The sequence below is a fragment of the Lepus europaeus genome, chromosome 18 (genome assembly GCF_033115175.1).
Source record: "Lepus europaeus isolate LE1 chromosome 18, mLepTim1.pri, whole genome shotgun sequence".
Taxonomy (NCBI): domain Eukaryota; kingdom Metazoa; phylum Chordata; class Mammalia; order Lagomorpha; family Leporidae; genus Lepus; species Lepus europaeus.
Genome location: NC_084844.1, coordinates 64,495,973 through 64,568,061, shown reverse-complemented (window position 1 = coordinate 64,568,061; position 72,089 = coordinate 64,495,973). Strand labels below are relative to the sequence as shown.

The 72,089-nt window shown below is 46.4% G+C and overlaps 2 pseudogenes; both read right to left on the bottom strand.

Annotated features, from left to right (window-relative positions):
• Positions 1 to 49,223: 49,223 nt before the first annotated feature.
• On the bottom strand, positions 49,224 to 67,212 carry LOC133746905 (heat shock protein beta-1-like; annotated as a pseudogene).
• A 2,154-nt stretch (positions 67,213 to 69,366) lies between these two features.
• On the bottom strand, positions 69,367 to 69,843 carry LOC133746760 (low molecular weight phosphotyrosine protein phosphatase-like; annotated as a pseudogene).
• Between the last annotated feature and the right edge of the window lie 2,246 nt (positions 69,844 to 72,089).

Sequence of the window (72,089 nt, the reverse complement as noted above, 5' to 3'; positions counted from 1 at the left end):
CTGTGGCCCGGAAAGGCAGTGGAGGATGGCCCAAGTCCTTGGGCCCTGCACCCGCATGGGAGACCAGGAGAGGCACCTGGCTCCTGGCTTCAGATCAGCGCAATGCGCTGGCAGCAGCGGCCATTGGAGGGTAAACCAACGGAAAAGGAAGACTTTTGTCTCTCTCTCTCACTATCCACTCTGCCTGTCAAAAAAAAAAAAAAAGCCCCAACCTGTAGTGCCAGCATCCCATATAGGTGCCAGTTCAAGTCCTGGCTCCTCCACTTCCAATCTGGCTCTCTGCTATGGCCTGGGAAAGCAGTAGAAGATGGCCCAAGTTCTTGGACTCCGGCACCCCTGTGGAAGACCTGGCTTCTGGCTTTGGATCAGCTCAGCTCTGGATGTTGTGGTCATCTGAGGAGTGAACCAGCAGATGGAAAACTTCTCTCTCTCTGGTTCTACCTCTCTCTGTGTGTCTTTCAAATAAATAAAATAAATCCTTTAAAAAAATATATACTGTGTTCTCTTTCTATTCATAAAACACTTAAAATAAAGAAATACAAGTTTAATTCAAAAAGTTTGTGGAAAATGGAATTAAAATATAAAATTATTTCGTTGAAAAATATTAAATCTATTGAGGCTGGCACCATGGCTCAGTAGGCTAATCCTCCACCTAGCAGTGCTGGCACACTGGGTTCTAGTCCCTGTCGGGGTGCCAGATTCTGTCCCGGTTGCCCCTCTTCCAGGCCAGCTCTCTGCTATAGCCCGGGAGTGCAGTGGAGGATGGCCCAAGTGCTTGGGCCCTGTACCCGCATGGGAGACCAGGAGAAGCACCTGGCTCCTGGCTTTGGATCAGCGGGGTGCGCTGGCCGCAGCACACTGGCCACGGCGGCCATTGGAGGGTGAACCAACGGCAAAGGAAGACCTTTCTCTCTGTCTCTCTCTCTCACTGTCTACTCTGCCTGTAAAAAAAAAATTAAATCCATTGATAGGTTTTTTTTTTTTTTTTGACAGAGTGGATAGTGAGAGAGAGACAGAGAGAAAGGTCTTCCTTTTTGCCATTGGTTCACCCTCCAATGGCCGCTGCAGCCGGTGCATAGCGCTGATCCGAAGCCAGGAGCCAGGTGCTTCTCCTGGTCTCCTATGCGGGTGCAGGGCCTAAGCACTTGGGCCATCCTCCACTGCCTTCCCGGGTCATAGCAGAGAGCTGGCCTGGAAGAGGGGCAACCAGGATAGAATCCGGCGCCCCGACTGGGACTAGAACCCGGTGTGCCAGCGCCGCAAGGTGGAGGATTAGCCTGTTGAGCCACGGCGCTGGCCCAATAGGTTTTTTTATAACATACATTTTTCTACAAAATCTTTGAAGACATCCTCATGTGCGTGGGTTTCAAAACATTTTGCCCCTAAATAAATTTCATCTTTACTCCCATTTTTTCATAGACTCCTTAAAGTAATGCTATGAGTACAGATATTTATATATAGTTTTAATGATTGAGATCACAGTGTGTGTGTGTATGTCTGCATATATATAAACAGCATCTTTTTTCACTAACTTTTACATGTAATTTTCATGTCATTAAATATTATTCTACACAGTTTGTTCTATAAAATACTTGTGTGTGCAGCACAGTCTAAGCAATGCTATAGTACAGCACTTTAGATTAGTTCTGTTTTCTTGTTTCTATTAAAACAATTCTGTGATGAAGTAAAAAAAAATTTAAAAAGCAGAAAATGAGAGAGTACAGAATCTGAGAAAAAAAACAATGATCACTGATAAAGGAAGAAAAGGACATAGTAGTAGAATGAGCATTACATCTCAACATAATAAGCAGAACACATCTTAGCCCCCAAAACAGCATCATGGGGGGCAATAATGGCAAATAAGGATGCTGCATGAGCATGATCATTCTGTTAGTGCTGGTAGTCATTTCAAAGAGAAACATAATATAAATGATCATGATCATTATGTAATTCATACCTACAAACCCAAGAACCTCCTGATATTTTCTTCTAGGGTGAGTCAAAAAATCAAAAGGATCTAAATGTAACATTTAAAAGTCACCATAAGGAGAGGAGAACTTAAAACAGGCGTTAGGGTGCCCATGGCCCAGCTCTGAGGACTAACTTTCTGCTAGTGTGGGTCTTGAGAAGGCAGTAGCAAGCTCAAGCACTTGTGTTCCTGCCACCACACGGTAGACCTACAACCCGATCATTTCTTGGCTCATTTCAGTGGATGCTTTTACAGTAACAAATGGGGATGTGAATGTGAACATGCTTCTGAATTCCTTCATTCCTCTGAGGAACCACTGCACCTGAGTGTCACTTCAGGAATGGGAGAGTGTGACTTTTCTGATTCCCACACTTCACACAGCCAAAACAACAAATAAAAACATCACATGATAATAATTATAAAAAGGCATACCATTTCCAAAAAAACAATAAACCAACAAATAAAGCAGTAATCTGGGAAAATATGAATGGAGGTTGGAAATAGTAACATGGGAGTACAGATATATTTTATTTTTATTTTCAAGCGTTTTAAAAAGTCATTGACCACTTGAAGACAGAAACAAATATATTTAAGGGCTTGTAATACATCGGAGTAAAATCTATGACAATCATGATATAAAAGCTGGGCACAGATAACTGGAAGTAGAGTAATATACAATTATCATATGATACATAAAGAGGTATAATGTGAGTTTCAAGTAAGAGATGACTACTTGGGGCTGACATTGTGGCACAGGGGCTTGCTTAAGCCATGGCCTATGATAGTGGCATCCTGTATGGGCACTTCTTCAAGTCCTGGTTGCTCTACTTTTGATCCAGCTGCTTTATAATGCACCTGGGAAGGCAATGGAGAATGGGCCAAGTGCTTGAGCCCCTGCCACCCATGTGAGAGATGTGGATGGAGGTGCTAGCTCCTGGTTTTGGCCTGGCCCATATCCCTTGCATTAAGGTCACTTAGGGAGTGAACCAGTAGATGGAAGATCTCTCTGTCTCCCTCCCTCTCTCTTTAACTCTTCAAACACATAAGTTTCTTAAAAGCTTTATTTATTTGAAAGGGAAAGATCAAAGAAGGAGAGAACGAAAGACAGGAGAGATCAATCTTCAATCCACTGGTTCTCTCCCGGAATGGCAACAATGGCCAGGGCTGGGCCAGGACAAAGCCAGGAGTCAGGAGCTTCTTCCTGGATTCCCATTTTGGTGCAATGGCCTAAGCAACTGAACCATCTGCTGCTGCTTTCCCAAGTGCATTAGTGGGGAGCTGGATAAGAAGTGGAGCAGCCAAGACTCGAACCAGTACCCAAGTGAGATGTCCACATTGCAGGCAGAGACTTAGCCTTCTACAGGACAGTGCTGGCCCCCACAAATATTTTTTAAAAGATGACTTCTGGGGCTGGCTCTGTGGTGTAGTAGGCTAAGGCTCCACCTGCAGTGCCAGCATCCCATATAGGTGCCAGTTCATGTCCTGGATGCTCCTCTTCTGACCCAGCTCTCTGCTCTGGCCTTAGAAAGCAGTAGAAGGAGGCCCAAGTCCTTGGGCCCCCATACCCACATGGGAGACCTGGAAGAAGCTGCTGGTTCCTGGCTCCGAATCAGCCCAGTACCAGCCATTGCAGCCACCTGGGGAGTGAACCAGCAAATGGAAGAATTTCCTATTTCTCCCCTGTCTGCAACTCTCTCTTAAATAAATAAATAAAATCTTTTTTTTAAAAAAAGATGACTTCATAAGCCACAATCATTTAAAATGCTACAATAAACAGGCCAACAAAGGATCACTCAGGCCATTTATAAAAAGGAAATCAGCAAAATCTGACATGTAGACCTATTTCTCTATTTCTTTGTATGGATTATTATGCAAGAAATGCAACTTCTCTACAAAAGAAAGATGTGAGACCACCTAAAGTAATACTGCAGGGTACAGGTAATGAATGTATGAATAAAGACAAGTGAGATTATGTGTAGAATACAAGAGACAGATTTAAACTATCAACAACTGAAAAGTATCTGGTGATGACAGGATGTTTGACAAGATGGACCTTTGAACGAAAAAAAAAAACGAAATTCAAACAAAATTTACTACACAGCTATTTGGAAAACTGAAGAGCTATCAAAATAAAAGGTGGGATCCTGTGTTGTGGCATACTGGGTAAAGCTACCACCTGTAGTGCTGGCATCCCATGTGGGTGCTGGGTTCGAGTCCTGGCTGCTCCACTTCTGATGCAGTTCTCTGCTATGGCCTGGGAAAGCAGTAGAAGATGTCCCAAGTCCTTGAGCCCCTGCATCTGTGTGGGAAAGCAGGAAGAAGGTCCTGGCTTCAGATTGGCCCAACTGTGGTGGTGGTGGCTTTTTGGAGAGTGAACCAGTAGATAGAAGACCTCTCTCTCTCTCTCTCTCTCTCTCTCTCTGCCTCTTGCCCTCTGTAACTCTGCCTTTCAAGTAAATAAATAAAATAAAATAATAAAAATCAGAATCTGGATTGAAAAAACCTCTAAAGGAGAAAGTCAAACATTTGAGGAATTTTATTAGAGGAAACTCTCCTGTTTACATACAGATCAAGGAGGTAAAAAGTGCAGATTTAATGACTAGGGATGCTATTTCAGAACATTTGGGGCAAAGGCAGACATTGTACTACAACAGCTTAAGCTTTTACTAGCAATGCTGGTATCCCATTTAAAAGTGCCAGTTTGGGTCCTGACTGGTTGGCTTCCAATCCAATTTCTTGCTAAAGGAGAGAGTGCCCACCTGCTGGGTCACTGGCCCACAGCCATTTGAAGAGTGAACCAGTGAATGGAAGCTCTCTCTTCTCTCTGTTACTCTGTCTTTCAAATAAACAAGCATATCTTTAAAGAGAGACAGAGGGAGAGACTTCCAGTCCAGTGTCAGGTTCCTGCATACCTGTAGATCCAGGAGTCAGGTCTTGCTCATATTTCCAGCCTTCTTGTGCAATAATCCTAACTTACCTCCCCAGTCCAGCTCTGTCCTCCTTATCTACCCTCCAATCCCCAGCAGCCAGAGGGCTTATTCCGAGACATGAATCTTATCACTTTCACCTCCCTTCCTCCTGTTTAAAGCCTTCCTCCTTTTACTGGCTCCATTTCTCACCACCTGCAACTGCAGGACAAAGTCTACTTTCCTTTGCAGTCTGTACAAGGCCTTACGTAGTAAATGTGCTTGGGAAGGCAGGAGATGGCCTAAGTACTTGGGCCCCTGCCACCTGTATGGGAGATCCAAATGAAGTTCTTGGCTCCTGTCATTAGCCTGGTCTGCCTATTTGAGGAGTGAACCACTGGATGGAAGATATCTTCCCTGCCCCTACACTCTTTCTGTCTGTTACTCTGCATTTCAAATACATAAATAAATAAATCTTTAAAAACACAAGGAAAGAGGCCGGCGCCGTGCTTAACAGGCTAATCCTCCACCTTGCGGCGCCAGCACACCGGGTTCTAGTCCCGGTTGGGGCGCCGGATTCTATCCTGGTTGCCCCTCTTCCAGGCCAGCTCTCTGCTATGGCCCGGGAGTGCAGTGGAGGATGGCCCAAGTGCTTGGGCCCTGTACCCGCATGGGAGACCAGGAGAAGCACCTGGCTCCTGGCTTCGGATCAGCGCGATGCGCTGGCAGCAGCGGCCATTGGAGGGTAAACCAACGGCAAAGGAAGACCTTTCTCTCTGTCTCTCTCTCTCACTATCCACTCTGCCTGTCAAAAAAAAACAAAAACAAAAACAAACAAAAAAAAAAAAACATGAGGAAAGAGTAAGATAAGTTCTGCGAGAAAGAAAGTAAAAAAACTTAACTGTCTAAATATGCACACATACCTCATCAAAATTATCAGCTGACTTCTACACTAAACATGTATAGTGGAAAACTTCTGAGGCAGCCCCTGGAAGCTGAAATAAAAAATGTGGGGCTGGCATTGTGGTGCAATGGTGCATGTGACCCTGGCATCCTATAGGAGCATATGTTTTGTTTTGTTTTTGTTTTTGTTTTTTGACAGGCAGAGTGGACAGTGAGAAAGAGAGACAGAGAGAAAGGTCTTCCTTTACCGTTGGTTCACCCTCCAATGGCCGTTGCGGCCGGCGCACTGCAGCTGGCGTGCCGTGCTGATCCGAAGGCAGGAGCCAGGCACTTCTCCTGGTCTCCCATGGGGTGCAGGACCCAAGTACTTGGGCCATCCTCCACTGCACTCCCGAGCCATGGCAGAGAGCTGGCCTGGAAGAGGGGCAACCAGGACAGGATCGGTGTCCTGACCGGGACTAGAATCTAGTGTGCTGGTGCCGCAAGGCAGAGGATTAGCCTATTGAGCCGCAGTGCCAGCCATGACCATAGGTTTGAGTCTCAGTTACCATAATTTCAAACCAGTTGGTTGCTAATGAACTGGAGAAGGCAACGGAAGATGATCCAAGTTCTTGGGTCCCTGACACTCACATGAGAGACCCCAAGGGGTCTGACTCCCGGCCCGGCCTTTGTCACTGTGGCCATTGGAGAATGCACCAGCAGATGATCTCTTTTTCTGTCTCTCCTTATTTCTCTGAAACTCTACTTTCAAATAAATAGTTCTTTAAAATTAAATAAAGTCATTTAATGATCGATTAAATGAATACAATTTGGAATCTGAAAATTCAGCCAAATTAACTCCCTTATAAAACAGAAATCATTCTGAGGAATAGAAAAATATCCACTATTCCTGCAGCACATGATCTAAAACACACAGGACAAAATTCAGAATCACTACACATGTGAAGAAAAGAAAATCTGAGTCCTACTCAGGGGAAGCAATCACGAAAAGGAAATCCAAGTGATCTCAGATGCTCCAAGTAGCAGACAGGATGGCCAAACTGCTTGTAAGTATCTTCTAATAGTTAAAGGATATATAGAAATAGTATAAAGAACTGAAGATATGGGGCCGGCGCTGTGGCATCATGGGTAAAGCCGCCACCTGCAGTGTCGGCATACCATATGGGCATCAGTTCAAAACCTGGCTGCTCCTCTTCTGATCCAGCTTTCTGCCATGGCCTGGGAAAGCAGTAGAAGATGGCCCAAATCCTTGGGTCCCTGCACCTGCATGGCAAGACCCAGAGGAAGCTCCTGGCTCTTGGCTTCGGATTAGTACAGCTCTAGCCGTTGCAACCAATTGGGGAGTGAACCAGAGGATGGAAGACACCTCTCTCTCTCTCTCTCTAACTCTGACTTTCAAATATAATAAATAAATCTTAAAAAAAAAGAATTACAGATAGGGGCCAGTGCTATGGTATAGTGGTTAAAGCTGCCGCCTGCAATGCCGGCATACCATATGGACACTGGTTCGAGTTCCAGCTGCTTCACTTCTGATCCATCTCTCTGCTATGGCCTAGGAAAACAGCAGAAGATAGCCCAAGTCCTTGGGCCCCTGCACCCATGTGGGAGACCTGTTGGAAGTTCCTGGCACCTGGCTTCAGATTGGCTCAGCTCTGGCAGTTGCGTCCATTTGGGGAGCAAACCAGCAGATGGAAAACCTTTCTCTCTGCCTCTGCCTCTCTGTAACTGCATTTCAAATAAATAAATAAGGCTTTAAAAAAAAGAATTGTAGATATGGCTTATGAAGAAAAAAAGAAACTGAATTATTTACTTATCTGAAAAACATAGCTACTAAAATGAAAATCTACTGGTAGGCAAAACAGGTGGAAGAATGAAAAAACACAAGGAACTTGAAATATGTAATAAGTCTCATAAAAGCCATTTTAGATTGACCACCCCATTTGTGGCAGTTCTGGAACCAGCTTCTGCATATCTGAGGGTACACACTGGCCTCAGCAGAGCACCTATCTACAAATATTCATTGTTGTTGTTGTTGAATTCTTTATTTAATGTAGAGTTAACCTTATGATAATAAGATACACTAAAAGTATGTCGTTATAAAAATTAAAAGAAAGAATAAGAAAGGAAGGAAGTGAGAGGGTGGGAGCATGGGCAGGAGGGAAGGTGAGTATCACTATGCTCCTAAATCTGTATACATGAAATATGTCCATCTTACATAAATAAGAAAAATGTTTTAAAAAAAGTAATCAGTGCAAGCACAGCCTATGGTCCCCAAGCCCTGTTCCCAGATCTGAGGATCCAATGCCCGGGTGGCCTCCCACATAGGCCCATGTCTGGGAATCACACTGCCCATATGAGAGCCATGGCTGTTTCTATGTGTCCCACTCTGCAGGCCTTCCTGCAGCCTTCTGGCATGCAGAGCCCATTCAGAGCCTGCAGAGCAGCATCAGGGCAGCTGCAGGGCCTGGAATTTCTGAGGAGGCAGGAGTGAGCTGAGTGTCCCATGCTCAGAGAAACAGAAAAAGCTCTTCCCATGGGTCTGTGCTGGAGAAGATGGAGGGTGAGGCTACCCAAGGATCTGAATGCATCCATCATAAGGAAGAAGAAGGATTCGCATCCCTCCCACATATTTGGCCCTGCTATCTGGAGACCAGCTCTGATGCATCAGAATTGGAGTTCTGATATTTAATTCCTGGCTTGTCAGACTCATATTTGAAATAAATGTACTAGCAAAGGAGAAATTCGAACATGGGCAGAGTGCTTGATGATGAGCGTCACTACCTTTACTTCCATTTTTAGTTCTGATCATTGTATTTATAGGGCACGTATCTACTCATCACAGATACTTGCTTAAAATGGGGAATATCACAATGACTCTATTTAAGATCCTCAAACAAGAAACTAATATTCTTATGCAATTCATGTCTAACCCTTTAATAGCATGGTTGCTCTCATGTACTAAAATAATGGCTGAGCCATCCATGGCCCTTACTCCACAGCTGGGAAAGTATTCTAGTGCATATACTGGAATAAAACAGCAGGACTTAAGGTGGGTTTATTCCAAATTCATTGTATAAATGCAAAACTTCCAAAGTCTGGCACTTTCTTACCTAGGAACTCCCATAATCCATCTATCTACCCATTCACTACTCATCTAATTATCTAACAAATACTTATTGTTTTGAGAGCTGAGCCACCACTTTCCCCTTCATTTGCTGATTTTTGTCACAAATCAGGCAAGGAGATCAACACGAGCGTTTCATGTAACTCCTACTACTATTTTTGCTCCTCTTCTTATGGGGATGGGCAAGACTCTTGTGGTCAGTGTTGATGTGGGCTTCAGAAGGTGTTTGATGGCTTACTCATCCTTGGCATGCAACTCAAGTTTTCTCTATGCCTAAAATACAATTTTCTCTGCTCAAATTCCTGTGTGTTCTCTGATCTCACCATTGCCCTTTATTAGGGATTTTATCCTGCAAACCAAGAAACCTCAGTCTCAAACTTCCAAGCTTATATACTTCCATCTCAGAGCACAATTATGAATATGTAGGTCTCAGTCATATTCCTTGAAATAGAAAAATAAGTTTGCAGGGATGGAGGAACTATCTAGGGGATAACTGGTCCTTACATCCTTTCTTAGAAATGGTTGCTCCTATACTGGTGGTCACACACCTCAGTCAGCAGGAGCTGCTCGTATTAGGATAGGAAATGTGAGAGAATACCATATTCATGATAGTTGGCGGACTTTACGCGCTCAGCTCTTCTGTCTCTTAGCTATACCCTCTATGCAATGATTGGAGCTCATAATTTTGAGTTCTAAGGTTTTACATCACAAGAATCAACAGTCCTTATAACAAGCAAAATTGTAGTGATAACCAGAGAGCGGAACTAACCAAATTAGAATCCCAGATGCATTAAGACCTGAGGTAAATTTTTTCTGATTCATCACTAATAAAATTTTTTTATTTGACAGATAGAGTTAGACAGTGAGAGAGAGAGAGAGAGAGAGAGAGGGAGAGACAGAAAGGTCTTCCTTCCATTGATTCACTCCCCAAATGGCCGCTACAGCCAGCGCTGTGCCGATTCGAAGCCAAGAGCCAAGTGTTTTCTCCTGGTCTCCCATGCGGGTGCAGGGGCCCAAGCACTTGGCCCGTCCTCCACTGCCTTCCCGGGCCACAGCAGAGAGCTGGACTGGAAGAGAAGCAACCAGGACTAGAACCCATCGCCCATATGGGATGCAGAGGATTAACCAAGTGAGCCATGGTGCCAGCCCCAATCATCACTAATAAAATTCTTAGCCATCACTTGTTATGTTTGACCATGTTTGGTTTTATATTAATTTATTTTATAAATATATTACTTAAAAAGACATACAGATAAAATTAATGTCACCTTTCCAAAAAGGCCCATACTAAATCAATCATTAGTATCTATCCAGTTGCTACTATGCTATTAATTTCTCATTATTTATATCTGAACCTACTTTTGAAGATTCAGCATAGCCTACAGAAGGGAAGTCATATTTTATGTGGATTTGAGTTTGGAGTACAATAAGTATTACTTAAAATTTGAACTAATTAAATATATTCTTTCCAAAATAGGAATTATATAACTTTTTAAAATTAAATTGAGATATGAACATAATGTATATGTCTCATAATTTATTGACCAATAGTATTTACACAATGGTTTTTCAATTATGTGTAAATATCATCACTGTCAATAACAGAATATTTTTACCAACCCTAAAAGAAAGTTGGGGTAGGCATCTGGCCAAGCTGTAAGATACTGAGGGACCCCACATCCCACAATTCCTGGGTTTGAGTGCCAGCTCCACTCCTGATTCAGTTCCAGTTCCCTCAAATAGGTGGGAGCTTCTGAGCCATGTCAGAGATCTGGATTGGGTTATTTTGAAAGTTTGTTTTTAAACAAAATTACCTATTAGAATGAGCAAGCAAGAGAGCGATCTTTCATTTTGCCAGTTCACTCTAAGCACTTGCAACATCCAGGAGTAACACAGGAATTCCATCTGATTCTCTCATGGGTCATTCTTTGCTGTTTCTCAAATGTATTAGAAAGCTGGATCAAAAGTGGAATATTAGAATTGATTCAGTACTTTGATATGGGATATGAGCATTCTAATTGGTGGCTTAAGCTTCTGTGTCACAATGTCTGTACTTATGGCTCCCTACTTTGACATGTCAGTCTCAGCTGTTACTGTTTGAGAAATGAACCAGAAGATGATATTACACTTTATCACTCTTCTTTGTGTTTGCCACTTAAATAAATAAGATTAATAAACAAAATAAATTTAACATCCTTTTGCTATCTCTTCCCTATCTCCAATTCTACCAACCGAAAGCCACCACAAATGTGCTGTTTCTATACATGTGCTTACTGTGGACACTGAATGTAATGGAAGACAGGATCTATGAGTTCTCCTGCACAGTACTCAACCTCCACCATTCAGATAGGGTCTGGGTCCTACCTCTCAGCCACACTCACCCAGAACATATTCTTGGCAACAGGCAATTGGGGAGAGAAAAAATGAGGATTCCCTTGTCCCCTGACTGGCAGCAGACAGCAGAGGGATCCTTGTGTTTCCATTTCACTGTGTTAGGATGGGGAGAACACCATCTTATGGATTACTGTATGGATGTTACCTGTATACAACCATCACATGTTTCCACTTTAGTATGCATTTATGTGTACAGGTATTTTTGTGTATGCATGCATACAAGTACAAGTTTTGATGGAGATAGTATTAAAAGTAATACTGTGAGAAATGCTAACACTCATTTCCAAAACTGTCCTCAGAGATGGCTGCCTATGGGGCTGACCATATATTGAAATGTATCTCACTAAAACTCATGTCTTGAACTAATGCTAACCTCCAATGTGTCTCTACTTGGAGAATATGCTTTTAAGCAGGTCAAATGACAGCATATGCATGAGGGCAGAATTCAAACTGACCTGTGCCAGGAACCCAAGTACTCGGATAATCATATGCTGCCTCTCATTCTTGTGGATTAGTAGGAAGGAAGACCAGAGTGCAGACAGGACTAGATCCCATGTACTCCATCATGGGATGAGAGCATCCAAGATGGCATCTTAACCCACCACAGCACAACACCTGCTCCAAGGCTTTTGATTTAATTTTTTAAAGCTTTATTTGTTCATTTTGAAAGCCAAAGTTGCTAAGAGAGAGGGAGAGTCAGAAAGAACCAGTCCATCTACTGGTTCACCTCCTAGTTGTCTACAATGACCAGCACTGGGCCAGGATACATGAGCTGGGAGCTTCATCCAGATCTCCCACATGGGTAGCAGAGGAAGAAACTCTTGGGACATCTTCTACTGCTTTTCCCAGGCCAATAGCAGGGAGCTGGAATGGAAGTGGAACAGCCAGAATAAGAACCAGCAACCATATGGGAAACCGGCATCACAGGTTGTGGCTTTACCTGCTATGCCACAACACTAGCCCCAAGGCTTTTATATACTCCCTTCACTGTGTCATTCCCACTCTGTGATTTTTGGATGGTGAAATTGAAGTAACCAATACTGAACCTTTTAAAAACTTATTCAGAGGGCCGGTGCATGGCTCATTTGGTTGGTCCTCCGCCTGTGGCACCTGCATCCCATATGGGCACCAGATTCTAGTCCTGGCTGCTCCTCTTCCAGTCCAGCTCTCTGCTGTGGCCCAGGAGGGCAGTGGAGGATGGCCAAAGTGTTTGGGCCCCTGAACCTGCATGGAAGACCAGGAGGAGGCACCTGGCTCCTGGCTTTGGATTGGTACAGCACCGTCCACGGTGGCCATTTGGGGAGTGAATCAACGGAAGGAAGACCTTTCTCTCTGTCTCTCTGTCTGTAACTCTACCTGTCAAATAAAAAAATAAAATAAAATAAAAACTTATTTAGAAAAGAAAACTAATTTTGTAAACAAAATCAAACACTCTCCCTGGAATTGTGACTATACTCCAATCCACTTCACCATTCAGAAGAAACATAACCAATTAGTTTTTAGATCTAGATCCAGAAAAATAATTTATCTGTATTAATTCATCTCTTCAATTTCAACCTTTAAATGCTAGTTTATCAGGTTTTCCCATCATATAGGCTACCAAGTTATCCTTTTAAAATAAATTTAAGAATTTCTATGGACTTACAGAAAAAATTATAAACAGAAAACAGAGCTTAGATATAAACCAGTTTCCACTCATTAATTTCCCATATTACCATGGTACAATTATCACAACTAATGAGGCAATATTGATGTATTGTCCTCTTGTTTAAAAGGTTTATTTGGTTTGAAAGGCAGAATTACAGAGACAGGGAAGAGCAGGTCTTCCCCAAATGTCTACAATGTCTGTCTGGGCCAGGCCAAAGAAAAGCCCAGAACTCCACCTGAGCATCCCTTGTAGATGGCAGGGGCCCAAACACTTGAGTCATCTTCCAATACTTTCCCAGGTGCTTTAGCAGTGAATTGGATTGGCAGTGGAGCATCTGGGACTTGAACCAGTACTCACATGTGATTGCCGGCATTGCAAGCAGTGGCTTAACCCACTCTGCCACAACACTGGCTTCAATATTGATATATCATTAACTAAAGTTCATATTGTATTTGCATTTCTTTAGTTATTACCTAATGGCCTTTTTCTGCTCCAGTATCTACAAATTATCATTTTAAAATAAGAATCTCGGTCTTCTAATTATAAAAATAACTCATGGAGGCAGCATTCTGGATCTGGGTGTTAAGCTGTTGCTTCTAATGCTAGCATCACATATCAGAACTCCACTTTGAATCGTGGCTGTTCTTCTGATCCAGCTTCCTGGTAATGCACCTGAGAAGGCAGTGGAAGACGGGCATGAATCCTTACTTCCTATGTATAGACCCAGATGGGGATCCTGGCTTTCATCCCAGCCCACCCGGGATGATCTTGATCTCAATTTCAATCTCTCTCCCTTTTCTTCTCTCTCTAAGGCTCTGGCTTTTAAATAAAATAAACTTCTAAAATTAACACATTGACATATTAGCTATCAAATACTGATGAGCATAAAAATATTACCATCTTCTTTCTAGCCTTGTACTATTTCCCAGAATAAACTGCACATAAGAGTTACTTGATTGCCACTTCGAAACTGCTATAGGAATGTATACTTTAATACATTGGTGGGAAAATGGGACTAAAAGATTCTTTTGCTGTAATAAATTTTGAAGTACATGCATACAAAGGGCCTTTAAAAAGTTTGTGTAGAGTGTGTATTATGAAAAAAAATGGGGGGTGGCCAGCACTGTGGCATAGCAGGGAAAGCTACCACCTGTGGTGCCGGCATCCCTTATGGGCACCACTCTGAGTCCTGGCTGCTCCACTTTCAATGCAGCTTCCTGCTAATGTGCATGGGAAAGCAGCAGAAGAAGGTCCAAATCCTTGGACCCCTGCACCCACAGAGGAGACCTACAAGAAGCTCTTGGCTTCGTCCTGGTCCAGCTCTGGTGGCTGATGCCATTTGGAGAATGAACCAGAGAATGGAAGATTCTCTGTCTCTCTCTCTCTCTCTGCTTCTGCCTCTGCCTCTCTGTAACTCTGCTTTTCAAATAAATAAATAAATCTTCAAAAAAAGAAAAAAGAAAAAATTTTGAATGCATTTCAATTTTTGCACCTAAACAACACCATCTTTTAACTCCATTTTCCATAAACTTATTGAAGTACCTTCATAAAGATATATATGCATATGTATTTTTTCTATACAAAGGGTTTTTTTTTTTTGACAGGCAGAGTGGATAGTGAGAGAGAGAGACAGAGAGAAAGGTCTTCCTTTTGCCGTTGGTTCATCCTCCAATGACCGCTGCAGTCGGCGCAGCACACTGATCTGAAGGCAGGAGCCAGGTGCTTATCCTGGTCTCCCATGCGGGTGCAGGGCCCAAGCACTTGGGCCATCCTCCACTGCACTCCCGGGCCACAGCAGAGAGCTGGCCTGGAAGAGGGGCATCCAGGACAGAATCTGGCACCCCAACCAGGACTAGAACCCAATGTGCCAGCGCCGCTAGGCGGAGGATTAGCCTATTGAGCCATGGTGCTGGCCTGGGGTATGTTTTTTGTACCTTGTTTTACTAGATCATTTTTCAAATTACTAGACATTTAGTATTTTGTTGTATAGATATACCATAATGTACTTTACCAATTCCCTATCAATGTACATTTAGGTTGTTTCTTTTTTATTTCATCACAAATAACATTACATAGAACTTACATGGTCTTTTAGTATGTGAGCAATATGCATAGAATAAATTCCTGCAGTTGAATCCCACTAAAAGACATTTGCATTTAAATGGTTTTATAGTCAGATCTGCCAAATTATCCTCTAAAGAGACTACTGCTATCCACGCCTACCAACTATGAGTACAAGAGCCTGTTTGCTACCTTCATCAATGAGTATTTGTGACCACAGTCATAATTCCTGTCTTCTTCTAACTTCTACGAGTTCTCTTTTCTTCTTTTTAGCTTTCTAGTCACATTTCATCTTTTTACAAAACTTCTCTCTGAAGACTGCCTGCACTTATTTCCTGCTCTACTTGTATTTTACATTCCCTTCCCTCATGTCTCCAACAACCTAATTATTCCTGCTCACAAATTTCCTTTATAATTTACCTGCAGCTCAGCACAACTGGATAGAAAACAGATGTTCTTCTCCTGCCCAAACATGCCAGTCTCTTGAACCAACAGAGAATGTTAATCAGGGAACCTGGAAATAGTTAATCTGGGTCATATTATGAGAATAAATAAATTCATATTAATGCAGCCAAGAAGAAAATTCATCTTTTGCTAAAATGGAATTTTTTTTAATCTATATTTCACACTGGACATCATTCCTCTCTTTGAATCAACAGATCAAATAGATTTTTATTTACTACTTGTTTTTGGAGCTGGGGTGAAAGTTGGGCAAAGTAGGGAGGACAGAAAAGAAAGGGGAAAAAAGTATACCAGATTATAAAGTAGAACAAGTGGGCAGAAAGGCTAGAGCTGAGGGGCAACGATTCGGTTAGGGAAAAAAGCCAACTTCTTAAATCCACTAGGAAAACTTGTTGCCTTCATTCCATACCACTGCCTTCACTCCAGAGCTCTAAAAACAGAATCCAAGGGCAGCCATGGGTTGTAGGTGGGGCACAGTGGAAGGGACAGTGACAGCCTTATTTCTTTAACAGGAACCTCTGTACCCCCAGCTTCTTTTCCAGCAAAGCTCTACCCACTGCCAAGAGTCATCTTTATAGAATAAGCCACTTAGGGCTAAGGCTCAGAGAAAATCAATGGCTCCACAATCTCCTTGCCTATTAAGGCTCTTAGAAATCAGGGTACAGTTAAGGAGAGCTTATACCCAAGCTACATTTAAAGAACACAAAGATGCAATGTTGGGAATCAAACTAGGGGGTTTATGAGCACCCAAGTGAACTAAAGATGGAAGGCATAGAACCATAAGAGATCAGAGCTCGCCAGGGTCTTTCCCTATAATGTAATCAAGAGCAGAAATCAGGGGCACACAGTTCAAGACTTCAACTCTGTGCCTAATTCTTGCAATATTAATCACAGCTCACATTTAGAAAAGGCTGACTTTGTGTCAGGTACCATTCCTAGGACCTCATTTGTATCTTAACACATTTAGCTTTACAACCCTAAAAAATGGATATCAGTGTTCATGCCCCTTTATCCTGAGAAAATGGAAGCACAGAAAGAACAGGTGCATCTATGATCTCTCAACACAAGTTAGCAGTTTTTTTTTTAAAAAAAGATTTACTTATTTGAAAGGCAGAACAAGAGACAGACAGGGAGAGAGGAAGGGACACACACACACACACACACAGAAAATCTTCCATTCACTGGTTCGTTCTCCAAAAGGCTGCAACTGCCAGGTCTGCACCAGGCCGAGGGGAGGGGACAGAATTTCCATCAGTCGCCCATGTGTTTGGCAGGGGTTAAAGAACTTGAGCTGTCTTGTGCTGTCCTCCCAGGCATATTACCAAGGAGCTGGATTGGAAGTGGAGCAGCCAGGATTCAAACCAGCCCTCTGATAAGGGATACAGACACTGCAAGTGGTGACTTAATCTTCTGTATTACACAGTCTCAAGTTAGCACTTCTTAAGTCACAGGATCTATGAAGTGCTGTGAGTGCACAGGGGCAGATGCTGCAATGAAGAGTGTTAGAAGTCAGCAGATACTAAACCGTCTTGCTCCATCCCATCAAAGGATACAACAACAACTTTCTTTTTAAGATCACAGCTAGCATGTCACAGGCAACGAATCAGAAACTGAGGGCAAATGTGAAAGACACAGTCCCTAACTCAAGGAACCCAGTGTGGCAAAGATGACAAAGGCTTGTGAATGGGCTAAACTGGGTAGTTATCTAAAGGCTGCCACCCTACAGAAGACTCCTATAATTTCCTGAAGTATAGACCTAGCTTGATATAAATACAGCCACATAAAATGCTATGAGCAGCACTTGGGGCCTGGCATCATGATGCGGTGAGTTAAGCTGCTGCTTACAACACCAGTGGAAGTTCTGGCTGCTCCATGCTTCCATGCTGTGATTCTTGGAAAAGCAGTGGAAGTTGGTCCAGTACAAGGACTGCAACCACATATGTGGGAGATCTGGCTGGAATTCCTGGCTCTTTGCTTCAGCCTGGCCCAGCCCTGACTGTTGAAAGCATTTGGCTAGAGAACAAATGGATGAAGGAGCTCCTTCCTTCTTCCTTCTCTCTCTCTCCCCACCACCCCCGCCACCTCCATCCTTCTGTTTCTTTCTCTCCATCCTTCCGCCTTCCCAATACATAAATAAATGGGTGGCGCTAGTGAACAGATAGCAGTATCACTCTTGCTATCTCATGAATCTGAACCATAGTTCTCCTTCTCCCAGGTTTTTCTTCCTTCTCATGGACTCTGCAGCCACATTGCCTCAGCTTGACTCCCATCTGTGCTGCTGCTTGGTTGTGTGACAAGGGGAACTTTGCTTAAAAATTGTGTGGCTCAGTTTTCTCAATTGTAAATGAGAAACACAACATCTATCTCATAAAGGTGTTGTAAAGATTGAATAAATGATTACCTATAATACACTCAGAATAGTGTCTGACACCAAGAAGGTACTCAGAAGGTATCTGCTATTATTATTAGGAGTAGCACTATGTTTTTGCCATTGCCTGCTGCCATTTCAATTGAAAAAAAAAGATTGAATTTCAGTACATCCGGTATGGTTAAATTAAGGAGAACAGTCTCTGAGACTAAACAGAGGCTCAAAGTTTCCCTGGGAAGCTGAAGGGAAAACCTTAGAACTTGTACATTAAGATGGACTATTAAATGATCACACAATGAAGTTTGCCACACAAGGAAAACCTTTCCAAATGCTTCCTCTTTCCAATACTCCTGGTCCGGCTTTGACTTCTAAAGGTCTCACCAAAAGGCCAAGCCCTTCCAAATCCTTCCAAATCTGACATGGCCTCTTCATCTCATCATACTGGCCCAGCACAGAGCACAGCTACACTTGCAGCCAAGAAAACATCTCTAGGTCAGAAAGCTGTTTTCATCTGAACTTTGCCCATCATTCCTTGGGCCCAGGGGTTATAACTCTGAGCCAGAACATCTCCTTTTGCAGAACAGGAAGAGCCACATGGAAGAGGAAGGTTCCTTCCATGTTACTAACATCAGCTATTTCAGTCTCCTAAAATTGTTTTATCTGGACATTTCTCTTATTTGTGAGTACTCATGTCCATCCATACACTGTATATGTGTGATATTTATTTGGTTATTCTTTTTTTATTTGAAAGGCAGAGGCAGAGAGAGAGAGAGAGAGAGAGAGAGAATGTTCTTCCACCCTCTGGTTCACTCTCCAGATGGCCGCAACTGACAGAGCTGGGCTGATCCAAAGTCAGGAGCCAGGAGTTTCCTCCAGGTCTCCCTGAGAGGTGCAGGGGCCCAAGGACTCAAGCCATCTTCTGCTGCTTTACCGGGCTATATCAGAGAGCTGGATCAAACGTGGAGCAGCAGAGACCCAAACCAGTGCCCACATGGGATGTTGGCACCGCAGGCAGCGGCTTCACCTGCTATGCCACAGTGCCAGCCCCTATTTGGTTACTTTTGAATTACAAAACACACCTGTGAGGGTTTTTTTTTTTTGGTGCAGCATGTTTAACCATCATCAACAAGGATGGAGTCCATATTTGAGCACTGGTTAAAGTCCTGGCTGCCTATTTCTGATCCAGCTCCCAGCTAACGTGCCTGGGAAAAGTGGAAGATGGCCCAAGTACTTGGCCTACTGCCACCCATGTGGGAGACCAAGATTAAGTTCCTGGCTCCTGACTTCAGCATGGGTCAATGATGACCATCATGGCTATTTGTAGATTAATCCAGAAGAAAGAAGATCTATAGCTCTTTATCTCTTCCTGTGTGTCATGCTTTCAAATACATCTTTAAAAAAAGTCTGTTACTGTTTCCTATTCTTGTAAGGTATGGCAATGATTATTTGCCAGCTCTCATTTTATACTGTCACAGGGCTAACACAGAGTGATTTCTCCAGAACTACACAGCTAGGAGGTGAAAAGCCCAGAGTTTAAGACTCTGTGTTATGCCCCGTCCCTGAATTCATCCTCAATGAGCCAGGAGGTGCCAGTCCAGTGCTCAACCCTGGCAATGGGGTCCTTCACACTATGGCAGGGGGCAGAGCCAGCTGGCAATTCTCAGCAGAGCTCAGCAGGGTGAACAGTCATCTGGAGTTCATTTATCCTCACAACTCATATCTCTTGAGCCAGAAACTACAGAGGTGACACACTGGATAGAGCCTCATAAGTAAATAGTATAGGCCCATGAGACAGAAATAATTAAGCAAATAATTACAATTAAATGGATGACTGTTGTTAAAAGGGGAAATTATGTTGGGGGGGAAGACCCACCCCAAAGTCTAGAGGCAAGTTTGACGAGTGCATCCCCTAGTGCATGGCTATCCAAAGTCACTAGACCCTCACACTGAGTTCCTTTCTGTGGTTCATTTAACTTCCATCCACTGGCACTGCCCCCCAAAGGGTTAAACCTAGAAGCAGAAAGCTTATATGAATGTGCAGATGACTAATTCTGAGTGCTATTTTTAACCCTCCAATCCTTATTTCTTTACAAGTGAGCATTTGAAAACTTCAGGTCTGGCAAAGGGAAAGAGAAATCTGGCAAAAAGCCCCCATCCCCTTCTGGCAGCATAACAGCACCAAGTAGATGAGCTGATGGGAGCCCAAACTAGGCTGTTCTGAAGCCAGGATCCAGGAGTTTCTTCTGGGTCTCCCACACACATACATGGGCCCAAGCACTTAGGCCATCTTCTACTGCTTTCTTAGGCCATAGCAGAAAGCTGGATTGGAAGAGGAGCAGCCTGGATACAAACCAGTGACCATATGAGATGCCAGTGCCACAGGCAGAGGCTTAGCCTACTAGGCTACAGCACTAGCCCCAGTTATTCTACTTTTAATCTAGCACCACTCTAACACACCTTGGAAGAAGCAGATGATGACTCAAGTACTTGAGCCTCTGCCACCCATGTGTAAAACCAGGATGGAGTTCTTGGCTCCTGACTTTGGCCTGACCCAGACCTGGATGTTTGTGGCCATTTGTGAAACCAGCAAGTGAAAGCTCTCTCTCCCTCCCCCCCACTTCCCTCCTTCTGTCACTCTGCCTTTCAAATAAATCAATCACTTTTTAATTGTTTTTTATTTGTTTCATTTATTTGAACAGCAGAGCTAGACACAGAGGAGGAAGAGACAGAAAGAGATATCTTTCATCTGCTGGTTCACTCTCAAACGGAACATAAAGGACTAGGGTTGGGCCAGACTGAAGTCAGGAGCCAGGATCTTCTTCTGGGTCTTCCACATGGATTCTGGGGTCCAAGCACTTTGGACTCCTTCCACTGCTCTCCCAGGTGCATTAGGGAGCTAGATGGGAAGTGGGGCAGCCAGAACTTGAACTGATGCCTATACAGGATGCTGGCATTGCAGGTAATCATTTTACCAGCTATGCCACAACACCGGCTTCTCAAATAAACCAATCTTTAAAAAAAAGATCAGAGCCAAAACAAATAAAAAGAAATAATTCTTTTCTTTTTTTTTGACAGGAAGAGTTAGACAGTGAGAGAGAGAGAGAGAGAGAGAGAGAGAGAGAGAGAGAGAGAGAAAGGTCTTCCTTCCGTTGGTTCACCCCCCCACAATGGCTGCCACGGCTGGTGCACTGTGCCAATCTGAAGCCAGAAGCCAGGTGCTTCCTCCTGGTCTTCCATGCAGGTGCAGGGGCCAAGCACTCAGGCCATCCTCCACTACCTTCTCAGGCCACAGCGGAGAGCTGGACTGGAAGAGCAGCAACTGGGACAGAACCGGTGCTCCAACTGGGACTAGAACCTGTTGTGCCAGCACTGCAGGCAGAGGATTAGCCTAGAGAGCTGTGGCGTTGGCTGAAAAGAAATTTCAAAAAATATATACAAAATTCAATGAAATGTAACTTGGATTTTGAAGACAAGTTCCATGTGGGAGACTGGGAAGAAGCTCCTGGCTTCGGACTGGCCTAAGGCCAACTGGGGAGTGAACTAGTGGATAGATCTCACTCGCGCTCCCTCCCCCCATAACTCTTTCAAAAAATAAATTATTAAAAATGTTTAAAAAAATAAAGTTATACATGACAACAGCATTTACTCTAAGATCTGGAATCAGACAAGGATGTTCACTCTTGACCATTCATATTCAATATAGTATGAAAAGTTTTAGCCAGTACCATTATCCAATGAACAAAATAAAAGACACATAAGTAAGAAAGGAAGAAATCAGCTGGTGCCGCGGCTCACTTGGCTAATCCTCTGCCTGCAGTGCCGGCACCCCAGGTTCTAGACCCCATCAGGGCACCGGATTCTGTCCTGGTTGCTCCTCTTCCAGTCCAGCTCTCTGCTGTGGCCCAGGAAGTCAGTGGAGGATGGCCTGAGTGTTGGGCCCTGCACCCGCATGGGAGACCAGGAGGAAGCACCTGGCTCCTGGCTTTGGATCGGCGCAGCGCACCAGCCAGGGTGGCCATTGGGGAGGGGGGTGAACCAATGAAAGGAAGTCCTTTCTCTCTGTCTCTCTCTCTCTCACTGTCTAACTCTGCCTGTAAAAAAAAGAAAGAAAAGAAGAAGTTGAAGTATCCCTATTTGCAGATGATGTAACTCTTTATACAGAGTAATGTAGACTCCACCAAGAGACTATCAGAACTGATTGATTAATTCAGTAAAGCTGCAGGAAACAAAATTGAGACCTAAAAATCAGCAATATTTTTATCATCAATAACGAGCTCACTAAGAAAGAAATTAAGAGCAATCCTGTTCACAATATTTATAGAAAAATGAAATATCTTGAAATAAGCTTTAATTTTTAAAAATTTATTTGAGAGAGAGACACAGAGACAGGCAGCTCCCATTTGCTGTTTCAATCTCTAAATGCCCACAACAAAAAGGGTTAGGTCAGGCCTAAAATCCAAGAACTCAACCCAGGCCCCAGAAATGGAAAGCAAATTACTTGGGTCATTACCATTGCCTCTGAGGGTCTGGAGTTGCAGGAAGCTAGAGTAAGTAGTGAAATAGGGTATTGAACCCAGGCACTCCAAATGGGACACAAGAGTCTTAACAGTTTAACTGTGAGGCCAAGATCTGCCCTCTCATCACCTAGAATAAATTTAACCAAGGACATGAAAGACATTTACAATAAAAATTGCAAAGCACTGATGAAAGAATGTGAAGACAAAAGAAAATACAAAGTTCTTCTCTGTATGCAGATTATAAAAATTAATACTAGTAGAAGTCCATGTTACCTGAAGCAATTCACAGCTTCAATGTAATTACCACCAAAATAATAAAGACATTATTCACAGAACTAGAAAAAACAATACTAAAATTCATATAGAAGCACTTTAAAAGGACCCAAATAGATAAAGATATCTTGAACAACAAAGTTCGAGGCATCACAACATCAGATTTCAAGACATATTATAGAGTTACTGTAATCAAAATAGTATGGTATCAGCATAAAAACAGACATACAGACTATTGGAAAAGAATAGAGATCTCAAAAATAAATCTACATACCTACAGCTATTGCTCTTTGATAAATCTGCCAAAACTCATACCAGAGAAAGGACAGTCTCTTCCATAAATGGTGCTGGGAAACCTAAACCTAAATATCCATACCCACAGGGCCAGTACTGTGGCTTAGCAGGTAAAGCCACCACCTGCAGTGCCGGCATCCCATATGGGCACTGGTTCCAGTCCTGGCTGCTGCACTTCTGATCCAGCTCTCTCCTGTGTCCTGGAAAAGCAGAAGAAGATGACCCAAGTTCTTGGGCCCCTACACCCATGTGGGAGACCTGGAAGAAACTCCTGGCTCCTGGCTTTGGATCAGTGCAGCTCTGGCCATTGTGGCCATCTGGGGAGTGAACCAGCAGATGAAAGACCTCTCTCTCCCTCTGCCTCTGCCTCTCTATAACTCTGCATTTCAAGTAAAAATAAATAAAACTTTAAAATAGAAAATCCATACCCAGAATCCAAAATTTCATCCCATGCCTTTCACTGTAATCTAAAATCAACTCATAATGGAAAAGAGACATAAATGTAAGACCTGAAATTATGAAACCACTGGGGGAAAACACTGGCAAACATTAATTTTTTTGAAAAAGACCCTAAGAGCACAGAGAGGAAAGGAGAAACATACAAATGTGATCATCATCCCAAACTAAGAAGCTTCTGTACAGCAAAAGGAACAAAGCACAGCTGACAGAAAACAGTTACAAGCTGTGCATCTAGCAAAGGACTATGACTCAGAACATATACAGAACCCCAAACACCACAAAAACCGAACAATCCAGTTACCAAACAGGCAAAGTATCTGAACAGATATTTCTCCGGAGAAGAAACACAAAAAGAAAACAAAAGCATGAAGAAATGTTCAATATTCCTAGCCATCATGGACATGTAAATCAAAACCACAGTGAGGTTGGGAAGGGTGTGGCAAGAGAGAATGGAAGGAGACTGGATAACAGGCACCAAACACAGACAGAAGGCACTGGTTCCAGTGTTCACAGCACAGTGCTCCTGTTCCACTGCAGCTCACAATAATGTATTATACACTGCACAAAGAACCAGGAGAGAGCAACTAGTAGCTACCAGAACAAAGCTAAGGACATAGAAAAGCTATTTTCCTGGTTTGATTGATGTATGCTTTGTATATGTACTGAAATACTGTACCATAAAAGTATTGCATGCTAATAAAAATATTTTAATAGAATAATAATAAAAAGATATTTTACCAAGGTAGTCTCTCACTATGTGATATGGAGAATAGAACAAATTGAGAAAGGGAAGTGACTTTGGAAGCTCTCTTCAATATAAGAAATTAGACCACCACTATTTGAAGCCAAGTGCCTTTTACTGTCTTTCCTTAGAAAATATATATTATATATATAAATATATATGTAGAAACATTCCTTTTATTCTTCAATTAAGGTTCTTTTGAAATATGAAATTAGTATTTCTTCAGAGTAAAACACCTTTCAGAAATTATGAATACATTCTTTAAAAAAAAACAGGACTCACAAATATCATGTCTTAAGAATTAAGTCTCCAGTCACCCTACTATATCAGTTGTAGGATTTATTATCTAAAGACACAGAGAAGTATTTTGTGATTTTCTTGCAATCAGGAACTTTTTTATTTTCTTAGATTCAGCATCAGGGTAGTAGAACATTGGCTAAGACTTATAATTGAATATCATTAGTTTTTATTATTTTGTGTGTCTCTTAAAGTCAACATCACATTTTAAGATTATTGCTTCAAAATTATCCCTTTGTCAAAAATCAGAGGATAATACATTTTTTCCTAACAGCACAGCTTGGGAAAATATACTCATCACTGATGCCAAGTTAAATTAAATTAAAAAATAGAGTAAACTTGGTGATCAGCTACCATATATAAGAACCTAGAGAAGAGTTAAATACAATTTAAAATTTATTTTAGAGCAAGATACAATAATCTGCATTCTATACTATGCCATTTCTGCAATGCCAAGATAAAGGAGTATTTTGAGTTTCTCAGAGAATGCCAAATAATTGGTCTGAGTTCCATCTAACTTAATTGCCTAATAAGGTAAGTTTACTATGGCTTTTGACTATATAAACAGACTAAAAGCTATCCATAAATGAGACAAAAATTAAATTATTTTCTATACCATGCAGTATGACATTATACTTTAAAAACCTTAAAAAAGCATTACATGAATCAAAAATGAAACAGACTTTCTAGGAACTTTTGTAGAAAGTTATAATCTCATCAAAAAGATTTTTGGAAACATAGGGTAATAAAAGGAAAGTTAAATATGTTCACCTTCAGTTTATTTCATAGGTCACTGTTATACCATCTTATAAGATAATTAAAAACATGCAAGCAGCTGGTTCTACAGCTAGACAGATTAATGTAATAGTCTGTAGTCATCTGTGCTGGCAAGGGCTCACCTGTTTTGGAGAGGAGAAGGTCAGTTGCCCTTGGGAAGAGGAGGGGAGGATGGAGAAACAATATTCCTTCCACCATGTGGACATGTGTGCTCCATTCCCTAAGTTAAACATCCACTGCAGCACACACAGGACACTCTCTCTCTTCCTTCACATCTGGCAGTGTTCTCTCACACGTAACTTGACAAAAAACATGTAACATTGGTCTATAAAACCTGTAAGAACTTTAGCAAGATGGCGGAATAGGCAGGGAGCACACTATTAGTCCGGGGGGAGAGAAAGTTTAATATAAGTGGAGATACTGCAGGGTCAAGGAAGAGTAGGGGATGAAACAGCAGAGGAAACTCTTCCGGAACTAGTGATTCACAGTGGACCTGCGTGGAGAGCGTGGGAGCCCAAGTTCGGGACACCAGCAGCAGACTCAACACACCAGCGCTGGAACACGAGGTGAGCCGAACCTCAATAGCCCGAGATACCAGCGGGCAAGCGGAAAGAGGAGGCTAGAGGGAAAGAGGCTGGAAACTCCGTGGGGAAAAGTTCACCAGGCTAACTAGAAGAGAGAGAGGAAAAAAATAAAAAAAGTGACTGATACAGACACAAGCTTCTCTCTCTCCGCTCACCTCTCAAAGGCGAGCAAGACAGAGCAGGCGCCATTTTGGACATACGTCATAAGCAGGGCGACCTCAGGTCTGCACCGGCCCTGAGCCTAGCAGAAAAACCTGACTCTGGGGGGAGGGGTGAAATAACAGGAGATTAGCATCTAACTTGGCAACCCAGTGGGAGACTGCAGGAGAATTGGAGCCCACACTGAGGGCAGCAGAGATTCCCTGTGTGGTCCTTGGGAAAGAGCTTCTGATCTCTGGCTCCTGTGGGTATATCATTTGCCTGCTAACTACCTCCAATTCCGTTCAGCTGTGCGGAATTACTTCCCTTTTAAATCAAAAAAAGAAAGAGAGATTTACCACACCTAACCTGGGAGTGTCATCTTTGACACACCCTCAACCCTGAGGAACCAAACACAGCTCTCAGTCCACACTCATCTCAAGCCTCTAAGGCTCCAATAAAAACACCACAGTGAAGAAACCAAATATCTCCAACATGCCAAACAACAAACGCAAAAACCGAGGTAACAAGAACAAGGAAGACACTATGACGCCCCCAAATGAAAAAGACACCCCAATTCAAGATTATGAAGATGATGAGATCGAAGAAATGCAAGAAGCGGATCTCAAAAAATTGATAAGAACATTAAGAAGTTCTCAAAAACAAATTCTTGAACTACAGAAATCCTTAATGGACAAGATAGAAAATCTCTCTCGTGAAAGTGAAATATTAAGGAGGAATCAAAATGAAATGAAACAACTAGTGGAACAAGAAACTCTGATAGTGACTAGAAATCATAATGAAATGAAGAATTCAATAGATCAAATGACAAACACATTAGAGAGCCTTAAAAACAGAATGGGCGAAGCAGAAGAGAGAATATCAGACTTAGAAGACAGAGAACAGGAAAGGAAACAGGCAAACCAAAGAAAAGAAGAAGAAAAGAAATCTAAAAAATATTGTCGGGAATCTACAGGATACTATTAAAAAACCCAACATTCGGGTTCTAGGAGTTCCTGAAGGCATGGAGAGGGAGAAAGGATTAGAAGGCATTTTCAGTGAGATACTAGCAGAAAATTTCCCAGGTTTGGAGAAGGACAGAGGCATCCTAGTACAGGAAGCTTATAGAACCCCTAATAAACATGAACAAAAGAGATCCTCACCACGACATGTTGTAATCAAACTCACCACAGTGAAACATAAAGAAAAGATCCTAAAAGGTGCAAGAGAGAAACGTCAGATCACTCTTAGAGGATCTCCAATTAGACTCACAGCAGACTTCTCATCAGAAACCCTACAAGCTAGAAGGGAATGGCGAGACATAGCCCAGGTACTAAGAGAGAAAAACTGCCAGCCCAGAATACTATATCGTGCAAAGCTCTCATTTGTGAATGAAGGTGAAATTAAGACTTTTCATAGCAAACAGAAACTGAAAGAATTTGTTGCCACTCATCCTGCCCTGCAAAAGATGCTTCAAGATGTGTTACTCACAGAAACACAGAAACATGGTCACCAATATGAAAGAAGGTAAAGGAATGAAACCTCACAGCAAAAGATCACAGGAAGCTCAATTTCTCTTTGACATAGAATTAAACTCTGATGCTCTGTTAAAGCAATGTGTTAAAGTAATCTATTATGTTCTCTTGATGTCGGTTAAATTCTAATTGTTCAAAAACAGCTGAATTTTTATTAAGAGCTATGGGTTATTTAAATATGTGCTTTTTTCAAAAATTTGAATCATCACCTTGTAACAATGATCAAATTTGGTCTATGTTATGTCATGATTTTAAGAAATCTTATTTCAACCAGATATTTTGGATTTTGAGCCTTCTTGGTGTAAGACCCCCGAAAGGTGCCTCACACTGTTACCGACCCCAGAAACACGAATTCCATTCCAACCGCTGTAAAAAACATGAGGGAAGTTTATTACATCTGCGCAGATGGGCCAACTCTTGAGCACAACAACACCTCCTGGTGCAGTGCGAGAAGAGAGGCCCCGAGCATCAACTGCTCAAGGTATTTAAGGATAAAAACCACAACATTAGCATATCTCCATAGCATGACACAGAGGATCACAAGATAAACCGCAGCATGACGAACCATCATAAGATCCAGGATGAGGGGGACAGAAGACCTTGAGCAAGCATAAACACGGGGTCATCATGACCAAAAACTCAACATAGCTCCTAAAATAATTATCACATGCTCCATTATCTCATAAAAGCATTAACACAATCATCATATGCTCACAAGGTCAGCTAGCACAATCATCACATATTACAAGGTCAGCTAAAGTCTAGTTATCTTAAAAAATGCATTTTGCAAGCCAAAGCATTTTGTACAAAAGCAGAACAATATGCAGTTAGCCAAGCGACTCCATTTTAAACCCAGGCTGCCTAATTTCTTTCTTTAAACCTGTCTAATTTCCTTCATTCCCCCCTTTTCTTTTGGTCAAATTTTAATCTTAAAATTTTAGGAATTACTTTTTAAATTTTGTAAAGGCCTAAAATAAAGAAAGGAAGCAGGGTGTTCAAAATATCAGTTGCATACCCTGAGGAGCAGGCCCTATCTTACTAAGGGTCCTGCAATGGCTAAGATTCTCTTGGAAAGAAATTAAAAATCCCATATTGGTCACAATTAGAATTAAGAGGTAATTAAGTATACGCTTCCGCCCGGTCCTGTGTTTCATAGGGGAGTCTGATTATAAAACAGGCCGGAGATGTCCCAGGTGTTTCTTATTATTGAAATATGTGGGCTGCCCATTACCGGGGTAAAACAAAATAAAAGTATTGCAAGCACATCTCTGTGTCTTACAGCCAATCTTATAAGCACAGAAGCAAGTCCGCAGGGTAGGGGAAGTATGCCCCGCCCCGCAAAATAGAGAAGTTACAAAAAGGCATCAAAATTCAAAAACAAAAAAAATACAACAGAAAACACATCCCTGAAGAAGTCATACAAATTTGGGTTGATACCTGGTGCCTGTTCAGCTGAATTGACCCAAATACTTTTCGTGACTTTCACACACCCTCCTCGACTTACTTTAAACATTTTACCATTTCCATTTCAGTCTAGAGTAAACTAGCCATCCGGATAAAGTCATTCTTACAAACCATGTCCTTTCCTTATATAAAAAGCTCTTTTTTTCTTTAGCCCTTCTTACCAACAACACTCTTTTCTTTTATGTCCTTCATTCTTAAACTTTGGCACTGCTGGGTCAGGACCAAGGCGTGAGTGATAAACAATTTTACTTTTGTTACTAAGGGTCAGCAATATTTCTTTTTTAGCAATGACAATATCACACAGATCTGTTTGGTAACTTCCAGAAAAGTCTTTTAACCAGAATTATGTATAAAGCAGAGCCTCTTCCACTTCTTGCTGGATGGAAAAGGTGACATTCTGCAGCACCCTGGACGTCTTGCTCAATCCCTGTCCAGGCTGCGGCGTCTTCAGGATATACAGCAAATAGTCCTAAGCCAGCATATGTACATAGGCAAACTCGCAGTCGCTCATCTTCCGCTGCTCGGAGAGCAGAGCCAAGGACTGCTTCTTCAGGAAGCCTTTAAAGAAAGCCCTAAAAGGCAGACATTTAAGCAAAGCCTGGCAAAATAGGGAAGTTGCAAAAGTGTAGCAGCATATAAAAAATATGTAGCATTATAAAAATGTGCAGCAGCAATTTGACCCAGTCTCTAGTGCCAGTCCCCACCATTAATTATACGTTTTACCTAACTATGTCCCCAGTACCTTGGCCACCGCTACCACCATCTGACTTACCCTATAAACACAATGTAACTTTCTATTTCCAACACCTGTGCCACCATCTGACTTACCCTGGAGACGAAAGCCGGCCCGGTGTCTGACCCCAGTACCTTTGGTAGTCCAAATCAGGGAAACATTGGCGCAATTCTTCTTCTGTCCATTTTAAGTTCCCCGTGGGTAGTGGCGAGAGCGTACCTGCTGTTCTTGTGCATTGCCACCCGCTCCTTTTTCTTAGCTGCACGGAGTGCATGGTCCATAGCGATCAGCCCTGCCTGCCTGCGAGCAGAGTCCTCGGGGGGTTGAAGGTGGAAACCCAGAGGGGCCGAGGGGCCGCTGTCGCCCAGTCTCACCACTCCGCTGCTGTCTTCTTTTCTCTTGCTGGCTTGCAGAGGCCGTTTTCGGTCAGTTCAGTCTCGTGTGGCAGATGTGCACCACTAGATTATCGTTGTTAGTCGGACCTTAGGCAGACTTGTCCTTTTGGGCACTTTTCTGTGCTTTTGCCAGTCTCCAGGGTCCCTGCCTATCCTGATTCTCCCTTACTTCTGCTTTCTTTTAACTGTGGTGGCCAAGATCCTAGTTAGTTCCTTTTTCTTAGCCCATTTTAAACTTCCCCTTTTTTAACTAAAAAACTTTAACCCCTTCAGCTAAACAACTCAGGGGAGTCTGGCAGTAGAGACTGAATCTTTTACAGAATTCCATTTAAGTATAGTAAAATTAATGTTAGTAAAACAGGCCCTGCAATCCTGTCAGGGCTTGCCTTCCCAGTTATATGGAGGAGGAGGACGGCCAGTTAGAACGGGCCGGGGGTCCTCCCTCCTCTGTTTTATCGGAATTTTTTTCCTTCTCCATTTTTCTTTTGGTTTTTTTTTTTTTTAAAAAAAAAAGGGCACCAATGTCAGAAGCATAAAAAACAGTACCATTTCAATAAACAGACATGTTAAGGCGCACACAGTCCAATTAACAAATGAGCTAACATTTTGCATTAACCATTTAATTATTACATTTTTGTAGGTTTGTACAATCTTAACTATTTGTTTCCCTTTTGGCTAGACCTCCCGTTTGATCCACATCTGAACTAGCAATACATTTGAACTAGCAATACATTTAAACTAGCAATACATTTAAACTAGCAACGCCTGGTTGTTTAGCGTTAGCTGAACGGAGACTTTATCGGTCCCTCTTTAAAGGATCTGGCTTCTGAGCCAGATACTGGAGCAGCTAAAAAGAAACATGTTTATAGCTGAAGTTTAGCATCATTTTACATCTTGGCACCACTTTTGATTTAAACAGCCGATTGGTCATTATCTCTGCAAGATGAGAGATCTCTTTTTGACATCTCCAGGGGCCCTCTGGGGGTGTCAAAAGTTCGGATAATTTAGAACTTGGATTTTTAGAAAGTCTGTTAAAGGTGCCAAGAGAACTTAGAGTATCTGGTCAAAATAGAATTCCTTAACATCCTGAAATAATAGCCATTTATTAGTCAGGGTGATTTTTACACTTTTAAACCAGATTTGATCATAATACTTAACAATGCTTTTTACTAATTTGAACTTAACAAAGACAGTAGAGTACACAATAGATCACCTTGGTAGAACATGAATTTTATGTCTGTTGTTGAATAAACCAGAAATAAAAACCTTGAACATAAGGGTTTACATAATTTAGAACTACTTAACAGAGCCAAAAAGAGCTTATAGGACCTAACTCTAGAAATGGCAGGGTAACTGATTCAGCAGACACTGTTAAAATAGACATTACAATTTTTGCAAAAACAGATTTTAAAACTTAAACCATTTTTAGGTATTTTGTTGTAACAGAAGATCAGACTTTAACTTTAGGTCAATGTAATTTTGGCATTAGCACTTAACTTAAAGAAAACTCTGTAAACAATTCTAAAGTTGCAAACCTTTTAAAACTTTTTATGACTTGCTCACATTTTCTGAAACTTTATACCTGTAGTTACTTTTACATAGTCTTGAATTGTTATGCATAGACAATCTATGAAAATACATGTTAACAAACTCAAACAGTCTCTCCTATCGAATTTAAGATGTGAAAAGTACAATACATTTTTTTTTACATTTTGCTTAGCATTGATGCCTAGATGGCTTAAGACACTGAGTTCTGAATTAAAAGTCAAAATTACATTTCCATGCTTTTAAGTAACATAAGAATAACTCCTCCTGGACAGCAAACATGGGCACAACTTTGAAAAGACAGCATCGGTCTGACACCATTTATAACATTTTAATATATTTTACATAATCTGAATTGACTCAAGCAGCGGTTACTTTAACAAATTTTAGAGTCTCATCCTTTGAGAGTTCCAGGGATCCGACTGGAAGCCCAAAGTTGGAAGACTCAGTTTAGAATTTAAGCTGTCAGAGTCAAGCGGTTTGGCCAACAATTAGTACACTTCTGATCAGTTGAGTAATCACTCAAACACTGAAAACAACATAAACAACTTTGCGTTGCAGTTTTCCCAATCAAGACTCATAAAGTAAGACTCAAAGGTGTAGTTAATTCCTGTCCCATATTGAAGGGGAAAGGCAAATAAGGGAAGTATATTAAAACACAGAAAACAACCACAAGACTCACAAATCACAAGACTCACAAAGAGTCACAAGACTCACAAAGACACTGCGCGCAACACTGGAACGAGACCTGCGCGCCCTAATGAGACGAGACCTGCGCGCAACAAAACTGAAACCAAAACGGGAGTAGCTGCTGCCACCAGCTCTTCTCCCGGGGAAGAAACCCTACTGAATAGCTTCCGATGAGAGCGAAGCGGCTGCCACCCGCCACGCCCCCCAGGTAAGCTTAATGATGGGAGCGAAGCGGCTGCCACCCGCCAGGCCCCCCCAGAATACCGCCTCTGGAGCGTCCCCCAGGGCTGAGCCAGGGGCACCGGGCACGTCTGCCCCTACCCACTATCGGCTCAATTCTTTCGGCGCCTAGCGCCCGGACGCCTAGCGCCCGTACAACATAAACCTCCGGTACGTCAAGCGCCCCGGGAAAGAAAGAATAAAAAAATCAACCAGACACACAAAAACACTTAAAACAGCAAAAACTTACCTCCGATTGGAAAATGGAGCGTGGGTCTGGGGTCTCCAGTCTCGGTGGGACCTCCAAAAATGTAAGACCCCCGAAAGGTGCCTCACACTGTTACCGACCCCAGAAACACGAATTCCATTCCAACCGCTGTAAAAAACATGAGGGAAGTTTATTACATCTGCGCAGATGGGCCAACTCTTGAGCACAACAACACCTCCTGGTGCAGTGCGAGAAGAGAGGCCCCGAGCATCAACTGCTCAAGGTATTTAAGGATAAAAACCACAACATTAGCATATCTCCATAGCATGACACAGAGGATCACAAGATAAACCGCAGCATGACGAACCATCATAAGATCCAGGATGAGGGGGACAGAAGACCTTGAGCAAGCATAAACACGGGGTCATCATGACCAAAAACTCAACATAGCTCCTAAAATAATTATCACATGCTCCATTATCTCATAAAAGCATTAACACAATCATCATATGCTCACAAGGTCAGCTAGCACAATCATCACATATTACAAGGTCAGCTAAAGTCTAGTTATCTTAAAAAATGCATTTTGCAAGCCAAAGCATTTTGTACAAAAGCAGAACAATATGCAGTTAGCCAAGCGACTCCATTTTAAACCCAGGCTGCCTAATTTCTTTCTTTAAACCTGTCTAATTTCCTTCATTGGCATTCTTGACAGGCATTCAAAAAATCAAAGTTTCAAACAATCTGGTCTCTAAAATTTCCAGTAAATCCTGGACTTTGGTTTTTCCAGTTTGGGCCCAACTGAAAAAATCGAAGGACCTATGTCTCTCATCTTATAGAGACACCAACTAATCAGTCTATTTGGATTATATTAGAAGGACTGTCAAGATGTGATGTGGTACCAGACTTTAAGTTTCTATAATGGAAAATGCTATTAATACAAATGTTTGAGAATTTAAAAGTCTAATGATCTTGTGTTACTAGACATGATAGTTATCTTAATGAGAAAGCCTCAGAGGCCTAAAGGGTTAAATACTTGTAAAATCCTATAGGTGCTTTCAAAAATACTGTGAAGTAAGCAAGTGCCTCTTGTTGGTTGATGAGTTTATAATTTTAAACGTGGCGACTTAAAGTCTTTTGTCATCCACAGTTATATATGATGTGCTGCTCATAAAACTAAAGCGTTGTTGGTTCTGTGTTTAGCTGTCCTCCTATCGGTTCCTATGGACTTTTTCCAGCCACTTCTATTGTATTCAGTACTTTGGGATGGCTCTGTAAACAGATGAAGCCAATAATGTATTAACAGTACCAACTGAGAGAAAGTATGGTTAACTGAGGTTACTAAAAAGAAAAAGCAATTCAAATCAATTGGCAATCTACAAAAAGAGTTAAAGATTTTAAAAGCTATTATTAAAATTGCTATATTGGTCTATTATGCTATATTATATGTGTGTACATATTGTGTGTCCACATGGGGAAATTTTATTAAGAGTTTTATTTTAATTGGCTTATAGATAAGATTGTCCATAAATTTAAGCTGCTAAAATCAATCAAAGATACATTTTAATTTCTGTGACCTGAATCTGTGTATCATATGTTTTAGACTTGTTGGTAGAAAGAAACTAAAAACATTTTAGATGGTTGTGCTTAAGTTTACTGGCTAAACAAACTACACCATGTTAGATATTTAAGAGGTGTTTTCAAATACATGATTCTTAAATTTTATAGAAGGCATTGGACCTTCTGGTAAATGTTTCCTGAAGTTGTTATCTAATGGTTGAAACGGTTTGCTAAGTATTCATGTGATATTGCTATTGTCAGCAAGCGATCTAGGACTTGCTCCCTCATGTCTCTATTCTAAGCCCAACTTGTTCTTTCATTTCTCTATTCTCTTCAAGGTAGGAAACTAATTCTATTATGAAGGAATCTGTAGGATGCACAATTTAATCTTTAGACCTTATAAAAGAGATGGCTAACATTTTTCTGCAATAGCATAGCCAAAATAAGAACTTAAATAATAATCTCATAGCTAGATTCACTTCGCCATCAGCGAAGTATACAGTAAGTAGAAAAAACCTCCCTTTCAGACAAAAGGGAAAGAAAGTTTTAAAGTGAGAATATAATTTTCCTCATGGGCATTGTTTACCTTAGAAAAACTACTACAGAACATGCCTGTGACTATAGACTTGTAGTTCAGGCCACCGAAGATTAGAGATGGGAAACGGGCACTCCCTTGACTTGCATCCTCTGGTCTGCTTTAACACAAACCAGGAGGAAAAGAAAGCTCGGCATCAGAAGCAATGGGTGGCAGGCCTATTACTGGCTGATCTGTACAGTGATCTGCCCTCAAGGAGACCCAACAGGCCAGTCCACTGCAGTGGCTTTCAATGTGGTAAGCCTGGGCTTCAGCAGAAGTCAGCTTGTGAAGAGCCCTGGCAGCTCTGCCAAGAGTTGGATCACTGGAAATGGACCTGCCCTGGAGTCGAAGGATGCCCAGGTCAGAGCCACAGATCTTATTGACTCTAAGCTGAAAAGCCCTTCACTCAGCCCAACTTCCAAAGTGACCACTGCAGCTGAGGGGATGGTCAAGTAGGGTCAGCAACATTGCAGGCAGAACTGTAAATTTCTTGTTAGTGATGCCACCTGCCTTTACCTGGCCAGCTCTCCTCCCAGGCCAGCCAAGTAATGAAAGTCAACAGAGTGCCTTCCCCTAGGAGGTTCACACCTCCCTTAGGATATACCCCATGTGAAGAGATAGATAGGTCTGGGCCTCTGAATTTACAAGGCCTAAAGCCCACCAGATTGTTGTCAAGCCCCTTCTGTCAGGTTCTATTTGCCTCTCAATCAGAAAACTTAATTGTAGCTTGGACAGCACCTTTCTTAGCTCCTCTGATAATGACTCTGTCCTTTGTTCTAGGCCCTGTCTAGTGCACTTGGGCCTCATTCCTTTGTAATCATGACCTCTACTCTGCCACCAATGGCTCTACTCCCAACCTGTGTGTGCTGATGGTCCTCTTCCTCACTTAATGCTGTATAATTGTTCAGACCTGGTTAAGGCCACTCTTAGGATCATTGGTTACTATCCTCACCCTGTCTTTTATGACCTTGTCTAAATATGATCAGAGTCGGGGAACTTGGAAGGCTTCCATAGCCTTGGCAACTCGTGACGACAGCCTAGGATGGTTACTGGCGCCATAAACTAGAGTGTCAATTTGTTGGGTCAACAACAGGAGCCACTGTGCACTTGCTCCTCATGTGGGATCTCTGTCCTTAATGTGCTGTACATTGTGATTTAATGCTATAACTAGTACTCAAACAGTATGTTTCACTTTGTGTTTCTATGTGGGTGCAAACTGTTGAAATTTTTATACTAAATTGATCTTCTGTATATAAAGAGAATTGAAAATGAATCTTGATGCAAATGGTAGGGGAGAGGGAGCGGGAGAGGGGAGGGTTGCGGGTGGGAGGGAAGTTATGGGAGGGGGAAGCCATTGTAATCCATAAGGTGTATACTGGAAATTTATATTCATTAAATAAAAGTTAAAAATAAATAAATAAATAAATAAAATTTAAAAAAAAAACCTGTAAGATGTATTGCATAAAACTAATAATATATTCTCACAACACATCACTGCAAATTAGTTGGAAGCCAAATACTTACATTTTAACCAACACTTCCAAAGCAAGCTGTGGCCTAAAACCATTCAGGCATCATATAACCCCATACAAGTGTCTCAGGAGTTAAATTCATTTGTTTTCTACCTATCTGAATCAATGAAGAAAACCACTAAGAAATACAAATCATTGTAAAACCTCATAGGCCATAAAAATAAATCTGTAAGTAATAGACATATGAAGCTGTAGTTTTCATAGATTTAAGTTCCATAATTTATTTGTTATAGTTCCAGATATCACTTTTTTTTTTTGACAGGCAGAGTTAGACAGTGAGAGAGAGAGACAGAGAAAAAGGTCTTCCTTCCATTGGTTCACCCCACAAATGGCTGCTAAGGCCAGCGCTCTGTGCCCATCCAAAGCCAGGAGCCAGGTGCCCCCTCCTGGTCTCCCACGTGGGTGCAGGGCCCAAGCACTTGGGCCATCCTCCACTGCCTTCCCAGGCCACAGCAGAGAGCTGGACTGGAACAGGAGCAACCAGGTCAGAATCGGCACCCCAGCAGGGACTAGAACCCAGGGTGCCAGCGCCACAGGCAGAGGATTAGACTAGCGAGCCGCGGAACATGCTCTGCATTTAGATTTTCAAGAGGCTTTGTTTTACATGTTTTACCCCATTATTTAAAAGTTGTGGGAAGGAAGCAGATCAGACAACATAAAGCCCTTTTTACAGATGAGAAATTACTAGTTACCCTGGACATAAGCTCTAGTGGGTCAGTGGTAGCCTTAAGGCCTGAGCTGTCTCATTATGAGGAAAGGTTAGGACTTCTGAGGCAGTTTAAATAAAGACTTGTTACACAAAAGGACTTCTGAACATTGGAAAATTTATGTTTTTTCGAATAACAGTTACTAGTTAGTTTAACAGCTATAATGGCAACAGAAAAATAATTTTAATCTTCTAAAGCAAATTTTACTAATAATTCTGTGGCTATTTTAATGTGACACTGCTACATTTTTCTAGGTTTTGTCTATTAATATTAATAAGAAAATATACACCAGCTCTGTGCTTCTATGAATTCTACTTTAACCCAAGTGCCAAATTCACAATTAAGTTATTACATTATAAGAGCTACTGCCTACTGGGTAGAAAAATATTAATTTCACACTTTAAATACTATAAAACCATTTAACAGCAGTGTTGCCCTGCCAACTGAATCCTTTCCTGTTTGAGCTGTAACCGCCCTATTGGCTGAAGAGCCCTAAAAGGGCATTAACAAACAGCTCTTAATTTAATCACATTTGCATTTTAACCTTTCTTAGGTACTCCGAAAGAAGTCTTTACTACTGTAAAATATATATGGGAAAAACAAAAAACAAATTATAATGAAGGTTAATACTACATGTACATTGTCCTAATTAGTGTACTGTAGGATAGGAGAGCAACAGATATCTGATGTAAGCTCATTCACAAGAATTTGGGTTATTACATTTTCTGATACTCATTATTTCTGCAGACAACCACATATCACAGTAATATTTAAATATTATCACATTTTAAAAGCACAAGTCCTAATCCCTTGCTATTCTAAGATTAGACTCCTCTAAGATATTGGATCTTATACATTATCCTGTAATATTATATATCTCTGTATTTACTACCCACCTACAAGAATTAAAAGTCTCTTCAGAGTCCAAAGCAGAACTTGGTTTCTTCTTCCACTTTTATTAGAATCTCCTGGAAAAAATTTTAAAAACACAGTAAAATAATGGAGATTGCAAAGCAACGTCTCAGTTAAACAGCTGTGTAACAGTTCTATGCAGTATATTAGCCAACAATAAAATGTCCCCTTGCACCTTCCCTAAATTATCTTCTGTACTTCTTTTAGGAAAAATACTCATCTTGAAGTCCCACTATAAACCAACAGCACTCCTAATTTGCATAATAATGCTATCATTGTAATTACTAAGAAGAATAAATGAAATAGAACACAGGTTTTTTCTTAAAAATTTATACATTTATAAAAATTTATACAATTATACATTTATATATAAATTATATATATAAATTTATACATTTATAGAAATTGAGGAGGCAGAGATGAACGGAAATCAGATTCGGTAGAATAAAAATACTTTTACTAAAGAAACTTAAAATGCTAATCAATGCCAATATAATATATATTAAGTATAAATATAAGTTATCAAAATATATATTTCAAAGTTTAGTTATGGAACAATAGTTCCCCATGATTAAACAGATCATTTGTTCTTCAAAAAAATTATAAAACTGACAGAAAATCCTAAAATGCATAAACCATTTAGATATAGGCTAGCATTTTCATAAAAGGGAGTTTTCTGTTGGTGACCAAGTCTCCATGCTAACAACCGGGACAGCCCAAGACAAACTCAGGAGAGAACAGGCCCAGAAGGTTTTCCAGCTCCCATGTCTCCACCTGCTAGACACTGAGGAGGCGGAGATGAACAGAAAGCAGATGTGGCAGGCAGTGGCCAGAAACAGATTGTAGGGCGGCAGGGGCGGGCCGGGGCCGCGTCCACAAGCCAAGGGCAGCTGAGGGGCCGGCGGACCGAGCGCGGAGCACCGCGTGGCCCCCGGCCGCGCCCTCACCTCCTGTCTGTCACCGGGTAGCACGTCCTGAGCCCCGAGGCCGGATCCTGCGCCGGCGTGGCGCCCTTCAGGTACAGGATCCCATAGTCCTCGGCCACCAGGACTCCAGGCTGCTGAGGACGCAGCTGCGCGGGGCAGCGGGTCGGGGTCAGGGCGGCCGCGCCCGGCCCGGGCCTCCCCGCGGGCCTCGGGGATCCGGGGGTCCCTGCTCGGGCGAGGCGCGGGGCTCGGAGGAGGGGGCGCGGGCGCTGGGGAGGGGGCGGGGGCTCTGGGGAGGGGGCGCGGGCGCTGGGGAGGGGCGGGGGCTCTGGGGAGGGGGTTGGGGGTCTCTGAGGAGGGGCCCGCGGGGCTCTGGGGAGGGGCGGGGGCTCTGAAGAGGGGACAGGGACTCTGGGGAGGGGCGGGGGGCTCTGAGGAGGGGGCCGCAGGCTATAGCAAGGGGGCCACAGAAACTGGGGAGGGGCGGGGAACTCTGAGGCAGGATCCCCAAGCCCTGGGGAGGGGCAGCAGGCTCCGTGGAGGGGGCCTCGGGGGGCTGGGGAGTGGCGGGGGGTTCTGGGGAGGGGTTGGGGATCTCTGGGGTGGGGCCTGCGGGGCTCTGGGGGAGGTTCTGGACTCTGGGGGGGGGGGGCGCGGGGCGCTGGGGAGGGCACCATGGGCACTGGGGAGGGGCCAATAGATTCCAGGGAGGGGCCGAAGGGCTCCAGGGAGTCTCAGGGCTCTGGGGAGGAGGCCACGGGGTTTGGGAAGGGACAGGGTGCTGAGGAAGGGGCCGCGGGTTCTGTGGAGGGGCTTGTGGGGCCCTGGGGAGGGGCGTGGGGCTCTGGGAGGGACCACAAGGCTCTGGGAGGGGTCGTGGGGCTCTGGGGAAGGGGGGCGCAGGCCTTTGTGGAGGGCTCTGGGGTGGGGGCACGGGTCACTGGGGAGGGGCGTGGGGCTCTGGGGAGGGGTTGCAGGGCTCTGGGGAGGGGCATGGGGCTCAGGGGAGGGGGCCGTGGGCTCTGGGGAGGGGGGCACGGGCGCTGGGGAGGGGCGGGGGGGTGCTTGGGGAGGGTTGCATGGCTCTGTTGAGGGGCTGTGAGGCTCTGGGGAGGGGGCCAGGGGTGCTCTGGGGAGGGGGCCGCAGGGCTGTGGGGAGGGCCCCCGGGGCTCTGGGGAGCAGCCAGGGACATTCTGGGGAGGGGTTGGGGGTCTCTGGTGAGGGGCCCGCGGGGCTCTGGGGGGTAGGTTGTGGACTCAGGGTGGGGAGCGCTGGGCTCTGGGGAGGGGCCGAGGGGCTCTCAGGAGGGTGCTCAGGGCTCTGGGGGAGGTTGTAGACTCTGGGGTGGGGCGTGGGGCTCTGAGGAGGGGTCCGCGGTCTCTGGGGAGGGGGGCCCTGGTCGCTGGGGAGGGGCGGGGGGCTCGAAGGAGGGGGTTTCAGGGCTCTGGGGAAGGGCAGGGGGGGCTCTGGGCAGTGGCGGGGGCACTGGGGAGGGAGCGGGGGCGCTCTGTGGAGGGTCCATGGGCTCTAGGGAGTGGTCAGGGGCGCTATGGGGAGGGGGCCGTGGGCGCTGGGGAGGGGCGGGGGTGCTCCGGGAAGGTTCCAGGGGCTCTGGGGGGGGGGCCTCGGAGCTCTGGGGAGGGGGCCACGGGGCTCTGGGGAGGGATGGGGCTCTCGGGAGGGTGCCTGGGGCTCAGGGAAGGGGCCAGGGGCTCCGGGGAGGGGGCCTCAGAGCTCTGGGGAGGGGGCCGCGGGGCTCTGGGGAGGGACCACAGGGGTCTCGGATTGGTGGGGGGCTCTGAGGAGGGGCCGCGGGCCCTGGGGAGGTTGCTGTGGGCACTGTGGAGGGGCCGAGGGGCTCCGGGGAGGGGGCCGAGGGGCTCCGGGGAAGGGGGCTTCGGGGCTCTGGGGAATGGCCGTGGGGCTCTGGGGAGGGACCACAGAGGTCTCTGGATTGGTGGGGGGCTCTGAGGAGGGGCCGCGGGCCCGGAGGTTGCTGTGGGCACTGTGGAGGGGCCGAGGGGCTCCGGGGAGGGGGCCGAGGGGCTCTGGGGAGGGGGCCGCGGGCCCTGGGGAGGTTGCTGTGGGCACTGTGGAGGGGCTGAGGGGCTCCGGGGAGGGGGCCGAGTGGCTCCGGGGAGGGGGCCGCGGGGCTCTGGGGAGGGGCGTGGGGGTCTGGGGAGGGGGCTGTAGGGCTCTGGAGAGGGGCGGTGGGGGGCTCTGTGGAGTGTCTGGCGGTACTGGGGAGGGAGCGGGGGCGCTCTGTGGAGGGGCCATGGGGCTCTGGGGAGTGGTCAGGGGTGCTCTGGGAGGGGCTGCGGGGCTCTGGGAAGGGGGCCACGGGCGCTGGAGAGGGGGCCATGGGCGCTGGGGAGGGGTCGAGGGGCTCCAGCGAAGGGCCGAGGGGGCCGCGGCTCTTGGGAGGGGGCCACGGGGCTCTGGGGAGGGACCACAGGGCTCTGGGGAGAGATGGGGGGGGCTCTAGTCAGGGGGCCGCGGGGCTCTCGGGAGGGGGCCGGGGGCTCTGGGGAGGGGCCAGGGGCACTCTGGGGAGGGGATAGGGGTCTCTGGGGAGGGGGCCCATGGGGCTCTGGGGGAGGTTGTGGACTTGGGGGGGCTGCAGGGCTCTGGGGTGTGGCCTGGGCTCTGGGGAGGGGCTGTGAGGCTCTGGGTAGGGGGCCAGGGGCGCTCTGGAGAGGGGCCACAGGGCTGTGGTGAGTGTCCGCGGGGCTCTGGGGAGGGGGTTGTGGGGCTCTGGGGAGTGAAGGGGGGCTATGGGTAGGAGTTGAGGGTCTCTGAGGAGGGCCCCGTGGGGCTCTGGGGAGGGACATGGGTCTCTGAAGAGGGGCCGGGGATTCTGGGGAGGGACAGGGGGCTCTGAGGAGGGGGCCGTGGGCTCCTGGGGAGGGGCGGGGGACACTGAGGCAGGATCCCCATGCCCTGGGGAGGGTCAGCGGGCTCTGGGGAGGGGTCGCAGGGCTCTGGGGTGGGGGACAGGGGCGTTCTGCGGAGGGGTTGTGGGGTCTCTGGGTAGGGTCCCACGGGGCACTGGGGGAGGTTGTGGAATCTGGGGGGAGGGGCGCTGGGCTCTGGGGAGGGGCGGGGGGGGCTCTGGGAAGGGGGTCGCGGGGCTCTGGGGAGGGGGACAGGGGGCGCCCTGCGGAGGGGTTGTGGGGTCTCTGGGTAGGGGCCCCCGGGGCACTGGAGGAGGTTGTGGAATCTGGGGGGGGTCCGCGGGCTTTGGGAAGGGACGGGGATGCTGCAGAAGGGGCCACAGGTTCTGGGGAGGGGCGTGGGGCTCTGGGGAGGGGGCTGCGTGCACTGCGGAGGGGCAGGGGGCTCTGGGGAGGGGCCCGGGCACTGGGGAGGGGCCGCGGGCCTCTGGGGAGGGGGCCGCGGCCCTCTGAAGAGGGCCCACGGGGCTCCGGGGAGGGTTGGGGGGCTCCGGGGAGGGGCCATGGGTTCTTGGGTGTGGCGGGGGCCTCTGGGGAAGCATCGCAGAGCTCTGGGGAGTGACCTGGGGTCTTATGAGGGGCTGTGAGGCTCTGGGGAGTGGGCCAGGGGCGCTCTGTGGAGGGGCGGAAGGGCTGTGGGGGAGGTTGTGGACTCTGGGGGAGGCATGGGGCTCTGAAGAGGGTCTTCGGGGTTCTGGGGAGGGGCAGGGCGCTCTGAGGAGGGGGCCGCGGTCTCTGGGGAGTGGGCCCAGGGTGCTGGTGTGTTGCTGGGGGGGGGGCTCAGAGGAGGGGGATGCAGGGATCTGGGGAGGGGCGGGGGGGGCTCTGGGGAGTGGGCGGTGGCACTGGTGAGGGAGCAGGGCGCTCTGTGGAGGGGCCATGGGGCTCTAGGGAGTGGTCAGGGGCACTCTGGGGAGGGGGCTGCGGGGCTCTGGGGAGGGGGGCTGCGGGCGCTGGGGGGTGCGGGGGCTCTGGGGAGGGATGGGGACACTGGGGAGTGGCCAGGGGATCTGGGAAGGGGCCGCGGGATCTGGAGAAGGTGCGCAGGGCGCTGGGGAGGGGGCCGCAGGCCTGGGGAGGGGCGGGGGGTCTCCGGGAAGGGGGCCGCGGGGCTCTGGGGAGGGGGCCGCGGGCCTCAGGGGAGGGGCTGCGGGCCTCTAGGGAGGGGGATGCAGGGCGCTGCAGAGGGGGCGCGGGACTCTGGGGAGGTGTTGCAGGGCAGGGCTCTGGGAGGGGCAGGGGGCTCTGGGGAGGGCGCCGCAGGCACTGGGGCGGCCAGGGGGCTCAGGAGCGGGCCCTGGTGCTCTGGAGAGGGGAAGGGGGTACTGGGGAGTGGCCGCGTGCCTCTGGGGAGGGACCACAGGGCTCTGGGGAGGGATGGGGGGCTCTGGGGAGGGGGCCGCAGGATTCTCGGGAGGGGGCCGGGGCTCTGGGGAGGGGGCCAGGGGCTCTGGAGAGGGGGCAGGGGCTCTGGGCTGGGGACTGGGGCACTGGGTATGGGGCCGCGGGTTCTGGGAGGGGGTTGTGGGGCTCTGGGGAGGGGAGGGGGACTATGAGGAGGAGTTGGGGGTCTCTGAGGAGGGCCCCGTGGGGCTCTGGGGAGGGGCGTAGGGCTCTGAAGAGGGGCCGGGGATTCTGGGGAGGGATGGGGGGCTCTGAGGAGGGGGCTGCGGGCTCTGGCAAGGGGGCCGCGGACGCTGGGGAGGGGTGGGGGACTTTGAGGCAGGATCCCCATGCCCTGGGGAGGGGCAGCGGGCTCTGGGAAGGGGGCCTAGGGCGCTGGGGAGTGGCTGGGGGCTCTGGCGAGGGGTTGCTGATCTCTAAGGTGGGGCCCGCAGGGCTATGGGTTAGGTTGTGGACTCGGTGGGGGGGGGGGCGCTGGGCTCTGGGGAGGGGCCGGGGGGCACTGGGGAGGGAGCGGGGATGCTCTGTGGAGGGGCCATGGGGCTCTGGGGAGTGGTCGGGGCGCTCTGGGGAGGGGGCCCCGGGTCTATGGGGAGAGGGCAACGGGCGCTGTGGAGGAGCCGGGGCTCTGGGGAGAGATGTGGGCGATGGGGAGTGGCTGGGACTCTGGGGAGGGGCCGCAGGGCTCTGGGGAGGGGGACAGGGGCACTCTGCAGAGGGGTTGTGGGGTCTCTGGGTAGGGGGCCCATGGGGCTCTGGGGAGGTTGTGGAATCTGGGGGGCTGCGGGGCTCTGGAGAGGGTCGGGGTGGCTATGGGGAGGGTGTCTTGGGGCTCTGGGGAGGGGGCCGTGGGTTTTGGGAAGGGACGGGGGTGCTGCGGAAGGGGCCACGGGATCTGGGGAGGGACTTGTGGGGCTCTGGTGGGGGGGCGTGGGGCTCTGGGGAGGGGGCCGTGGGATCTGGGGAGGGGGCCGCATGTGCTGCAGAGGGGCGGGGGGCTCTGGGAGGGGCCCAGGCACTGGGGAGTGGCTGCGGGGCTCTGGGGAGGGATCACAGGGTTCTGGGTTGGGGTTGTGGGGTTTTGGGGAGGGCAGGGGGGCTCTGGGGAGGGGGCCTTGGAGCACTGGGGAGGGGGCCGTGGGCTCTGGGGAGGGAGCCGTGGGCTCTGGGAAGGGACAGGGGTGTTGGGGAAGGGGCCACAGGTTCTGGGGAGGCGGTTGTGGTGCTCTGGGGAGGGTAGGGGGGCTATGGGGAGGGGTGTGGGGCTCTTAAGAGGGGCCACGGGGCTCCGGGAAGGGGTGTGGGGCTCCGGGGAGGGGCCATGGGCACTGGGGAATGTCGGGGGCCTCTGGGGAGGCTTCATGGAGTTCTGGGGTGTGGCCTGGGCTCTGGGGAGGGGCTGTGAGGCTCTGGGGAGGGGGCCAGGGGCGCTCTGTGGAGGGGCCACGGGGCTGTGGGGAGGGCCCACGGGGCTCTGAGGGAGGTTGTGGACTCAGGGTAGCGCGGGGATCTGGGGTGGGGTCGCGGGGCTCTGGGGTGGGGGTGCGGGCGCTGTGAGGAGCGGGTGCTCTGGGGAGGAAGGGGGTCGCTGGGGAGTAGCCAGGGCTGTGTGGAGGGCCCCCGGGGCTCTGCGGAGCGGGCCAGGGGCGCTCTGGGGAGGGGTTGGGGGTCTCTGGTGAGGGGCTCATCGGGCTCTGGGGGAGGTTGTGGACTCTGGGGGGGGAGCGTGGGGCTCTGGGGAGGGGTCATGGGGCTCTGGGGAGGGGCGGGGGGCTCTGAGGAGGGGGCCGCGAGCTCTGGGGAGGGGGTCGCAGGCACTGGGGCGGACTGGGGGCTCAGAGGAGCGGGCCGCAGTATTCTGGGGAGGGGAAGGGGGCACTGGGGAGGGGCCAGGGGGCACTGGGGAGGGGGCTGCGGGCCTCTCGGGAGGGGCGGGGGGCTCTGAGGTGGGGCTGCGGGATCTGGGGAGGGAGCCGCGGGGCACGGGGGAGGGGGGCAGGGCCGTGGGCTCTGGGAAGGGACAGGTGCACTGGGGAAGAGGTCATGGGTTCTGGGGAGGGGGTTGTGGGGCTCTGGGGTGGGGAGGGGGGCTATGGGGAGGAGTTGGGGTCTCTGAGAAGGGGCCTGCTGGGCTCTGGAGAGGGACTGTGGGCCTCTGGGGAGGGGGCTGAGGGCCTCTGGGGAGGGACCACGGGCCTCTGGGGAGGGACCACATGGCTCTGGGGAGGGATGGGGGGCTCTGGGGAGGGGGCCGCAGGCTCTGGGGAGGGGGCCAGGGGCTGTGGAGAGGGGTGGAGGCTCTGGGCAGGGGACTGGGGCACTGAGTATGGGTCCGCAGGTTCTGGGGAGGGGGTTGTGGGCCTCTGGGGAGGGGGGCTATGAGGAGGAGTTGGGGGCCTCTGAGGAGGGGCCCACGGGGCTCTGGGGAGGGGCGTGGGGCTCTGAAGAGGGGCCAGGGATTCTGGGGAGGGATGGGGGCTCTGAGGAGGGGGCCACGGGCTCTGGCAAGGGGGCCGCGGACGCTGGGGAGGGGCGGGGGACTTTGAGGCAGGATCCCCATGCCCTGGGGAGGGGCAGCGGGCTCTGGGGAGGGGGCCACGGGCGCTGGGGAGTGGCTGGGGTCTCTGGGGAGGGGTTGCACATCTCTAAGGTGGGGCCCGCTGGGCTATGGGGTAGGTTGTGGACTGGGGGGGGCGGGAATCTGGGGGGCGGGGCTCTGGGGAGGGGCCGGGGGCACTGGGGAGGGAGCGGGGATGCTCTGTGGAGGGGCCATGGGGCTCTGGGGAGTGGTCAGGGGAGCTCTGGGCAGGGGGCCCCGGGCTATGGGGAGGGGACAATGGGTGCTGGGAAGAAGCAGGGGCTCTGGGGAGAGATGTGGGTGATGGGGAGTGGCCGGGGCTCTGGGGAGGGGCCACCGGGCTCTGTGGAGGGGGACGGGGCGCTCTGTGGAGGGGTTGTGGTGTCTCTGGGTAGGGGCCCACGTGGCTCTGCGGGAGGTTGTGGAATCTGGGGGGGGGGGGGCGCAGGGCTCTGGGGAGGGGGTTGCGGGGCTCTGGGGAGGGGGCCGCGGGCTTTGGGAAGGGACAGGGCGCTGTGGAAGGGGCCGCGGGTTCTGGGGAGGGGCCTGTGGGTCTCTGGGGTAGGGGCCCGGGCACTGGGGAGCGGCAGCGGGGCTCTGGGGATGGGGCCGCGGGGCTCTGGGGAGGGGGCCGCGGGCCTCTGGGGAAGGACCACAAGGCTCTGGGGAGGGGTCGCGCGGCTCTGTGGAAGGGAGGGGGGCTCTGGGGAGGGGTTCAGGGGATCTGAGTAGAGTGCCTCGGGCTCTGGGAAGGGACAGGGGCACTGGGAAAGGGGATGAGAGCACTGTTGTGGGGCGAGGGGGCTGTTGAGAGGGGCCGGGGGGCACTGGGGAGGGCCACAGGGCTCTGGGGAGGGGCTTGGGGCTCTGAAGAGAAGCCTCAGGGCTCTGGGGAGGGGCAGGGAGCACTGGGAGGGAGCAGGGGCGCTCTGTGGAGGGTCCATGGGGCTCTGGGGAGTGGTCAGGAGTGCTCTGGGGAGGGGGCCCCGGGGCTCTGGGGAGGGAGCCTCAGGCGCTGGGGAGGAGCAGGGGCTTTGGGGAGGAGCAGGGGCTGTGGGGAGGGCCTGCGTGGCTCTCGGGATGGGGCCAGGGGCGCTCTTGGGAGGGGTTGGGGGTCTCTGGGGAGGGTCCCGCGGGGCTCTGGGGGATGTTGTGGACTCGGGGGGGGGTGGCGTTGTTCTGGGGAGGGGTCGCGGGGTGCCCTGGAGGGGGCGCGGGGTTCTGGGGAGGGTTCGCGGGGCTCTGGGGAGATCGCCGCGGGCTCTGGGAAGGGACAGGTGCGCTGGGGAAGGGGCCAAGGGTTCTGGGTAGGGGGTTGTGGGGCTCTGGTGAGAGGAGGGTTGCTATGGGGAGGAGTTGGGGGTCTCTGAGGAGGGGCCCTAGGGGCTCTGGGGAGGGGCCGTGGGGCTCCGGGGAGGGGTTGGGGGCTCCGGGGAGGGGCCATGGGCGCTGGGGAGGGGCGGGGGCCTCTGGGGAGCTGGCCAGGGGTGCTCTGGGAAGAGGATGGGGGTCTCTGGTGAGGGGCCCACGGGGCTCTGGGGGAGGTTGTGGACTCTTGGGGGCGGAGCCCGGGGCTCTGGGGAGGGGCCGCGGGGTTCTGGGGAGGGTGCGCGGGTAGCTTGTTAGGGGCATGGGGCTCTGGGGAGGGGCGGGGGGCTCTGTGGAGGGGCGAGGGGTTCTGTGGAGGGGCGAGGGGCTCTGAGGAGGGGACTGCGGGCACTGGGGAGGGGCCCTTGCTGTGGGAGTGACAGTGTGAGGTGAGGCAGTATTGGCCTACTTGCCACCCTCAGAATTGGGCCTTGTATCTCTGCAGGATGCCTGGGCACAGTGGTCTTCTCACTTCCCACCAAGGCTCACATGGCCACCCTGTCCCTAACCGGCTATCACAGCACCACAGTGACCACCATATCTGTATGTCAGAGAGGCAGGAGCTAAGAGTCTTGGGTTCCCTTCCCTGTGAGTATCCTCCATGCCCACGTCTCTGCCCTGTACTTTTGCTTCTTACTCCCTAAATGGTTTAATAGTGACTGGGGCATGGGCAGAGGAGCAGGGAGCCTGTGGCTTGCAGAGACCCAACCTTGGCATGCACTGACATTCTAAATGGTCTGTTCATGTCCTCCAGGGGCACTTCTGGGGCCTTTGCTGTCTGTTTAAAATGCTCAAAGCATGAAAGAGTCAACTCTGGGTGTACACCAAAGACTAAAGCCACTCACACCCCCACCAAGCCACAAAAGAATTGAGTTGCCTCCCTAAAACCCACACTGAAGACTTTGAGCACATATTCAGTCCTCTGCAGACTGCCCTGCAGCAGGTGCCCTGGGCTTCCACACTCCAGCAGGCTGGCATCTGCTGCAGGCATCTGTGGCTGCAATTTGGACCATATCTAAGCAAACCGAGGTGACTTTGGAGCCTGGCTGGGACTTGGGACCCAAGTGGCCTCTCAAGGTTGCAGAGGAGGTCTGGAAGCTAAAGTAAGGCTCAGGCAGGCAGGGTGGGGTGAGCTGTGTGGCAGTGTGGTGTGACCCTGAGGCTCCTGGGCCACCCACGCCTCCACTGGCAAGTGTCTCCAGGTGTGGACTGTGGAGGGGGAGGTCTCACAGAGGTTCTGGAAGTTCTGACTTGACAGGCATGCACAGCACAGGGCCCCTGAAACAGGGTGAGTAGCAACCACAGGCAGGGGTCACGCACCAGAACAGGCACACAGGCAGGGTGGCTGCAGCCAGTGGGGGACAGTGTCTCTGTTCCAGGAGAATCTCAGACTTTTTCTCTCCTGTGCAGCTGGGGCAGCACTGCTGCTGTGGGCTTCGGCCCTGGCCAGTGGAAGGGAGTGGAAAGGAGGCGGCCCTGAGCTGCCCTGCCCAATCCAGAGAAGATGGGTCCTGTCTGTGAAGCACCCACAAAGACCATGAAGCGCCAGCCCAGCACCCTGACTAGTGGCATGATCACGTGGGTGCAGTAGAGGAGCAGTTCCTTCCTGAGGCGGAAGTTGGCTTGCAGGAGGCCCAGCAGCAGCAGCAACGCCCACAGTTGTAGCCGGAAGTGCAGCAGGGCATGCATGCCCAGGTACCATAGGCTGAGGACGTGGCCCTGGAGAGGCCACAGCTGAAGCACAGCAGGAAGTGCTTGAAGCTGTATCTGGTGCACGCAGGCCCGCAGGTTGCAAGCAGGCCAGTGGGGTAAGGCGGTGGAAGGAACGCACCTGCCATGGGATGGGCATGGCCGTCGTTGGACTTGGGGGTGGTGCTAGCTGGTGGTGGCAGTGGCAGTGTCCAGGCAGTGGTCAACATAGGTGTCATAGGCAAGCAGACCTGGAGGCCTGAGCCTTGGGGGATGCACAGGCCAGAGGGCTGCCCTGTCTCTCGGGGTATCAAAATGGCATGCAGGTGGGAGCTGGGAGCTGGGTGGCGCATGAGGCGGCTCTACTTGGCCGCAGGCAGCTCAGCTTTCGGGCTTCCAGGCTGCTGATCTGGGCACGGGTCTAGAAGGTGACCAGGATGGTGATCTCTGCCGACTGCGTGGCCGGCTTGGGCAGCTGTGCTTCCACAGTGAGTGTACCCTCAGGGGACAGGGAGGAGGAGACCAGTGTGGGGTCCACGCCAGGCGGTAGCTTGCACTTTTGGGTGAAACAGCGGGAGATGTAGCCGTGCTGGTCCTGTCGCTCTTCGTGTTTGCCCGTGATGTCCACCACGCCGTCCTTGGTCTTGACCCTCAGCACCTCGGGGTGGGGGCGAAGTGGTTCACGTCCAGGGACACGCGCCAGCGGTCGGCCGTGTGGCGGATCTCGGATCTCGGAGACGCCGCTGCTGAACTGCCGGCTGAGCTCAAGGCTGTGGGCGGGAGCAGCTACGGCAGGGGCCTCGGCGGCGGGCAGCCACCGCAAGTAGCCCGGCCAGCCTCTGCCGCGGAACCACTGCGCCCACTCGTCGGGCAGTCGGGGCAGCTGAAGGCCCGGTCAAAGAGGTGGCTGTGCGCAGGGTACCAGTCCTGGAAGTGATCCCAGCTGGGGCTGAGCAGCAGCGAGAAAGGCGCTTGGTCATGGTGGCGATGCACGGGGCTGGGTGCAGAGAAGAGGTCATTTTTTTTTTTCCGGAAGTAAAGAAAACCAAGATTTATTTATTCCCATGGCCCTAACTACTTGTGGGTGAGTCCGTCTGCACAGGGAATGGGCCATTCGGGATGGCTGACGCCCTGAAGGGCAGCTGTGGGCTGCGTCCAAAAGGAGACGCCTCCGGCGTTAGTGCCCAGTGAGTCTCTGTGTGGGAGCCATGTGTGATTGCTTCTCACTCCCTGCCAGGAAGCCCCATGGAGCCAGGCGCTGCGCTAGGACCACTGCGAAGCTGTCAGAGGGAGGGAAGCCTGCCCAGGAGAAGAGGTGGTGGGAGGGGCTGCAGGGGGAGCTCGGGAGGTTAAGGGGGATGTGGGGAGTGCCGGGCTGAGGAGTGAGAGAGCCAAGGACAGCTCCACAGAGAAGGGCGCACAGCTGAGGCCCCTGGATGGAGAGGTCAGGGCCAGGGGAGCCAGGCATGCGGAAGAGAGGGCGAGAAGGGAACAGGAGGAGGCACCAGAGGTTCCCATGGCTGACGTGGGGAGCGAGGCTGGGAGTGGGCCGTGGGAGAGGGGTGCGCACGGGAGCATCCTGGGCCCTTCTCCTTAAGGTGAGGCAGTAGCACTGAGGGCTTTAAGCAGGGGCATAAGATGACCAGATGTGGGCCCATTGGGAGCCTCTCCACCCTGTTACTCACTGGTGATCTGACTGGCAGCATGAGACCAAGCCGGGCAGGTGCTGCTGGTTCTGAGCGGGCTCCTCCCTGCCCTTAGGCTTGTCTGAGAACCCCTCCCAGGGACCAGGGGACACTGGGGCCAGGACTGCTTGCCTCTGGGAGAGTTCTGTCACAGAGAGAAGCCACTTCCTCCTCTCTGGTCTGGGCAGTAACAAAGCTGCTCTTTAGCTCCCTAGGTCCTTACTCCTCAGTGTGGTCAGGTCCCATGCATGGGCTAGGCCAGGCCAACTGGGCCCCTCCTCCCTAGGGGTCCTGGGTTTGGTGCTCAGAGCACTCGTGTGAAGAGCAGAGTCAGAATTGGACCTGTTAAGTGCAGCCATCAGCCTGAAGCCTGGATGCTTTTCTTCTTTCCAAGGAGGCTCCTGCCTCGGCCAGCTCTCATCTAGGGGCTGTGAAGAATCATTGGCTCCAAAAGCACCTCCATCAAAGTAGGATTTTTAATAAAGGAAAAATGAAAGTAACGCAAAGTTGAAGCACAATTTAAGAAGCCGGAGCTTCTATCCACCCATGAGTACGGGGAGCACAGGAGCTTGCCTCGGATTTCAGAATTCTATGAAGTGCCCCATTCTGTCTCTCTGTGGAGAGCTGGCCATAAAATAGTAACTTGGTCAAATGTAGCACTCCAGTAACACAATACTCTAGTTAATAATTTGGGTAATACAATGCTGCAGGCAGTTTTCTGTATTTAACCAATGCATTAGAACAGGGCAGCTTATTTATATATGGAATTATGTACCTCAGCAGCAAAGCTATGGCTTACCAAGATTACAAAAATATTCCTTTATTTCAAACCATACCCCAGACAAACTTTTTTTTTTGACAGGCAGAATGGACAGTGAGAGAGAGAGACAGAGAGAAAGGTCTTCCTTTTGCCATTGGTTCACCCTCCAATGGCTGCCGCGGTAGCGCGCTGCGGCTGGCACACCACGCTTGATCCGATGGCAGGAGCTAGGTGCTTATCCTGGTCTCCCATGGGGTGCAGGGCCCAAGCACTTGGGCCATCCTCCACTGCACTCCCTGGCCACAGCAGAGAGCTGGCCTGGAAGAGGGGCAACTGGGACAGGATCGGTGCCCCGACCAGGACTAGAACCCGGTGTGCCGGCGCCGCAAGGCGGAGGATTAGCCTAGTGAGCTGTGGCACTAGTAGCCTAGTAGGTGCCTTGTCTGACTAGAGGCCACTTTTGTTGGTGTTCCTAATGAAGAGGAGCAGCCTGAGCTCAGGTGGGCCAAAGTGCTAAAGAAGTGAGGTCAGCAGAGAGCGGAATGAAATTAGGAAGCAGCAGAACCATGAAGCCCCAGCTCTCCAACTCTCCCTCACTTCCTGAGTCACAGAAAAACAGCTACGATTTCCAACTTTTTACCCAGAAGTTTGGAGAGAAGAAAACCTCAAGAGAAGTGTGATTTCTCCATGGTTTCTGGGAATAAGTTATCTCATAGGTACAGATACAAAATGATGGAAAGGTGGTTCCTGGGAAACACATGGATTGATACATAGACATTTGACTAAACTGGATGGAAATTTAGGCTGACAATTAAGATTTTTGTCTTTCCTCTTTCTGTAACTTTTTCAAAATAAATAAATCTTTAAAAATTTAATCTGGAAGTTTCACATAGCAATCCATTAAAGGGGTTATTTACATTTTGCAAAAATCTTTAAAACTATAGTTACTTTGTCAACTTTCTTCACATTCTAAGAGGTGACTTTGAAAGCTGGTCTCAGTGTAATCTTGGCCCCATTATTAATATACAGTTTTCAATCAATCATTTAGCTGTGGCTGTGCAGAGGGATTTTATGGAGACTTATTATTTACAGTCAGTTAATTTAAAGTAGAGGAGAGATCTTCAATAATGTGGTTGGGCCTTATCCTATCAGTTCAAAGTGTTAAGAGAGAAATCATCACCCTAAAAGAGGAGAATTTCTGCCTCAAGACTGCAGCATCCAGTCCTGCCTAAGTTTCCAGCTGACCTGCGGACCTCTACTTCACAGGCCCCACATCACAGGAGTCAGTCCTTTGAAATCATGAATCTTGTATATCACACATGTCTTTTCTATGGAAAACTCTGACACAGTGGACAAATACATTGCACCATGATACTATCAAGAACACAATGAAAAAATGGTCAACCTAGCAAAAGAAATTGACTGCTCAGTTTTTTAAACAACAGTCTTAAGAATAGATATGTAGGTTGAGAAATTAAATAAGTCATTTTAAAAGATTTACTTATTTTATTTGAAAGTCAGAACAACAGAGTGAGGAGGAAAGAGGCCTAAAGAGAGGTGAAGGAGAGAGAGAGAGAAATCTTCCATCTGCTGGTTCACTGCACAGATGGCAACAATGGCCAGGGCTGGGCCAGGCCAAAGCCAGGAGCTTCTTCTGGGTCTCCCATGTAGGAAGCAGGACCACAAGCACTTGGGTCATCTTCTGCTGATTTTCCCAGGTCATTAGCAGGGAGCTGGATTGGAAGTGGTGCAGCCAGGACTAGAACCAGCACCCACGTGGGATGTCAGTGTTGCAGGCTGCAGTTTTACTAGCTATACCATGCTGCCATTTGTTTTTAAAGAAGTCACACAATATGAAAAGAATGCTAAAGTTAATTGATTATTGCCAACAACACACTTTTGGGTAGAGTGGAGCAATAATTACATTGGAGAAAAATACATGGCTTTGTCAGTACTGAAATATATCTTATTCTCCCTAAATTAAAATTATTGGAAAGCATGGAAAATGTCTCAGAATGCCTTGTTCATAATAAGTACACAATCTATGATTGGCAAATGAAAGGTGTAATAAAGTTGCATGCCAAATATTAGTCATTCCACACATTATTGACTGGATGTCTTCTATAGTCACCATTGTGCCAAGTTTCAGGAGTGCAGTGGTCAGGATAGAGTCCTTCCCTAATGGAATCTTATCTGACCCATTGACTGACAAAAGTGCCTCTGGAACACTGGAGAAAAAGAAATTATTGTCATGATTTATGTCAAACTCAGAAGGGAGTTTATTTCCCAGAACATTGACTTTACCTTAGTAACCTAGCAAAAGAAATTGACCCACAAACTTAAACCATTTGGGGAGAAATATGGAGATGAGTGGATAGTTGTGGTTGACAGATACAAGCCCATATCCTGACATCAGACTGTGTGACCTGGACAAACTACTTAGTGTCTTTGAACCTCTGGATTCCCAAATATAAAATGAGAACCATACCTAACTGGCAGGTGTGTGTGTGTGTGTGTGTGTGTTTGTATGCACATGTGTGTAGTGTGATGGATAATGTACTGCTATTAGAGGTAGCAGCTATGTGCCTAGCATATGGAAATTTGGCAATAAATTTTAACTAAATGTGATGTACTTCATATTTTAAGGCTACACAGCTCTGAAGTGACAAATTTATTTAGCAAAGTAACACACTCAGAGGAGCTTTCCTTCTTCATGACTTCAGTATGTGCTCTTCTTTAAATTTTATTTATTTATTTTTATTTATTTGAGAGGTAAAGTTACAGACAATGAGAGGGAGAGACAGAGAGAAAGGTCTTCCTTCCATTGGTACACTCCCCAGATGGCAGCAATGGCTGGAGCTGTGCTGATCTGAAGCCAGGAGCCAGGAGTTTCTGGATTGGAAGAGGAGCAGCTGGGACTAGAACTGGCACCCATATGGGATGCTGGCACCACAGGCAGAGGATTAGCCTACTGTGCCACAGCGCTGGCCCGTTGTGCTCTTTTTTTAAAAAAAGATTTATTTTACTTATTTGAAAGATAGAGATATAGAGAGATATAGAGCCAGAGAGAGAGAGAGAGAGAGACAGAGAGAGAAAGAGAGAGAGAAAGAGAGGTCTTCCATCTGCTGGTTCACTCCCCAGTTGGCTGCAATGGCCAGAGCTGAGCTGATCCAAAGCCAGGAACCAGGAGCTTCTTCGGGGTCTCCCACATGGGTTCAGGGGCCCAAGGACTTGGGTCATCCTTTACTGCTTTTGCAGGCCATAGCAGAGAGTTGGATCAGAAATGGAACAGCTGGGACTCAAACCGGTGCCCATATGGGATGCTTGGTGCTGCAGGCCAGGGCTTGAACCTACTGTGCCACAGCACCAGCACCCAGTATGTGCTCTTTTTTTTTTATTAAACTTTTATTTAATGAATATAAATTTCCAAAGTACAGCTTATGGATTACAATGGCTTCCCCCTACCAAAACTTCCCTCCCACCCACAACCCTCCCCTTTCCCACTCCCTCTCCCCTTCCAATCACATCATGATTCATTTTCAATTCTCTTCATATACAGAAGATCAGTTTAGTATATATTAGGTAACGATTTCAACAGTTTGCCCCCATATAGCAACACAAAGTGAAAAAAAATACTGTTGGAGTACTAGTTATAGCATTAAATAAGAGTGTACAGAACATTAAAGACAGAGATCCTACATAATATTTTTTTAAAAAATTAATTAATTTTCTCGGAGCCAAGATGGTGGATAGTGAGGACGTGTGCCTTAGTTTGGGAAAATAAACTTTCATAAAAGTGGAATTACTGTAGCCTCAGGAAAAGACTCAAGAAAAAAACTGCAGAGGAAATGCTTCCGGATCTTGAGGATGAGACACAGAGGACTTACAGGGAACCCACCGCGTGGAAAACCAACTGAGACGAGCCGAGCGGCAGCGGCGGGAGAGGAGCCAGAGCCACAGAATCTCGCCAGCGCGGGAACCCAGGAGGGTAAGACAAAGACCTGAGAAGTCCGAGACATTGGGGGGAGGGGGAACAGAGGCCTCTCCCTTCACTCACCAAGCAAAACAAAGAGCACCGCGATTTTACATATGTAAAGCTCAGCCAAACTCAGTATCTTTAGCGAAACTGGAGAACACATTGAGGGCTGCATAAACCCTGTGTATGGTCCCAGGGGTAGATCAAACGAATACTCACAGAGGCCAGATTTCAACTACCCTCAACTCCACTCCCAACTGAGTCAAAAAAAAAAAAAAAGAGAGAGAGAGAGAGCGAGCCAGCAAGGAGCAAGTAATCTGGGAGAGTCGCTCTTTACACAGCCTTAAACCTCAAGAAACAAGCATAGCTCTCTGGCCACACCCATCACAGCCCCTAAGGCTCCAACAAAGCAGACAGCTCACTTAGAGGCATAGTATAACGAGAGAAAAAAACAAAAACAAAAACACCACAAATTATCTCTAACATGCCAAGCAAGAAACATAGAAGCGGAGGTACCAAGAACAAGGAAGGCACTATGACGCCCCCAAGTGAACAAGACACGCCAATGCAAGATTATGAAGATGAAGAAATAGAGGAAATGCAAGAAGCAGATTTCAAAAAATTGATAAGAACATTAAGAAGTTCTCAAAAACAAATTCTTGAACTACAGAAATCCTTAATGGACAAGATAGAAAATCTCTCCCGTGAAAATGAAATATTAAGGAGGAATCAAAATGAAATGAAAAAACTAGTGGAACAGGAATTTGCAATAGTGACAAAAAACCACAATGAAATGAAGAACTCAATAGATCAAATGGCAAACACATTAGAGAGCCTTAAAAACAGAATGGGTGAAGCAGAAGAGAGAATATCGGAATTAGAAGACAGAGAACAGGAAAGGAAACAGTCAAATCAAAGAAAAGAAGAAGAAATCAGAAATCAAAAAAATACTGTCAGGAATCTACAGGATACTCTTAAAAAACCCAACATTCGGGTTCTAGGAGTTCCTGAAGGCATGGAAAGGGAGAAAGGATTAGAAGGCCTTTTTAGTGAGATACTAGCAGAAAATTTCCCAAGTTTGGAGAAGGACAGAGACATCCTAGTACAGGAAGCTCAGAGAATCCCTAGTAAACATGATCAAAAGAGATCCACACCACGACACGTCGTAATCAAACTCACCACAGTGAAACACAAAGAAAAGATCCTAAAATGTGCAAGAGAGAAACGCCAGATTACTCTCAGAGGATCTCCAATTAGACTTACAGCTGATTTCTCATCAGAAACCCTACAAGCCAGGAGAGAATGGCGAGATATAGCCCAGGTACTAAGAGAGAAAAACTGCCAGCCCAGAATATTATATCCTGCAAAGCTCTCATTTGTGAATGAAGGTGAAATTAAGACCTTTCACAGCAAACAGACATTGAAAGAATTTGTCGCCACTCGTCCAGCCCTGCAAAAGATGCTTAAAGATGTGTTACATACAGAAACACAGAAACACGGTCACCAATATGAAAGAAGGTAAAGGAAGGGAACCTCAGAGCAAAAGATCACAGGAATCTCAAACCAGATATTAGAAAATATCTTTGGCAAATGGCAGGGCAAAGTTACTCCTTCTCAATAGTCACATTGAATGTTAATGGCTTGAACTGTCCAGTTAAAAGACACCTATTGGCTGATTGGGTTAAGGAACAAAACCCATCCTTTTGCTGCTTACAAGAAACCCATCTATCCAACAATGATCCATACAAGCTGAGAGTGAAAGGCTGGAAAAAGATATACCACGCCAACAGAAATGAAAAGAGAGCGGGCGTAGCCATCTTAATATCGGACAACATAAACTTTACCACAAAAAGTGTTAGGAGAGACAAAGAGGGGCACTATATAATGATTAAGGGATCCATTCAACAGGAAGATATAACGATTATCAACGTATATGCACCTAATTACAGGGCACCAGCTTATTTAAAAGACTTGTTAAGGGACTTAAAGGGAGACTTAGACCCCAATACAATAGTACTGGGGGACTTCAATACTCCACTCTCAGAGATAGACAGATCAACAGGACAGAAGATCAACAAGGAGACAGTAGATTTAAATGACACTATAGCCCAAATGGATCTAACAGATATCTACAGAACATTTCATCCTACATCTAAGGACTTTACATTCTTCTCAGCAGTACATGGAACCCTCTCTAGGATTGACCACATACTAGGCCATAAAGCAACTCTCAGCAAATTCAAAAGAATTAGAATCATAGCATGCAGCTTCTCAGACCACAAAGGAAGGAAATTGGAAATTAGCAACTCGGGAATCCCTAGAGCTCTAATAATTTGATGGTTTCAGGTCGTAGATTTAAGTCTTTAATCCATGTTGAGTGAATTTTTGTGTAAGGTGATAGGTATGGGTCTTGCTTCAAGCTTCTGCATGTGGAAATCCAATTTTCCCAGCACCATTTATTGAATAGACTGTCCTTATTCCAGGGATTAGATTTGGATCTTTGGTCAAATATAAGTTGGCTGTAGATGTTTGGATTGGTTTCTGGTGTTTCTATTCTGTTCCATTGGTCTATCCATCTGTTTCTGTACCAGTACCATGCTGTTTTGATAACAACTGCACTGTAGTATGTCCTAAAATCAGGTATTGTGATGCCTCCGGCTTTGTTTTTGTTGTACAGGATTGCTTTGGCTATTCGAGGTCTTCTGTGTCTCCATATGAATTTCAGCATCATTTTTTCTAGATCTGAGAAGAAGGTCTTCGGGATCTTGATGGGTATTGCATTGAATGTATAAATTGCTTTTGGGAGAATAGACATTTTGATGATATTGATTCTTCCAATCCATGAGCATGGAAGATTTCTCCATTTTTTGGTATCCTCTTCTATTTCTTTCTGTAAGGTTTTGTAGTTTTCATCGTAGAGATCTTTAACGTCTTTGGTTAAGTTTATTCCAAGGTATTTGATTGTTTTTGTGGCTATTGTGAATGGGATTGATTTTAGAAGTTCTTCCTCAGCCGTGGCATTGCCTGTGTATACAAAGGCTGTTGATTTTTGTGCATTGATTTTATATCCTGCTACTTTGCCAAACTCTTCGATGAGTTCCAGCAGTCTCTTAGTAGAGTTCTTTGGGTCCCCTAAATAAAGAATCATATCATCTGCAAAGAGGGATAGTTTGAGTTCGTCCTTCCCGATTTGTATCCCTTTAATTTCTTTTTCTTGCCTAATAGCTCTGGCCAGAACTTCCAGAACTATATTGAATAGCAGTGGTGAGAGAGGGCATCCCTGTCTGGTACCAGATTTCAGTGGAAATGCTTCCAACTTTTCCCCATTCAATAGGATGTTGGCCGTGGGTTTTTCATATATTGCTTTGATTGTATTAAGGAATGTTCCTTCCATACCCAGTTTGCTTAGAGTTTTCATCATGAAAGGGTGTTGTATTTTATCAAATGCTTTCTCTGCGTCTATTGAGAGAATCATATGGTTTTTCTTCTGCAGCCTGTTAATGTGGTGTATTACGTTGATTGTTTTGTGAATGTTGAACCATCCCTGCATACCGGGGATGAATCCCACTTGGTCTGGGTGGATGATCTTTCTGATGTGTTGTTGTATTCTATTGGACAGAATTTTATTGAGGATTTTTGCATCTATGTTCATCAGGGATATTGGTCTGTAATTCTCTTTCAATGTTGTGTCTCTTTCTGGCTTAGGAATTAAGGTGATGGTGGCTTCATAGAAAGAATTTGGGAGGATTCCCTCTTTTTCGATTGCTCTGAATAGCTTGAGAAGAATTGGAGTTAGTTCTTCTCTAAATATCTGGTAGAACTCAGCAGTGAATCCATCTGGTCCTGGGCTTTTCTTTGTTGGGAGGGCCTTTATTACTGTTTCAATTTCTGTGTCAGTTATGGGTCTGTTTAGGTTTTCTATGTCTTCCTGGCTCAATTTAGGGAGGTTGTATGTGTCCAAGAATCTGTCCATTTCTGATAGATTTCCCTGTTTGCTGGCATACAAGTCCTTGTAGTAATTTCTGATGATTCTTTTTATTTCTGTGGCGTCTGTTGTTACGTTTCCCATTTCATCTCTGATCCTATTGATTTGGGTCTTTTCTCTTCTTTTTTTAGTTAGTTGGGCCAATGGGGTGTCAATTTTGTTTATTTTTTCAAAAAGCCAGCTCCTCGTTTGGCTGATTTTTTGTAATGTTTTTTTTGGATTCAATCCTGTTGATTTCTTCTCTGATTTTAATTATTTCTCTTCTCCTACTGGGTTTGGGTTTGGGTTGCTGCAGATTTTCTAGATCCATGAGATGACTTGAAAGCTCATCTATTTGGTGCCTTTCCAATTTCTTGATGTAGGCACCTATTGATATAAACTTTCCTCTTAACACTGCTTTTGTTGTATCCCATAGGTTTTGGTGTGTTGTGCTGTTATCCTCATTTACTTCCAGAAAATTTTTGATTTCTCTTTTAATTTCTTCTATGACCCATTGTTCATTCAGGAGCATGTTGTTCAATCTCCATGTATTTGCACGTGCTCTAGGGATTCCTGAGTTGCCAATTTCCAATTTCATTCCTTTGTGGTCTGAGAAGCTGCATGGTATGATTCTAATTCTTTTGAATTTCCCAACCCTGGGAAATTTTCTGTTAGTATCTCTCTAAAAAGGCCTTCTAATCCTTTCTCCCTCTCCATGCCTTCAGCAACTCCTAGAACCTGAATGTTCGGTTTTTTAAGAGTATCCTGTAGATTCCTGTCAGTATTTTTTTGATTTCTGATTTCTTCTTCTTTTCTTTGATTTGACTGTTTCCTTTCCTGTTCTCTGTCTTCTAATTCCGATATTCTCTCTTCTGCTTCACCCATTCTGTTTTTAAGGCTCTCTAATGTGTTTGTCATTTGATCTATTGAGTTCTTCATTTCATTGTGGTTTTTTGTCACTATCACAGTTTCATGTTCTACTAGTTGTTTCATTTCATTTTGATTCCTCCTTAATATTTCATTTTCACGGGAGAGATTTTCTATCTTGTCCATTAAGGATTTCTGTAGTTCAAGAATTTGTTTTTGAGAACATCTTAATGTTCTTATCAATTTTTTGAGATGTGCTTCTTGCATTTCCTCTATCTCTTCATCTTCATAATCTTGCATTGGGGTGTCTTGTTCATTTGGGGGCATCATAGTGTCTTCCTTGCTCTTGTCACCTCGGTTTCTATGTTTGTTGTTTGGCATGTTGGAGATAATTTATGTTTTTTTTTTTTTTTGGCTGTGGTGTTTTTTCTCGTTATACTATGCCTCTAAGTGAGCTGTCTGCTTTGATGGATCCTTAGAGGCTGTGATAGGTGTGGCCAGATAGCGCCGCTTGATTCTTCAGGTTTAAGGCTATGCAAAAATGACTCACCCAGATTGTTCTCTCCCTTGCTCCTTGCTGGATTGCTCTCTTTCTCTCTCTTTTTGACTCATTTGGGAAGTAATTCGGCACAGTTGAGTGGAATTGAGTGTAGTTGAAATCTGGCCTCTGTGAGTATTCTTTTGATCTACCCCTGGGACCACACAAAGAGTTTATGCAGCCCTCAATGTGTTCTCAAGTTTCACCAAAGTTCCAAAGTTACTGAGTTTGTGAACTCGTTGGTGGCCCTTTACATATGTAAAATGGCACCTGCTCTTTGTTTTGCTCGGTGAGTGAAGAGAGAGGCCTCTGCTTTTCCCCCCCAATGTCTTGGGTTTCTGACGTCTTTGTCTTACCTTCCGTTAGTTCCCACTCTGGCGAGATTCTGCGGCTCGTCTCCCGCAGTTGGGTTTCCACGTGGTGGGCTCCCTGTAGGTCCTCTGTGTCACATCCACTAGATCCGGAAGCATTTCCTCTGCAGTTTTTTTCTTGAGTCTTTTCCTGAGGCTACACTAATTCCATTTTTATGATACTTTATTTTCCCAAACTACGGCGCATGTCCTCATTATCCGCCATCTTGGCTCCGCCCTCCAGTATGTGCTCTTACCATTAGTTTATCCAAAGGAAAATCCCCAAGATTTAATGGTCACACATAAAAAGAAAAATTTCTAGGAAATAATACAAATGTAGGCATCAAAAACAGGTAGTGTAGGCTCCTAAGAGTCAGAGATTCTTAGAACTTAAACAAGTACTGGAAGTCATGTAGGTCTCCTTTTACAGAAGTTTTGAAAGCAGAAAACCCTTTCAATAGGCACTAAGCTGTTAGTGGCAGAGTAGGTGAGCAATCACCAGGCTGGAGACACATTTCCATTTCTCTTTTACTCATAATTTAGATCATTGTTTTTCAAAGGAATAAATGCCATTCTAAAAAGCAGTGTTAATACTTAGGTTGCATCTGTAAAAATAAAAAAGACAATGCATTTTCCACCCTGGTGCTCTGTCAGAGAGGGTTGCTGTCCCCAGGATGCTGGTCACTATGTGGGGGGCCCATAGGAATCCTAAGAGGTGGTGGCCAGTCTGTTATTCACCATGTCAGCCCTTGTGCTAAGTGCTTTGCCTGTGCTTTTTCATTTAATCTTTACCCAGGACTCTTTGAGGCACATGATTTTATTTTCAACATCATCCACCTGTGTTAATCAAGGCTTAGAGGCCGGCGCCACGGCTCACTAGGCTAATCCTCCGCCTAGCGGCGCCGGCACACCGGGATCTAGTCCCGGTCGGGGCACCGATCCTGTCCCGGTTGCCCCTCTTCCAGGCCAGCTCTCTGCTGTGGCCAGGGAGTGCAGTGGAGGATGGCCCAATCCCTTGGGCCCTGCACCCCATGGGAGACCAGGATAAACACCTGGCTCCTGCCATCGGATCAGCGCGGTGCGCCGGCTGCAGCACGCTACCGCAGCAGCCATTGGAGGGTGAACCAGCGGCAAAAGGAAGACCTTTCTCTCTGTCTCTCTCTCACTGTCCACTCTGCCTGTCAAAAAAAAAAGAAAAATAATCAAGGCTTAGAGAGGTTTGGGAGTGTATCAAGTCCATGCTGCTACCAAATGGGAGGGTGGCATTTGAGGATATTCAGTCTGGCTGCAGGGACCACAGAGATTTGGGGGTTTCTTGGCACTGCAGATTGCTAAATCCTCATCTTCCATCTTAGTATCAGGAGTCTCCCTGCCCATCCAGGATAAATGACAATGAATGCATGACTGATTCTCTAGCTGTCTGGTGGGCTATCACAGTCACATCATTCATAACAAACCAGCCCAGTGTTGTGTGCTGATGCGGCTGAAATGGGTGTGTGTCTTGTGCTTCTGCAGATGGACAACACTCATGTGGGCTCATACTGTAAATACAGGACCACCCAACAGGAGAATCCTATAAGAGCTGAATACAAACAAAACTCCAAAGGATTCTGACAGAAGATTTTAGAAGCACACATAAATTCTTTTTTTTTTGACAGAGTGGATAGTGAGAGAGAGAAAGAGAGAAAGGTCTTCCCCCAGTGGCCACTGTATCTGGTGCATCTCACTGATCCGAAGCCAGGAGCCAGGTGCTTCTCCTGGTTTCCCATGCAGGTGCAGGGCCCAAGGACTTGGGCCGTCCTCCACTGCCTTCCCAGGCCACAGCAGAGAGCTGACCTGGAAGAGGGGCAATCAGGATAGAATCCAGTGCCCCAACTGGGACTAGAACCTGGTGTGCTGGTGCCGCAAGGTGGAGGATTAGCCTGTTAAGCCATGGTGCCGGCCTCATAAATTCTTTTTTTAAAGATTTATTTATTTATTTGAGAGGTAGAGTTACAGACAGAGGGAGAGACAGAGAGAAGTCTTCCATCTACTGGTTCACTCTCCAAATGGCCACAATGGCCAGAGCTGGGCTGATCAAAAGCCAGGAGCTAGGAGCATCTTCCAGTCTCCCATGTGGCTGTAAGGGCCCAACCATTTGGGCTGTCTTCCACTGCTTTCCCAAGCCATTAGCAGAGAGCTGGATTGGAAGTGGAACAGTCTGGAGCTTAACCTACTATGCCACAGTGCCAGTGCCCACACATAAATTCTTTATGATTGAAACTATCTTAATAGGTTCTCTCATCCAATCTCACACCTGAGGAAAATATTCTGTCTGTGAGATCCTGCATAGAAAGCAACCTTGCAGCTACTATAACTACCTAGGCATAAGGCACTTCTTACTGGGGGTGAGGACTAGGACTTGCAAGCCCACATGGCTTATTTATGGTAACAGTGAAAAATCTGACTCCCACAATTCCTACCCCCCTGTTTGGCCCCACTGTTTTGTGCACCAAAGGTATCACAAGTAGCTCCCCTATTGGCAATTGATCCATTTAATTTTAAGGGTTACACCCTCTCTCTCATGGAACTGGTGCTGTGGTACAGTGGGTTAAAGCCCTGGCCTGCAGCACAAGCATCCCATATGGGTGCCAGTTCTAGTCCTGGCTGCTCCTCTTCTGATTCAGCTCTCTGCATGGCCTTGGACAGCAGCAGAAGATGGGCCAAATCCTTGGGCCCCTGTACACATGTGGGAGACTTGGAAGGGGCTCCTGGATCCTAGCTTTGGATCAGCGCAGCTCTGGTCATTGCGGCCATCTGGGCAGTGAACCAGCAGATGGAAGACCTCTCTATCTGTCTCTGCCTCTCTCTGTACTTCTTTCAAATAAATAAAATAAATATTTTTAAAAAGTGTTACACCCTCTCTCTCACTCTTCCAATGTACTCTTCCACCCTATAGCTCTGCAACTAGCATACTACTTAGCAATAGATTCTTTTTTTGTTGTTTAAAGATTTATTTATTTCAAAGTCAGAGTTACACAGAGAGAGAATATAGAGAGAGAGAGGTCTTCCATCTGCTGCTTCACTCCCCACATGGCCACAATGGTTGGAGCTGTGCTGATCCAAAGCCAGGAGCCAGGGGCTTCTTCCAGGTGTCCCACACAGGTGCAGGGTTCCAAGGACTTGGTCCATCTTCTACTGCTTTCCCAGGCAATAGCAGAGAGCTGGATCAGAAGTGTAGCAGCTGGGACTCGAACTGGTGTCCATATGGGATGCCAGCTCTGAAGTCAGCGGCTTTACCTGCTACACCACAACGCTGGCCTCAGCAATATATTCTTAACAATTACTTCTGGATTTAATGACTAAAACTTTGGGTATCTTTCTTAGAGACTTGCACAATTAAATTATTTTTTTCCACACGACATCCTTTACATATTTTAAAGCATATAATAGATCTTCTCTTCTCCAGAATTGACTACCCTGTATGCCTCTTGTGTCACTTTTGAATTTGTTTCAAGGGGTGGAACAGTTTCCGGAATGTGCTTCAGGTACTCAAATTGCAGTAAAAATATGACACAGCAGAGGATAACAGTAGAATACAAGGACACTTATCATTGGTCTCACTGCCTTTCAGACACGGCTGCCTGAGATTGCATTCTTTCCCACTAAGTCACATTTTTTCCTATGGAGCGTTAAGGTACTGTTCATTTTCATGTGAATTTATTTGAAGAAAGAGCTCTTCATTGCTTGAACCTAACAAGATCTGGGGTCTTTCCTGCTTTTTCCATTCATATTCCATGTTACTGAAGACACCGCTGATTCCTGATTCTCTCAACTTGTTCTTGAGGCACCCCTGCCCTTTCACTCACTGTCTACCCCTGAAGTGCCCTGAGCATCCTGGGAAGGTCTAGAATTGAAGAAAATGATCAGCTGGTAACAGACCACTAAATTTTACAAATTTGAATAATTCTAGAGAAAAAAAATCCCTAAGTATGTCCAGCAAGTATGTGAGCACGATCCTATGCAAAGGACTCCCCCATTATCAACCTCAGTGATGCCAGGAGACATGGCATCATCATTATCTTCCTCTACAAGAGTCCTTGGTCCACTCAGGATGCCCCTTGCCCATTGAAGCAAATTCAAAGTGACATTAGAGGCATCATCTGACAGATTTATTAAAGTTGAAGCTTCTTACATATGAAAGCCAGTTAGAAGTTTTTCTCAAGTATTTTTCCATAAATATATATTACTTTCTTAATACCCACTCTCATTCCAGGTAGCCCCACAAGAATTCCAGAGTAGGACCAATATTTTTCCTTCACTGTTTCCTGTCCTCACTGCCTTCATCTATTACTAGACCCTGTTGTGCCATCCTACAGAGTGTCAGTAAGACTCCTCTATCTTCATAGTCAAGGCTCATTTTTTTACATTGACAGACACTAATTGAGATATAATTATGTTTCAGGCAATGTGTTTTATATGAGGCTACAATTAATTTACTTATATCTCCATTTCATTCCAGAAAGTAAAGAAGAAAGATGAGATGGGGCTGGCACTGTGACATAATGGGTGAGGACATTGCCTGCAGTACCAGCATCCCATATGGACACCAGTTCAAGTCCCAGCAGCTCCACTTCTGATCCAGTTCTCTGCTGTGGTGTGGGAAATCAGTAGAAGACCCAAGTCCTTGGGTCCCTACACCCACGTGGGAGACCCAGAAGAAGCTCCTGGCACCTGGCTTTGGATTGGTGCATCTCCAGCTGCTGTGGCCATCTGGAGAGTGAACCAGCAGATGGAAGACCTCTCTCTCTCTCTGCCTCTCATTCTCTCTGTGTAACTCTGACTTTCAAGTAAATAAAGTCTTAGAAAAAGATGAGAACAAAAAGGAAGGAAACAAAAACAGGTACAAATGAGAAAAAAAAAATAACATCAAGGCCATCACATGGAACCAAGAATGAGAACTAAAATTCATCCCAGGAAGAGCTATACAATTCCTGTAGTCAGAGCAGAGTTAAATTTAAAGTTTTTACAGTGAAGGAAAAAAAAACATAGTGATGGAAACATGTAGTCAATTTCATAAAACCAAGTGTTTCCTATATAGCTCTCTTTCACACACACACACCCTTCTCCTAAAAACAGAAAAAATGCTTTTCTCCTAAAGGTCTAAATGGAAATAGAAATGATCAAGTGTCTCTCACTCTTAATAATAATAACAATAATAATAAAAACAGACTCTGAGTTCCTCTGTATTTTCTGTGTATGTTCTCCTTTCACTCACATCCTAATGAAAACATGAGACTTGTCTTTGCCAATTCCACTTACTCACTTCCCACTTTTCAACTCCTTGCATTGAAATTCCCATCCTTACAACTTCTCTGAAACTGCTTGACACATGAAACTGATGTGTCCCATGATCTCATACTTAATTTTGCTGCAGAATATTCTCATCTTCTCCATTTATGTCCGGGTTCTGTCCATTTCAAGTTGTCTTGTGCAACATAGACAGAAGTTTGCATAAAGAACTGCCCAGGTGTGTCTGTTTCTCTGGCCAAAGACCTGCTGAATACCTACCACTACAAAGCTGAGCATTTGTTTCTGGTTTCTAAGGTGTTCATACCCAATTTTTTCCCAATATATATTGTCTCAAGTTCAATCATGAGAAATGACATGTTTGGCTCTTGTTTTTTTTTTTAAGATTTATTTTATTTATTTGAATGTCAGTTACAGAGAGGGAGGGTGGATGGATGGATGGATAGATAAATAGATAAACTTCCATCCACTGGTTCACTCCTCAAATGGCTGCAATAGCCAGGGATGGGCCAGGCTGAAGCCTGGAGCCAGGAGCCAAGAGCCAGGAGCCAGCAGCCAGGAGCTTCTTCTACGTCTTCTGCATGGGTGCAGTGGCCCAAGCACTTGGGTCATCTTCTGCGGCTCTTCTAGGCACATTAGCAGGGAGCTGAATTGGAAATTGAGCAATTGGGACTCAAGTTGGTACCCCCATAGGATGCAGGCCTCCAAGGCAGTGGCTTTACCCAGTAGGCCACAACTCCAGCCCCCATGTTTGTCTATTAATCTCCATCTAACTCACATCTCTGAAGTGCCAGTATCCCCATTCACAAGTTTGTTTCTGCCCTGAGGCTTTTGTAACCCTTCCTTTAAAACAGGAGAATAAGCATCCATCCCTTTATGGAACATTTATTACTTTATGGAAAACATGCCCTATTTGTATGTTTATGGGTCTGTTGCTTATATGGATACTCTGACCTTATAACAGAGTAACAGTCATATTTTGTTAGTATCACTATTACACTGAATTAATTTACCTTATATTAACCCCATAAACCTAGCACTTAATACTAGACCTTGACTAATTTATTTCCACTCACCTCCCATTCCCCTGGATTTCTGCTGCCTGCTTCTTTGAGCTCTGTTGATAGCCTCTTTCCAACTTATGTTCCTCTTCTTTTGAGTATTTAATTAGAATTACACACTTTCTCCTGACAGTCAAACATCCCTCTTCACACATTGACCAATATATCCACTTCTCATATGACCTTGAATCCATGTTCTAGAGCTGATATGCACCTGAGCCCATCAATTCCATCTTTGAAGTTCTTTAGTCTGGCCCATCCTGTACACAGACAAACCCAGACTCCTCATTGTAGGCTCCACAGAAGTCTTTATGCCACTCTCATAATGCTTTGCTTGCTGTTCCCCACTTAACTGAAAATAGATCTTTGTAAAAGATGGTTTTTTTAATATATTTATTTTATTTATTTGAAAGACAGAGTTAGAGAGAGGTAGAGACAGAGAGAGAGGTATTCCATCTGCTGGATCACATGCCAGAATGCTGCAATAGCCAGAGCTGTGCTGATCCGAAGGCAGGAGCCAGGAGCTTCCTCTGGGTCTCCCACATGGGTGCAGGGGCCCAAGGACTTGGACCATCTTCTACTGCTATCCTAGGCCATAGCTGAGAGCTGGATGGAAGAGGAGCAGCCAGGGCTAGAACTGGTGCCCATATGGGATGTCAGGGCTTCAGACCAGACCTTAACCTGCTGTGCCACAGCGCCAGCCCCAAGATGTTTTTCTAAAAAATGTACAGTGCACAAAAAACTTAATGTGTATGAGCAAAGTTGAAAAATGTGATTAGAGTGATAATGTAAAAAATAAAATAAATAAAAGCTTAAACAGGAAAGAAAAATTGGAAATAGTCTATAATGTAAACAACCTTTGTATGAACCACTTTAGGTTATATTCTCACCCAAGAGATTATGTTTGCATTAGTATCTGTTTTTGTGACTTTCTTTTATATTAAAAGGTATTTAGTATTGTATGACCAAATTTCCAACAAAACTTTTGTTTATTTAGCAATAAAAATCACATAAAATTTGATTTTCATGGATTAATAGAAACTGTCTTTATCACACACACACACACACACACATACACACAAAGAGATGGCCAGCCCAGATCTCCAAGATCTATCTAATTTTAAAGTTGTAGGATTCATGGATAGTAAATCATCTGCTAACAAAGATTTTTTTTTCAGTTGTATTTTTCTAACTCCCCAGTTTATTTGGAAGCAATTTTTTTCTGGCATACAACCAGGTAAGTTTAGAATTAGTTATCTGAAGGACAGAAATGATCTATATTTGTTATTAACTTATTAAAAGCTAACAAAGAAATACTTACTAACATGCCAATACTTAGGCACACCAACACAATTGAACATTTTAGATAATTTTTCCACCTAAACCAATTTGCATTTGGCATTTGGGTGACATGTGGGTATAAACACAGAATTATTCAGCTGACTACAAAGGAAGACAGCATTCAAGCAACCTTCTTCCGGATATAATTACATTTCAGAAACAAAGTGGCTCAAGTGGGAGGAAATAAGCTGAGCACCTCAAGAAATAAACAAAAATCAACAAGTGTGAAAGATGCTGATTCCATTCTCCCAATATACAAGAGTGTACTCGGTATGTGAAGTAAAACTTCTCATAGGGCAGCTCCACCAAGGGGTGTGAGATGAGGGGAGGGCAGCCGGGAGGGTAGAGTGCACCTCCCACACTTGTGCTTCCCTCAGAAGCCACTGCCTCCACAAAACACTGTTCTGCTCTGTTCTGTGGTGTTTGTTCCCGTTTTTGTAACTGGGGCAAAGTGTAATGCTCAACTAGTCTAAAAAGACTTAAGATCTTTATTATTCTGCATGTACAACTGATTTCCATCAATAATTATTTTTTAAAATAAACAGTCAACAGAAGACACATGTGAGGCCTGGGGAACAGCCCAGCATCTGAGTATGCAGCTGCTGGCAGAGACCCCCCAGGCTTAGTGGGCTTTCTCCATGAGGGCCCTGCAGCACCACACACACTGCTGGTATACAGCCTTGAAGTCCGCATCATTCCTATAATAGGGATCTTCAGTAATGAGTTGTTTTTGTGGTTCTTAGCTCTCAAGTAGTTCAATTTTAGCTTCGCAGTTTTTAACATGATTACTTTTTCTATTCGAATCTCTCAGGTTGCTTTCATCCATACACAGTATGTAGTCCAAGGTGGCAAAGTCTTCCTTGGTGACCTGCCAGGCCATGCGGCTCATGGGCATGCCCTGCCTCCACATTTACTCTTGCCCACAGTAGTCAGGGAGGTTTCCTATCTCATAGTTGGACGTGGCCGCACTGTCTACCTTCCAATTGTGTGAAACATTGTGATAAGTCACACGTTTTCTGAAAACTGCTTCTGCAATAGGTGACCAGCAAATGTTACCCAGACACACAAACAGCACCAACTTGGATGCTGCCTGGGCCATCTTCCAGCACACACAGACAAAAGATTTTTGAAATAGCTTTCATTCCAATAGTGTGTAGGATGCATGCAAAGAAATGAACCTAGAAAATGCTTTTTGTTATTTTTGGTTTTATTCCAAGACTATGGTCTCTGTGATCAGAAAATAAATTAAGTCTGGTTCCACCAATAAATAGATATGTGCCCTAGAATGAGTCACTTAACCTCTCTGAGTTTATTCCATCACTTATACATAGGATTAATAATATTTTAAAGATTTATTTGTTTATTATTTGAAAGTCAGAGTTACACAGAGATAGAAGAGGCAGAGAGAGAGGTCTTCCATCTGCAGGTTCACTCCTCAATTGGCCACAATGGCTGGAGCTGTGCTGACCTGAAGCCAGAAGCCAGGAGCTTCCTCTGGGTCTCCTATGCAGGTGCAGGGGCTCAGGGGCTTGGGCCATCATCTACTGCTTTCCCAGATCAAAGCAGAGAGCTGGATCGGAAGTGGAGCAGCCGAGTCTCAAACTGGCACCCATATGGGATGCTAGCACTGCAGGCGGTGGCTTTACCCGCTATGCCACAGTGCCAGCCCCTAGGATTAATAATAATAAATGTCCTATCCTCCTCAAGAAAATCTGAGAAATATGTATAACATATACTAAATTTCTTCACTAATAATCTTTTAAATAAAATTTACTTATCATTTTCTGAATAAGCATATACATCTAACAACTAAATCTTTCAAGAGTATGTTAATTCAAGTAGAAATAAATGAATGTATACACTAATATCAGATGACTTCTTCCTGCTTTGGTTACTAATGAATGACCATGCTTGTTGCTGTAAATAAATGGTCACTAGGATGTTTTTCAAACATATGTGTGGCTCAAGATTAGACTTCTTCCACTTTGTGGTCTCACCTGTCAGCCACAGCAACTATTTTTGATCATAGGCTTTTCAGTGACATCTAACTCTGCACAAAAGAGTCATCGTCCTTATTGAGATGTAGAGACGTGTGACATACTTGACACAAGCAATGTGCTTCTCTTTTTTTGGTTGTTTTCTTTTCTTAATCTCTTTAACATGCATCTGTGCTTTGGCAATTCTGAAAACATTCAGATCAACTCAGTCATTAGAAAGGCATAGATCATTAGTTCCTCAAGTCTTTAACGTTCTAATATGAAGATCAGCTGGTCACCTGCTCTTGACCTAACTTATTTAACCAATAAAAATGCTTTCAAAGAAAGTTTATAAAACAATAATGAATTGCCATTATTTTCAAATCTAACTGAATTTTAAAAAGAAACATTACAAGTGAACAGTTGGAATTCCTACCCAGGCTATCTCTGATGTTAATACATGATGAGCCCACACCATCTGCCACTTTAGTTACTTACAGTCTTGATGTAGAATACATCACCAAGACCTTTATGAATATCACTCAGTTGGATAGCTAAACTATCATTAACATTCCCTGTTTATGGACCACATACAGTATTGGAGTATATGAAGGGCTTTATCTATGTAGTCAACTGTCCTCCAACTTAGAAACAAACAGAGCCAGGTTCAAATCCCAATCAATTCTACTTCCTAGACTTACAAATCTGAACAGAATTAATTGGATTTTCTGGGATAGACAGGTACAATTGTGCAATAATTAATAGTAAGAAAGAAGAGGGGCTGGAGTTGTGGCGCAGTGGGTAAAGCCACCACCTGTGATGCCATCATCTCTTATGGGCACCAGTTTGAGTCCCAGATGCTCCACTTTTGATCCAGCTCTCTGTCTGGGAAAGCAACAGAAGATGGCCCAAGTCATTGGGCCATTGTACCTGGCTTCAGATCAGCACAGCTCCAGCCATTGCAGACAACTGGGCAGTGAACCAGCAATGGAAGACCTCTCTCTCTCTCTGCCTCTCCTTCTTTCTCTGTGTAACTCTGGCTTTTAAATAAATAAATAAGTCTTTAAAAATGAGAGAAGAAGGGAAATAAATTGGTAGTAAGTATTAAAAATAAAGAAAAAACAGAAGAAACAGCATCATGCACTGTGGTGTAGCACTTGAGACACCCACATCCCTTACCAGAGTACCTGAGGTGGGACCAGAGTCCCATCTCTACTTCCACTCCAGCTTCCTGCTAATGTGGATGATTGTTCAAGTCCTCAGGTCTCTGCCACCCACATAGGAGACCCAGATGGAGTTCCTGGCTCCTGGCTTTGTGAGCATTTGGAGAGTGAACCTGTCTCTGTCTCTTTCTCTGTCACTCTTCTTT